The sequence below is a fragment of the Glycine soja genome, chromosome 17, assembly GCF_004193775.1.
Source record: "Glycine soja cultivar W05 chromosome 17, ASM419377v2, whole genome shotgun sequence".
Classification (NCBI taxonomy): Eukaryota; Viridiplantae; Streptophyta; class Magnoliopsida; order Fabales; family Fabaceae; genus Glycine; species Glycine soja.
In genome coordinates, this window is record NC_041018.1 from 38,234,463 (window position 1) to 38,306,551 (window position 72,089).

The 72,089-nt window shown below is 32.6% G+C and overlaps 4 protein-coding genes and 1 pseudogene across 7 annotated transcripts in view; 2 read left to right on the forward strand and 3 right to left on the reverse strand.

The window, feature by feature from the left end:
• Window positions 1–5,497: 5,497 nt before the first annotated feature.
• On the forward strand, window positions 5,498–21,109 carry LOC114391739 (myosin-15-like). Its single transcript, XM_028352699.1, has 19 exons — window positions 5,498–5,976; window positions 6,063–6,209; window positions 7,752–7,897; window positions 8,099–8,164; window positions 9,230–9,386; window positions 9,729–9,878; window positions 9,996–10,132; window positions 10,500–10,844; window positions 11,648–11,764; window positions 12,033–12,152; window positions 12,244–12,259; window positions 13,456–13,677; window positions 14,045–14,184; window positions 14,400–14,511; window positions 14,714–14,761; window positions 14,848–14,940; window positions 18,268–18,438; window positions 19,437–19,613; window positions 20,455–21,109. Exons 1-19 carry the CDS (start codon window positions 5,857–5,859, stop codon window positions 20,644–20,646), a joined length of 2,676 nt encoding a protein of 891 aa, XP_028208500.1. The 5' UTR covers window positions 5,498–5,856; the 3' UTR covers window positions 20,647–21,109.
• Window positions 21,110–27,108: 5,999 nt separating this feature from the next.
• LOC114393191 lies at window positions 27,109–29,175 on the reverse strand. Its single transcript, XM_028354456.1, has 2 exons — window positions 28,821–29,175; window positions 27,109–27,827 (listed from the first exon to the last, which is right to left on the reverse strand). The coding sequence occupies exons 1-2, from the start codon at window positions 29,027–29,029 to the stop codon at window positions 27,308–27,310; spliced, it is 729 nt and encodes a 242-aa protein (XP_028210257.1). The 5' UTR covers window positions 29,030–29,175; the 3' UTR covers window positions 27,109–27,307.
• A 13,464-nt stretch (window positions 29,176–42,639) lies between these two features.
• LOC114392042 (fatty-acid-binding protein 2-like) lies at window positions 42,640–47,944 on the reverse strand. Its single transcript, XM_028353079.1, has 10 exons — window positions 47,217–47,944; window positions 46,325–46,547; window positions 44,852–44,927; window positions 44,622–44,724; window positions 44,455–44,523; window positions 44,024–44,060; window positions 43,856–43,930; window positions 43,718–43,769; window positions 43,530–43,574; window positions 42,640–43,420 (listed from the first exon to the last, which is right to left on the reverse strand). The coding sequence occupies exons 1-10, from the start codon at window positions 47,678–47,680 to the stop codon at window positions 43,323–43,325; spliced, it is 1,242 nt and encodes a 413-aa protein (XP_028208880.1). The 5' UTR covers window positions 47,681–47,944; the 3' UTR covers window positions 42,640–43,322.
• Window positions 47,945–49,413: 1,469 nt separating this feature from the next.
• On the reverse strand, window positions 49,414–57,647 carry LOC114394128 (guanine nucleotide-binding protein alpha-2 subunit). Of its 3 annotated transcripts, none has more exons than XM_028355719.1 (14): window positions 57,097–57,647; window positions 55,899–55,966; window positions 55,729–55,801; window positions 54,927–54,964; window positions 54,753–54,842; window positions 54,512–54,589; window positions 53,906–54,013; window positions 53,700–53,801; window positions 53,034–53,089; window positions 51,642–51,776; window positions 51,255–51,348; window positions 51,039–51,098; window positions 50,877–50,956; window positions 49,414–50,053 (listed from the first exon to the last, which is right to left on the reverse strand). In XM_028355719.1, exons 2-14 carry the CDS (start codon window positions 55,959–55,961, stop codon window positions 49,876–49,878), a joined length of 1,155 nt encoding a protein of 384 aa, XP_028211520.1. In that variant the 5' UTR covers window positions 55,962–55,966; window positions 57,097–57,647; the 3' UTR covers window positions 49,414–49,875. The 3 variants fall into 3 exon arrangements, with proteins under 3 accessions (XP_028211520.1, XP_028211519.1, XP_028211518.1); XM_028355718.1 differs by having other exon boundaries at window positions 55,899–56,075; XM_028355717.1 differs by having other exon boundaries at window positions 55,899–56,087.
• An 8,870-nt stretch (window positions 57,648–66,517) lies between these two features.
• LOC114393833 overlaps window positions 66,518–72,089 on the forward strand; it is a 6,303-nt pseudogene continuing 731 nt past the window's right edge. The window contains exons 1-12 of the transcript XR_003662613.1: window positions 66,518–66,775; window positions 66,864–66,925; window positions 67,475–67,525; window positions 67,625–67,651; window positions 67,977–68,081; window positions 68,810–68,917; window positions 69,101–69,172; window positions 69,261–69,311; window positions 69,936–69,998; window positions 70,100–70,224; window positions 70,489–70,696; window positions 71,797–72,089. The exon at window positions 71,797–72,089 is cut by the window's right edge and continues 731 nt beyond it. The product of XR_003662613.1 is annotated as an uncharacterized LOC114393833 (transcript). The remainder of the gene's footprint in view (window positions 66,776–66,863; window positions 66,926–67,474; window positions 67,526–67,624; window positions 67,652–67,976; window positions 68,082–68,809; window positions 68,918–69,100; window positions 69,173–69,260; window positions 69,312–69,935; window positions 69,999–70,099; window positions 70,225–70,488; window positions 70,697–71,796) is intronic.

Genomic DNA, 72,089 nt, shown 5'->3' on the forward strand with positions numbered 1-72,089 from the left:
AGAAATGATATAATATGTATTATATGAACTAAGGAACAGTACAATGTAGTATTTGTGTGTTGGGATTGTTTTATGATATTGAGACAGAAATAGAAAAAATGGAAACTAGAATTCTGAAGCAATGTCACTAACAGCTCACTCGAGTCAACCTAGTTCAAGGAGAAAATGAATAATCAGAATTAACAGAAGGGGTCAGAGAAAGAGATGAGCTCAAAAAGAAGATGGGTGCATAAGAGAGAGAATCATACCAACAACATGTCTTTCCTCAATGATCATAACCCTTAAATGCATGTTCTGCTTGCATGCCCTTGTGCTCCTTCTCATGGCCAAGTTTTGTGGATCGCCTTCCACGTGTCCATCATTCTTAACAGAATTTCCAGCACACTTGTCACCCACTGAATTACTCGTTACACAATGCATCCTCAAGGTTGTTGTTACGTCTTTTACCGGTGTCGCTTTCTTCACAATGAGGAAAAGTGTGTCACTGAATGGTTCTTGTGCAAAAAACACCAAATCCTCATTCCATAGCAGATTTGGACTCTTGGAAAGCTTGGTTCTTAGGTGTTGGCTCCCCAAATCAACTTGGACAAAAAAATCTGATTCTCTAACCAATTCCAATTCCAGGCCCTGTGCTTGAATCACATTGATTCTAAGGTACCAAAGTGTTGGTGACATGTACACCTTGGAACGAGTGTAGACAACATCATCACCACTCACCATTGTAGAATTTGAACACCAAGCATTGGGAAAAGATTCATCTTCCTGAGTTCCCATCCACAAACATAGCATGATCTCTCTGATAACAAGTCTTCCATTTGGACCCTCTTGCTTGTACCATTGGAGTGCCAATGTTGAAGATTCTGGCGGCACACGCGTTGGAACATCATCAATGTTGAATTTTACCTGAGCCAAAAATAAGAGATATAAGATTGGTCTAGGGGGAGAAGGGAAGAAGAAAGAGATAGGGGGTTCAAATTTCCCCACTAACAAAAACTAAAAGTACTAACATTTAACATTTTTCAATAAAAAAAAAACTGAGCCAAAAATGTTTTAGGTGTGTTCCTGGCTAGACTCTTGTCCTTCAAGAAAATTGAGACTGACTCATGTGTGATCTTGTCTTTCTCAAAAGCAAACACTTGGTTCCATTCGGGGGATATGAACAAAAGGGTTGATGCAGTCAAGTCTCCAACCATGACTTCCACGTAGTAGTCAATGTTTGTTGGAAAGTCGTTGATCGTCACAACCCTCACAAACAAGAACTCCTCCATTTGTTCGACAAGGTCATATACCCTTGTGAGTTTGCCACCTTAAATGTCGAATCTAATACTACCTATGTTAAGATATGAAATAAGTCTCCTCTAAACCTGCATTGTACAACACGTTCTACAATGTCAGATTAGTTCATTATAGAAGTAGTGTACTATATATACATGCAAAAAAATAATTATATGTTCTGAGACTACCAAGGACCGTTAACAAATCTTAGAGTGAACCTGAATGGAAATAGAATTTGTTCAATAGAATTTTTTTTCATGATCATGATATTGATTGAAAGTATTTACTATTAACATGTTTCCGCGAAGCATAAACACACAAAATGAATATTTTCCTTCTAATAGGATTGAACTAAGAAATTTTGGTAGGGACACAAAAATTTAAGACAATAAAGAAAAACAACAATGATGTATAGCTAACATTATTTTTCTTATAAAAACTAATTGCTTTATCTACCAAATTTAAAACAATTAACATATAAGAATTAGTACCACTATATAATTAATATAGCAATCAACGTAGAATGAAATAAACAATAAACAATTAACTTATAGTTGCTCGTTCCTCTTTTGACTCTATGCTTTGTTGATATCTTTTAAATTATAAGACAATGGGTTTGAACATGGCATCAAATCAAATCAATTAACTTATATTTTATTTACCTAATGTATAAAATTATTATTATAAATAAAACTTATAAAAAGAAATAAAAGGTAAATTGAATAATGTAATATTTGAAAGAATAAGACACATCTTTTCTCTCTCTACACAATTATATATATGATAAAATTACTGATTATTTAATAATTATTTTAAAAATAATTTCAATATTTTACATTAATGTATAGCTTATTGAAAGTTAAACTTTTTTTGATCAGTAGGAATTTAAATGGAAAGTTTTAATTAACAAATTGGATAATTTTATTGCCTTTTAAAAATATGATTTTTAAATTTCAAAAACTTAGCAATTTTAATTTAAAAATCATAAATTTGTAAAATTTATTAAAATGGAAATTTTAATTAAAAAATTGGTTAGTTTTTAAATAGAATAAAAATTTTTATTAAAAAAAAAATACTAAAATTAGTAGATTTTGAAAATTTTAATTGTTATTTATTTTGTCTCCGATCTTATGCCTAGTAATTGCACGCCAAATTATATTATAGCATTTTTTTCTGCCGTATATTCAAGTCCCAGGGAAGAGAGAAGGCATAAGAGTTCAATTAAAATAATATATTATTATATTTAAATTCGAATGCTGAAATTTTTACACATGATATGCAGAAAAAATCAAGAAGTTCATTAACATTTTATAAATGAAGAAAATCATGTTTAAATATGAAAACAGGAAGAAGAATCAACTCAAGTAGTAAAATTTAACCATTTGATAATTTTAAAGAAAGCTCTAAACTCAAAAGGAATAACAAACATTAATCATAATCATATATTTCTTTTGAGTCCTGACATACTTAGTCTCAGGATCATTGTGAATCAACACAACACAAAAATATAATCAAATAAACCACCAAGAAGGATCCATTTTGCACGATGATACCAAGCAACTGTTCGGACCTGTTTGTATATAGATGGTCATGAGATAAATTTGAAAGACATGTGGAATTGATTTGATTAAGAAAGAAAATGCATTCTAGATTACTTCTTGCCTTGTCCAAGTGATTTATCACACTTTGCAACAACAACACCTTTACTCTTGTTGGCATTGGCACTTGCAAGTAAATTGCCGAATATTTTTATGAATGGATGTCAAAAGAAGTGTCAAAAAACAGAGTTTAAAAAACTAATAAATAATATCTTAAGTTCTATAAAGCATCCAAATAGGATTCAATTTTAATTTATCAAACCCACACTCCATGTATGATTGATTTATACTGCGACAAAAAAAATGTTGAATCAGACAACGAGGTTCATATAATGATGTATGCTTCAATTTAAATTGTTTAACTCTAAAGGGATTCAAGAGACCATAGGAGTTGGAGTTGGTCTCTGGATCCTTCAAGATGTTTTCCTTGTAAGTACTTGCACCAAATAACAATAGAACAGACTATCCTACCAATTTTCAAATATAGTTCCTTTGTTAAAATAAACTATCAACAATTGATTAATTTTGGTCTACGAAAGTGACAATTTCAGGAGCTACACATTTCATGTAAATTTCACGTAAAGTCAGTTTATTTTCACCCTAACCAACCACTATTAGGTATTAAAAACCATAATTTGAATCTATGGGTTGTTAGGTTATTGAAAAAATGGAAAGTATGTTAATCTATAAAGTTAAATAGTTAAAACATAAATAATCCTTAGCACAATGTCAGTTCTCATCCTAAATTCATATTAATCCCTTAACTATATACAACTCCTCCTTCTACATTAACACAGTTCAACCTGTTAAAAACATAATGCCTTAGGAATACATAACCGGAAAGTTTGATTAAGAAGGTCAGTCAACTTTTTATTTTTCTAGTTTAGAAGTAGATTTCTAAATGATAGGTTTATTCAAGGAACAAATGAAACTATTGATTGACATGAACCAAATGAACCTTTATATCCTAAATTAGAAACTAAATCTTTTTGTTGCCCTATCCTAAGCAATTTAAATCTTCAATTACAGTGTTCATCAAACAGTGGTGTAGCTGCATAGCATTTTTGTTTAAAGAATATACTGTATATATATATGCCGTGGTTGAACAAGACGTCCAAGAATCTTTAATTGCTGTAAACATTACACTAAATCTTATTTTCAGCCAAAAGTAAAACAAAAAATCTTGTTTGAACTATGACATCAACCAAGGACATGAGTCAATTTTAAATGGTAAAGTATTCATAAGATTTCAATCAAATGTTCCTTTGTTACTTTTAAAATTCAAAGCCATAGAGGGTTTTTTCTTGCCTGTTGAGGGCATAAACCACATTCATTGCAGTCACCGTCATCCTCTTGGCGAGTTCAGTGTAAGTCACTGCATCATGAATCACATTTTCCAAGTGATCCTCTTTACACCTCCTTTTCTCACCAATCTCTGAATCGCTGGCTTCATTATCCCTTGAATGTTTTCGCATATCCCTTTCCGAGACCTTCCTCCCTTCCTGCGTTTAAAACTAAAGGTAGTCTTAAATTAAGTCCTCCAATGCTTAGAGTTAGTGCAAGAAGTTTTCCAATCTGCTTCTTTATACCTTTAACGATGTCCTTTATTTGCTTGATACATATATATATCACATCCAACTGAGATCTCAATACATGCAAGTATAAAAATCAAGGTAAAAATTCAAAAACTATAAATCAAATATTCAAATTCAACTTAAACACTTTTATAAGCAGAAAAACCTATAGAAACACAAAAGAAGTATATTTCAAGATACAATCCCGTCAGGACATAAATTCACTCAGAGCAAACATCAAAATCACATGTGAATGACCAGAGAAAGATAATGGATGTACCTCATGCAGCCATATATTCATAGTCCTCTCTGCCTGTTGTGCTGCCAAATTGGCATCTCTCTCTTCTCTCTTCTTCTTCTTTCCTAGATGAAATAATTCAGGAGTCATAGGAGTTTTAGTTGTCATTTTGGCACATTGTGATTTCATGAAAAAGTGCTAGAATTGAAAACGTGAATAACTGAATATATAACTAACCTGAAACGATGCCATAATCTTGCTAAAGGTAATAAACCTGCCAAACCATGTGAAGAAAACCAAACAATTTACGAACATAATCACTCAATTCTAATGACCTTGGAGTCTGCACAAAATACAAAGAGGCTATATATGAAATTAGGCCAACAGTGAGAAGATTTATAGCAAATAATTATTGTGGAAAGGAGAAAAACGTGACTACGTTGAAAATAAAGATATTTACAGGCACTGCAAAAATACTCTCAGGCATGACGTTTTGGGGAAGTTGAGGGTAACTGGTATTTGAGTTTGGCATCCTCGTTGTTGATCTCACTTTGTTGGGAACATGATGCAGTTTGAGTCTCCATTGAAATGAATTTGGTTTGATGAATGAATCCGAAAAAGAAAGAGGATGAAAATAAAACGTGACAATGCAGTTACATATGTATCAGTTAAGGATATCCCACATTGCTTTGAAGAAAGTGGGCAGCACACTTACTCCAATCCTTTATTCTCATTTTATCCTTTATATATATATATATATCATGAGATTGGTGAATAATTGAGTGAAAAATACTTCCAAATAAATATGTGCACCAAAATTATTATTTTCTCCAAATTTCGTTAGCTGTGAGTGCAATAGCAATAAATTTTGAACCGTAATGTTAGAGAAAGGAGCGCAACTTGCAAGAACGAAGGTGAAAAGTAGTCGTAAACGATCTCAACTCACACACAGTGGTAGTGGGTGACGTGTCGTACCTACCGCGATATAAATACCCAATCCAGCCGTTTCGCCATTTTTTTTATTTTTGACTTTCAAGTTTCAATAGTCTCCCACTCTTCTTCGAGCGGGAACCCAACATTTTCCTTTTCTTTCTCTCTGCATGTCTCTGCAATTCTAGGGTTTCAATTTCGCTCTTCCCTTTGCAAGTCGCAATAGTAACCAACCGGCGCCATGAATCTGCGCCACGGCTCCAAGGTTTGGCTCGAGGACCGCGATTCGGCATGGCTCGCCGCCGAAGTGCTCGATTCTGACGGTAATCGCTTCTTGCTCGTCACCGATTCCGGCATGAAGGTTGTTAGTGAGCTTATCGTTGTTGTGAAATTTAAATTTGAATTAAATTGTGATTGTTGATGATAATTTGAGTTGTGGTGGTGCAGGTTTTTGCTTCGCCGGAGAAGCTGTTTCCGAGGGATGCGGATGAAGAGGAGCACGGGGGATTTGAAGATATGACGAGGTTGGCGTACTTGAACGAGCCGGGAGTGTTGTCCAATCTTCGGAGAAGATATGCGCTCAATGATATTTACGTGAGTGGTAATTAATGGATTGGTTTTGGTTAGTTGCTAGATGTTGAATTGCGGTTGACTAGGGATTTAGGGTTTGACTGTTAGTGTTGTTCAATCTTCGGAGTAGATCTGCGCTCAATGATATCTATGTGACTTGTGAGTGTTAATTAATAGATTAGTTTGAGTTAGTTGCTAGATATTGAATTGCGGTTGACTAGAGGTTTAGGGTTTGACTGTTAGTGTTGTTCAATCTTTGGAGGAGATATGCGCTCAATGATATCTATGTGAGTGTTAATTAATGGATGGATTGGTTTTAGATAGTTGCTAGATGTTGAATTGCAGTTGACTAGAAGTTTAGGCTTTGATTGTTAGTGTTGTTCAATCTTTGGAGGTGATATGCACTCAATGACATCTATGTGAGCGTTAATTAATGGATGAATTGGTTTTGGATAGTTGCTAGATGTTGAATTGCGGTGGACTAGCAGTTTAGGCTTTGATTGTTAGTGTTCAATATTCGGAGGCAATGCACTCAATGATATCTATTTGAGTGTTAATTAATAGATTGGTTTGAGTTAGTTGGTAGATGGTCTAATGCGGTCGACTAGGGGTTTTGGCTTTGGCTGTTATCAATGTAGATAGATATCACTTTATTATTGGAAAATTGAGTTCTTATGTGGAACTGTTGTTTTTAGGTTTTAGCAGCTTTGGATTTCTCAAGTATGATTGTTTGCCAGTGCCAGTTTGGCTTATATTTTATAGGTAAAAATCAATTTCACACACCGTGGTGAAGCATGGTCTGACGTAAACTGTGTAGCTGAGATTAATTTAAGCATACATTACACCGTGATCATATTCAATGATTTGGCATAAATTTTACTGAAATTTAAAACAAACGGATGTTGAATTGTATGACAACTATATTGGGTGTGTTTGATTTCTATTTTCAAAAATTGTTTTTAGTTTTTGAAATCGTGAATAAATCTATGCAAATCCAGCATGGCCACCTCTGAACTAGGTTCCACTGATGCCAAGTCCACTCCAGATGATACACACCCTTGAGCTACAATGACAAAACAGAAGAAGAGGATGAAAATATGTTTCCTAGTTGTTTGTGTTTTTTGGCTTTTAAAATGCTTGTTTTGGAAACAATTTTCAAAACCTAATAGATTTTGGATGAGAAATTGATTGCTGAGCAGTGTAGATTTTTTTTTTAAAACCAAAAATGAGAAGGGAATTAAACAGATCCATCGTATATACTTTCTTGGTACTTTTCGCATTCCATTATTGCTTTTGTTTATGAGGAGTTGTATTGATGATTTTGACGAGTGCATGATGTAATGATTGGGTGGCATGTACTAGAACAATCAATTTCAAATCTATAAACTAATAAATATAAACTGTAGGTTTTAAAACTTCAGTTTCCTTTTTAGGGATTCTGTGAATGAATTTTTCTTGATTTTAAATTTAATGCTTGCGCGTTTGCTAATATTCATTGTGAACAATTTTGTTTTCTATGTGGACCTTCATTTTATGCTTTTCGCCTGACTTGTTTGTCTTTTCTAGACATATACAGGGAGCATTTTAATAGCTGTTAATCCCTTCATGCAGCTTCCTCATTTATATGATTCCCATATGATGGAGCAATATAAGGGAGCTCCATTGGGTGAGCTTAGCCCTCATGTTTTTGCCATTGCTGATGCATCTTATAGGTTAGTGTACATTTAATGTGTTTGTATCATATTTTCAATTTTTTTTTTTACTATTTGCTACTTGCCATTTTAAGTTGTGAATTATTGAGATTTTGTAGGTCATGATTTAGAGCAATGATGAATGAAGGTAAAAGTCAATCTATCTTGGTCAGCGGTGAAAGTGGTGCTGGAAAAACTGAAACAACAAAGTTGATTATGCAGTATCTTACCTTTGTTGGTGGACGTGCTGCTGTTGATGATAGAACAGTTGAACAGCAAGTTCTTGAAGTAAACTATTCTTGAACTCAATTAATCATGCGATTAATTTACTTCCAAAGTTGAATATGCATGGAATTTTTAGTGTTTGGGCATCTTATGGGAAAATCTTCCCCCCAACCCTAAACTCACTATCTTGACTGCAATTACTGCGATTGTATTTGAAAGGGCACGATTTTGGCCGTTATAACTAGGAATTATCTCAAAATACATCCACTATGTAGCTTGCTAACGTATTCTAATTAAAAAACAAGCCGGTGTACATTATCAAATATATATAATTTTTATTTGTCTGCCATAGGCTTGCTTCCATAATCTGCCATTGATAACACCACTTTTCAATCCCCTATTTGTTTATCATGGTTGGCATCCTCCTCTTTTTATGCCAACACTAATTACTGACGGGTCTTCCTCCAACTTACAATATAAGCACTACGTATGTCTTTAGCAAAGAAAAGAATCCAAAACAAGATGAATTATATATTTCAAGAATGTTATATTCACCTTTCTTGAAACATTTTTCTTAGGCTTGCAAAAAATAAAATAAATTTGGGTGACACCATCATTTTAGCATTTTTATTGTGTTTTAATCTGAATTTTCTGAATGCTTAAAGAAGTTGAATATATGTATTTATTTATATTTATAATACTAATGTCTTGAAATGTCCATTCATATGGAGATGTTATCTCAAGTGTCTCAGCCATACGGAAGTGTCAGAAGTATCCTAGTTAATAAAAACAATTTTTTAGTTGGACATGTAATGGGAAGTGTTTGACGCATGTTGTACAAGTGTTGGGGAGGTATTGAACTATTGATATCGAAAAGATGTCTGATACTCCAAAACTTTCAAGTAAGAGAAGTGGTTGAGCTTCATAAAGATGATATAGGTTTTGGAATATGAACATATTTGGTGGACTATTATGCTATCTCTATCGTTTGGGTTGTTTTGACTTCATTTTATGTTTTTTCTTCTAAAAGTATTTACAGTTAATGAGTGTAATCTGTAATGTACTCTTCCATAGAAATTATTATTGCTCACAGCCTCTCATTATTACTATTTTTTGTTTTGGTTGCAGTCATTTTGGGAAGTTTGTTGAAATTCAGTTTGATTCAAATGGTAGAATATCTGGAGCTGCAATTAGAACTTACCTACTGGAAAGATCACGTGTAGTGCAGATAATGGATCCAGAGAGAAATTATCACTGCTTTTATCAGTTGTGTGCATGTGAAAGGGTATTTAATTTATTGAGTCCTTATATATATATATATATATATATATATATATATATATATATATATATATATATATATATATATTTATTCATTTTTTGCATATGCAAGGGTAAGGCTGCGTACAACATCCCTCCCCCATACCTTCGCATAGCGAAGAGCCTCTGGGCAATGGGGTACGAAGTTTTTTTTTTTTTTTATTCATTTTTTGGGGTGGAGAGGGGTGGGGTCAGTACTGCAGCATAGTGTGATAGTTTGCATTGAGCACATGCAGTCTATGTTTTTCATAATATCATGGTTAGAGTATCAAGTGTTATAGATTATAATTGGGATGCCTCCGTTTAGGATGCAGAGAAGTATAAGTTAGGACATCCAAGTCACTTCCACTATCTAAATCAAAGTAAAATCTATGAATTAGATGGTGTAAGCAATGCTGAAGAAAACCTGAAGACCAGAAGGGCAATGGATATTGTTGGCATCAGTCACGAGGATCAGGTGTAGTATTGTTTCCTTCAGTGTAGCTCTTGTTTTATTGCATGATTTGCCATTTAATGCATAGTTTTATTGATGGCCAGACCTTTAATTATAGTCATCCCTTCTTTCCGTTATCAGGAAGCCATATTTCGTGTCTTAGCGGAAATTTTACATTTGGGAAACATTGAATTTTCACCTGGAAAAGAGCATGACTCATCGGGAGTAAAGGATGAAAAATCAAGATTTCATATGCAGATGGCTGCTGATCTTTTCATGTATGTGATTTATATATATTCTTTAAATAATCTAGTGTTCATAAAATGAATCATAAATTGGCTGAATTTCATTTGCTTCAAGTTTGCACTTGAAACTCAATTACAAAAATTTTAAACCTGCAAACATTTTATGATGCTGATTTATTAATTTCTGGCTGCATGATAATGTAGAGTGTTGTGATACATTCGATAATTAGCACAGATTTTATTCTTTAATTAGTACATATTTGATTTGTACAGATTTTGTTCCATTGTATTTCTTTCCTTAATTAGGTTGTTGGCAGCTTATAAATAAGTCTTGTATTCACTCTTTGAAAACAGAGAATTACAATAATATTCAGATTATTATCTTTCAAGTTGGTATCAGAGCTCCCAATCCAGGGGGCTCTGCTTCTCCATTTTTCCAGGCAGCCTTCATTGCTGCAGTTGATACTGTTTCTGTGCCCAATCACTGCATATACCACTGGTCGTTGTCCGCCGCTGTCCACTGCTGTCCTCCGTCGTCAACCACCTTCCGCCGCAAAACTGATCGGAGAACCCACCAGGAGAAGCGCTTTCTCCAGATCGGCCCATCCCTGAAGTTTCACTGCCAACCGCCATCGGACGCGCTGCCACTCGCTGTTTTTGTCTCCGGCGTGTGTAAGCCACGCGCCACCGTACAGGCCGTCTTTTTTGACGGCACCGCCACAGAACAGGTCACCAGTCCACCTCGGTTCTGTTCCAAGGGTTATTTTGCCCTAAAACAATGTCCTTTTGTGGCTGTTAAGAAACCCTAGCTCGAGAAGGTTACGGTTACCGTTCTACATTTTTTCTCTATCTTGTTTGTACTCCTACGGAGGATGACAAAGACCTTGAACTAGCATCATCACCAGTTCATCATAAGGAGGATAGACGCTTTGAGAATCAGTACTAGCGAAGAAAAAAAATCCGACCTAGTCCAACAACAACTTCAATCATCCGAACTGGAGGTAAGAACTCATACTCTTGAGGACACCTTAGATACCTCTTGTGAATCTAACCTAGATAGATGATTTGCCAATTGCCTTAAGAAAAGAAAAAAAGATCTTGTGCCAAATATCCTATATCCCAATTTGTGTCTATTAAAAATCTTTCTCTACAACACCAGAGTTTTATTTCAACTATTGATTCTATCAGAATTCCTACATCAGTACAAGAAGCCTTAAAGGATGAGAAATGGGTTCGAGCCATGAATGAAAAAATGGGTGCATCGGAAAGGAATGGGACTTGGGAGATTGTAGAGAGACCGAAAGATAAAAAGGCAGTGGGTTGTAGGTGGATATATACAGTTAAATATTAGGCTGATGACACATTGGACCGGTATAAGGCGAGGTTGGTTGCAAAGGGATACATCCAAACCTATGGGATCGATTATGAGGAGACATTTGCTCAGTGGCAAAAATGAATACAGTCAGGATCATCATCTCCTTAGCAGCAAGCACAATTTGGTTGGGAGATGCATCAATTTGATGTTAAAAATGCCTTCTTACATGGAAGCTTGGAAGAAGAAGTATACATGGAGATTCCACCTGGATATGGTGCCAGTAATGGAGGAAATAAAGTTTGCAGACTAAAGAAGGCCCTATATGGTCTCAAGCAGTCTCCTCGGGCTTGGTTTGGTAGGTTCACTCAAGCTATGTTATCTTTGGGGTACAAGCAAAGCCAAGGTGACCATACACTCTTTATAAAACACTCCTAAGATGGTAAGCTTATTTTCCTCTCTTTACATGTGTTTACAGGGCATGACAAAATGAATTATTTGCTTTGGTTTCAATTGTTACTGCATTCACTTTCACTTGCTTGTTTTTTGTGTTTGGTTACTTTTGGATGTCTGAATTTTGTTATATTATTTTATTGATCATATGTAACATTGATATTGTAGGCCTGTTGGAGGATGTCCAAGGTTAGGTCATCTTTTTGGCGACATCAAGCTTCAATTGTGGCAATACAATGCCTTTGGCGGTGTAGACAAGCAAAAAGAGAGCTATGTAGACTTAAACAAGTATGATTTTTTTTCCTTTAGAGGATGTGGAAGATCCCATCCAAAGTAGCAAAAGTTGTTCTTATTGTTGTTTTTTGATTGTCTTTATCAGGAGGCAAACGAAGCTGGTGCCCTCTGTTTAGCTAAGAATAAACTGGAGAAGCAATTGGAAGAGCTCACATGGCGTTTGCATCTTGAAAAAAAATGAGGGTATTGCTTCAGAAAATTGATGATGTTATGAAATGGTTATATACTTGTTAATTTGAATCTTTCTCATGTGTTTTGAGATATGTTCTTTTTTTGCTGCTTCACGTTCGCTTATAAATTTATCTGTTGTTGATGGCAGCATATATATATATATATATATATATATATATATATATATATATATATATATATATATATATAGGGAATGTTTCAAATGAGATCACTTTTAAAATGAGAAATTAGAACAAACAATTTTAACCGTTAGATTAAAAGTAAAAATGATAGAGGGATGAGATTAAAACCCCAAGTAAAAGGAGCTCACGTGCCTATTCTCCTCTCCCTTCTCATGTATTGTGCTTTCTCCCTGGTATGCTTTTTTCCCCTTTCACAATTTCAAGTTCCCTTCCCATTTTCACAATTGAGTTCCCTAATTCATTTTTTCTTCATTCACTTGTTACAGTGGCTCTGGAATTGAAAACACCTTCTCAGGGGATTCAAATAATTAAATATTTAAAAGCTTGAATGTTAAAAGCATCTTGCCATTAACTCACCCTTAGTTGATTTTAATCATGTTTTGTAGCATAGGCCACACCCTTTGCCTGGTTTTGGATTGAAAAAAAAATCTGCTGAATATTTCAATTGATTTATCATCTTTGCTGTAGTTTTTGTTTTGTTTATATATAAACAAATGGATGGTGTCATGCATTTAATTAAAAGTAGCATTTGCTACTGCTGCAATTGTTAAACAGCAATTTTAATCTCTCGAGAAATTGAATGAAAAATTATGATAGGGGACTAAATTGTGAAAGGGAATGAGAGCCTAACAGATAAAAACACACTAAGAATTCGTGAGAGGGGAGAGGAACCTAACAAGTAGAATAGGCACGTGCACTCCTTTTTATTGGGGTTTTAACCTCAGCTCTCTATTATTTTTACTTTTAATCTAACATTTAAAATTGTTTGCTGGTTCTATTCTCTGTTTACGTGTTACCTACTTACATGTATCTGAAATATGGACCTAATGTCTTACCTGTTGTCATCAGTCATTTATCTGGTGCAGAGGCTTTGGAAACAGAGTTTATGGAACCTCTTATCAAGATTCTGCTTCATTATGCAGGTTTCTAATGAAGAGGCTAAGAAAGTAGAGATTTCCAAACTTCAAAAGATGTTAGAAGCTCTGAATCTTGAATTGGATGCAGCTAAATTGGCAAAAATTAATGAGTGCAACAAGAATGCTGTTCTGCAAAATCAATTTGAATTGTCAGTAAAGGAAAAGTCTGCTTTAAAAAGAGAGCTAGTTGCAGTGGATGAATTACGAAAGGAAAATGCTCAATTAAAGGTACTTCATTATTGTTGAATGAATGCGTTCCATTGAGTGTGTTTGACTGTGATGGCTAATAAATATTGGTTATTCTCACCTTATAAAAATTCCCTTGGCAGGATTTTGTATCTTGTCTGCGGTATAAAATCTAGTTTTCATTATTGTACAAAGTTTTAAACTGTTGTTTCACATTCTTGATTTTTTTTTTATAAACTCATCCTTCTTTGTTCTTATTATATGATTTGTTTTGAAACTAGTCAATGTGCATTAAGAAAAAAATTATGTTTGAAGAAGTGCCATCTTTCATTATGTTACTTTCATGTTTGCTTATTTTCTCTTGTGAATTTAGTTATATCGTATTGCTTTCCTTGTCTTGTATTTCTAGGTTCCATTGGATGCATTTGAAAAGAAGTGCACAACCTTAGAGCTTGAGCTTATGAATGCTCAAAAAGGCCGGGATGAAACCATGGAGAAACTGAGAGAGTCTGAACAGAAGTGCTCTCAACTTGAGCAAAATGAGAAAAGGTGCCTTTTGTTTTCCCTCTTATTCTTCCAATCTACAAAATGATTTATCTACCAAATGGTGTTACATGTATTCCTGTAATCATATTCCACTGCTCGTATTTGTGTTCATTAGAGTTTGAGATTTTCTGTAGATTTTGATGGCTTGTGTTTGGTGCCTTGAAAGAATAATCTTTTTTTCATAATTATTTTATCTATAATTGTTGTATTTAATGTAGGCTTGAGGAAAAGCTATTGAATTTAGAGGATGAAAATCATGTTCTTCGTCAGAAAGCCTTAAGTACCCCTCTTAAGAGTAACCGTCCAGGTTTTGCCAAGTCAATATCAGAAGTAAGTTTTCCCTTGCATTACAATTCCAAGAGTATATAGGTTTATAGATACATTAGTTTGTTTTGTCCTCTACTGTGCTATTAATTTCTTATCATGTTTCATGTTCTCAGGCAAATAACATCTTTAATAACTTTGTCTTGGGTGTGTTGAGAATTGTGTTATAGTAGCATTATCAGTTAACTTATTTTTCTTTCTGCAACAGAAATACTCAAGTGCAATTGCCTCCCGCACTGAACGAAAGACCATATGTGTAAGCTCCTACTTTCTCATCTCCCTCTTTTGGAAATGATCACTAAATGGTCATAATTTTTTTTCATTTGCTCTTATTTTATGCAGGAGTCACCCACACCCACAAAACTTATTGCCCCTTTTACACTAAGCTTGCCAGACTCTCGTCGATCTAATAAGTTAACAGCAGAGAGGCAGCAGGTAGATCCTGTTGCACCTATGTTCTGTCTTAAATCCTACACCTTTAGTTTTGGGCATCCTGCTATTTCAGGTGAATGAAAAAATTTTAAGGACAACTTTTTTTAATGCCACCAATATTGTTGGCTGAATGATATATTTATGCTCAATCTGGAAGAAATGAAGAGAAATAAAAATATCTTCTTCATGATAGAAAAATAGGAGGTACAAGCAGCTGAATGGATGAAATTATGCTTAATGTTAGCCACTATTTTCTTTCTGGAACTTACCACAATTGTGAGCTTGCATGAGAGTTGTAAGAAGAACTTGTGGAATACAGAGGATGTGAAGAGGGTCATAAGTATTTCTTGGGTAGGATCAGTTTAGTATAGGGCTAAAATGGAAGTTGTAGAAATTTCTACAAGCAAAGGCCATGTGTAGTTGTTGCAATTGTAGGGAAGCAAAATTGGACTATGATATGGAGAGTGGGGACCAATTCCAGAAATTCCATTGAGAAATATCTACCCCCATGGTTGTTAAAATCGCGCTTTAACTCATGAAATCGTATGATTTTACGATTCCACCAAGGGTCGGCGAGTTGAATCGGAAGTAGAATCGAAACCGGAGTAGACTCGTCCGATTTAGCGCAGACTCGGGCGAGTTTAGGTAGACTCGCGAATCTGCGACGAGTCCGCAAGTTCATGAAATTTTCAAAACGACATCGTTTTGAAGCAGAGCTACTCCCTTACTCATGAGTCGTGACTCCGTGGCCGTGCTGTGCTGAAGCTGCTACTCACCGCTGTTCACTCGCATCGTCATCGCTGGCCCTCAGTCGCGGTCCTCCATCGTCATCGGCCGTCGCTGCCTCGCTGGTCCTCACTTGCGCTCCAAGCTTTGCTTCACGTCACAATGCTAAGGTAATTTCTCCTCTGAGTCCTCTCCTTTCATGACCTAACTCCTCTGTGTGATTCGATTTTAATTGTGCATCTTCGTTGATTGTGTGATTCGATTTTAATTGTGCATCTTCCACTGGTTGATTGTGCATCTTCCACTGCTTAGATGCATTCGATTTTAATGATTTTTGCGTGATTTTTGTGTGACTATCATCATTCCTTTTGCTGGACATGCTGCTTGGAAAAGTTCCTTACTGCTCCCAGCAGCATTTTTTGAGCTCGTTGCTTTGCCGAAGGCAGCTCCATTACTACCCACATCATGTTCAAAATGAAGAGTTTTTATGTTCTGAATGATGATAGCATCTTATCACTTCAACACTGTGCAGTTGAAATGCTGCTGGGAAATTGGTTGAGGATGGACTAAGCCAAAGTATATTGACACTTCCTTTACTCCAACAACAGTCTGTGTTGCTGAATTGGTTTGACAGATTTCTTAGTAAAGGAGAAGTGCCATTTTGCATTTTTCACTTCTGCTTTGACCTGATACGAGCAATTTGGATTTTCATTTTTTCCCATTTCTGTATTCTGACCTGTAAATAGATGAAAGCCATGTTACCTGGACTCAGGTAAAGCTTTGTTGTTGCATATTTACACATTGAAGGATAGGAGAGTTGGGGTGGGGGTGGGAGAAGTATTTATTGTTCTTACTAAAGGATTGAATTGAAATGGGGTAAACTTTGCCGTTGTATCCAAGGAATTAATAAAATGATTTGATAATATGCTATTCAACACGAAATCTCAATGAGAAAAGTATGTAATATTTTCAGTGCTAAATAGTCTCAGTAGAAAAGATATACACATGAAGTGATAATATGCTATTCAGCTCCATTGCTCCCAGCAGCATTTTTTGAGCTCGTTGCTTTGCCTGTAGCAGAATTGTAGGTGATTATCTTTGAGTTATTCTGAATGAAGAGTTTTATTATTTTATTTTAAAATTTAAGCATAGCTCATGATCATTGACTAGATAAGTGCAGGAATTTATTTGCATGTGCCTTTGGGATTGATTTTGTGTTTGAATTCATGCTTTAAATTCAATTTTGGCACTTTGTGGGCACGATTGAGCAGGCATATGGTTGACCCAGTGTGGGTATTATAAAATCTGCATACTTCTAGGTTTTAGGTCTGATACTTTGATCTTACAGAAACAAGTCTCTATTATTGATCTGAAACATAAAAAATTGAGGATCCTGATATTACTGCTATTATCTTTTTCATTATTGTTTATTAGTTGATCCAATTTTGGCATTTCATTGAGTATTGTTAGTTCTTTTACGTCTGTTTTGGTTATTGGTCTTGGTTATTGGTCTGGTATTTGGTTTCCTGTTTGTGGGCTAAATAATGTTGTTGCTTGATTTAGATTGCTCACTGATCAATCCATGAAATTGAATAATTGATGTTTAATCTCATATCTATTTGTCGTATAGGTTGTGTAAATTGATGTTTAATTTCATTAAGAAGATTGTCAACTTTGATCCATTGCTTATTTCTTGTTTTGCTTTATGATGCTAATTTTATTGTTGCTGTGTTGTTATTCTGCAATAGAAGCCTGTAAGCATGTTTTTTCTGCACAAGAAACATGGACTAGTTGTCAACTTTGGCAATTTTGAAGCTGGAACACACTTTGGCAATTTTGAAGTCTAATTGAATTTTGGCAATTTTGAACACACTTGTATTTCAATACAAGCTGGAACACACTTGTATTTTTATTTTTATTTTCATTCAACACAAATATACAATAGAAGCTGGAACACACTTTGGCAATTTTGAAGTCTAATTATTTTTATATACGAGCTTGCTTCCTTTTCTAGTTTCCATTTTCCAACTTCTGAATGAAATCATGACCTGAAATTTGAAAATCAAAAGCATCAAACAGCCAATTATGTTAGTTTATTGAATTATTGTTAAAGTTTATTATTTTCATTTATTTTAGGGTTGAAATATTTACTTATAATTTTATATAAAAGAATATTAATATATTTTTTTTATTTGAGTAAATTCTTACGATTTTACGATTCGATTCTACGAGTCGAGTTCACAGAGCCTCCACGATTCTACGTAGAATCGCGAGTCTGACAACCTTACCTACCCCAACCCTACTTTACTGGTGATTGTGGGTGAGGGTTGTGGTTGAAAAATTTATTATTTGTCCAGGCAAATTAGGTGTTACTGTCATCCTTTAGACAAAGAAGTCTTATGCCAAGGCTGAGTCATTACCTATGTTTGAAAAATGAAAGAAGTCAATTGACTTAGATATAAATACAGGAAAAAACTAAAAAAAACAATGCAAAACAAAGACGAAAAACTTTATTAACCTCAGTAATAAAATAATGTCTGCTACATGTCTCTTTCTACAATTGTGTACCTGACCATAAGCTGATAGGTACCATATATTTTGCAGGATAACTATGAATTTCTCTCTAAATGCATAAAAGAAAATTTGGGATTCAAAAATGGTAAACCTATTGCAGCTCGTATTATATACAAATGTCTACTTCATTGGCATTCATTTGAATCTGATCGCACAACCATTTTCGATTCCATAATCAAAGGCACAAATGAGGTTCTAAAGGTAAATGATATGCTTTCATTTTTAAAACTCACTTTTCATTATTTTTGTTGTTGCTTGTCTTATATTTAGAATTGAGTTTTGACTAATTTCTTTTGGCATAGTTTATCATTTATAGTCCTGTATCCAATTTGTAGGATATTTGTGTAATTTTTTTGAGATTCATTCATTGGAGTGCAATCTGCATCAGGTTAGGGAGGATGATATCATCCTACCATACTGACTATCCAATACCTCCGCGCTTCTATGCCTTTTACAGAGGAACTTACGTTCAAATGGCTTTTTAACTACCACTGCTCAACGTTATCCTGGATCATCTGGTTTGGCCAGCCAGACTGGGCATATGAGTTATCTAGTTGAACATTAGAATTGTATGTGTTACTTCCACTATGTATGTAGTTTTCTGTGACTATGTGGGTGATGCTCCACATAGTTTAAGTTGCATTTGGTTTTGACTAATTTGTGGGCTGTTAATTGATGAACATGGCCTAAGAAGATAGGTGAACTGTTACTTGAGATTTAACTTCGAACGTTACTAAGCTTTTTTGACTAATATTTTGTTTGCCAGCACATGATAAGGTAGCTTTTAGAAATAGTTTATCCATCTTAGATAACGGTGCAAAGTGGCCAACATAGCGGGATGACTAAATCATGCAATCTACTCTTTTAACCAACAGCTCTTGTGACTTTCTTTGTACGTGTTCAAACCACATTAACCTATTTTCTATCATCTTCATGTTATGGTATGCAAAGAAGAATGGCAAAGATTGGAGAGGCATTATTTTTAGCATTATAGATCATTAATGTGATGTCTCTATGAATAGATTGATTATTTTAAAGTTTGTGATTTGTGTTTTTTTTAATTTGTTGATTAATTTATTAATTTTTCCCCATAACGGCTTGTTTTGATTTTTTTTTTATTTCACTTTATGCTGGTAGTCATAAGTTCCCTGCCTTGTTTTGTATCTTCCCCCTGATTCTAGTTTTGGTGGTATTTCTAGGGACCAAAATCTCCATTGAAGTTTATTGGATATGATGATGGTGTAGCGCATGTGGAGGCGAAATATCCTGCTATACTTTTTAAGCAACAACTAACTGCTTGTGTAGAGAAGATTTTTGGTCTTTTACGTGACAATTTGAAAAAGGACCTTTCTCCACTTCTGGGATCATGTATTCAGGTGACATTTCTTACTCTGTGCTGATAGTCTGATACCTTGGAGATGGTATTTGTGGCTAAACTACCATTTCAGTTGTTGAATCATTGTGCTTTTGTTCTTGCTTCCTGTGTATTCTCATGGTCATAACTCAACACACATGAGATGATTTATCTTGAAGTGAATCTGATTCTAAGTCTCTGACTAAGTCTATTGTTTCCTGAGTCAGTTTCAATTGCTTTAATGTTTGCTTAATGTGTATTTTAGCAGTATCAGTGGTGCACCCATTTGCTTTCAGTCAATTTTTTCCATTTAAAATCATTATATGTTGGATGTTCAACTTTATTTTCTTGCATGGTCTGAAATTTAGCTTCATTATTAGGGGTTTACAGGGGTCAGATAAGGGTTGGAGTTTATGAGAAATGTAAAGAAACAGTTATGACTGTTATTTTTATGGTTGCAAAGCTATTTATTTTTTTGTACAATGAACCGTGAAATTTGATTTCAGTGTTTGGTTTTTCCATTGTGTTTGTGATGGAGGGAAGGTCCGAAAAAGGTAGTTCTTATGGGAATAAAAACTAGGGTATTTTACGATGCAGGGAAGCCTTTCTGACTTTAATTTTCTTACTCCACTTATGAAGGTCAGATTTTGTTTTTTCAATGGGTGTTGTGTTTTTTCAACAACAATTTCAGAATTCAGTCTGCCTTTCTATTAATGGTAAAATATTAGTGCTTATACATACTTTAGATTTTAGATCCTGCACCAGTCTACATTTTTAGTATTGAATATTTTGTTTGACTGTCTACCTTTTTGTTATCGTTTGTGACTGTGTTTTAATTTTAAAATTTACTGTTGTCTGGTTAGGCTCCCAAAACAGGACGAGGAGTGCATGGGGGAAAATCATCTAGATTTCCTGGTGGGATTCCCCAACAATCATCAAGTGGTCAGTGGAGTAACATTGTCAAATTTTTGGATTCACTCATGAGCAAACTTCGGCAAAATCATGTATGTTCTGTATTATTTCAATGGTCTTTGTTACTGAGTTTGGTCAATTAATTGTATATTTTGTCCATTTGTTGTATTCTTGTGTACTACATCTATAATTCCATACACAGGAGGCACAACACTACTGGCTTTAGGGGTGAAAAACTGAAGACCATACCATATCATGAGTCACATGATTCTTAGTATCTCGGGTCCATCACACCATATGACAGCAAATAGAGAATATGTAAACCATAGGGTTCAAGTAGGTTGCTGTATGTAGAATTGTAGATTATAGATTAAATTTCTACTTCTTAGTAAAGTGAGTTAGGGGAGTGGGAGTTGGGAGCACATTGTGATCAATTAATATACTACATATTGACAGAGTAGTTACAACTGTTTGTTCAGTTAAAGCTTTGGTGTGACATAATTTGACATTGGTGTAAAAAAATTAATTTACATTCAGGTGGGAAGTGAAATTGTACACTTATTTGCAGGCTATGGTATCTGATGCATTCTACATGTTAATTTTGTAGTTTGAACATCTCTAGTAATTTTTGGAGAACAGACAAATGATGATTTCTGTGGTCGTGGATTTAACAAGTGTAAAGAAGGAATTTACTGTGTTGTGTGTTCTTTACCATACACAATGCCTTTATTTATATTCAGAATTTATACATTGTTAAGGAAACCTTATAATGACGGGAAATCCCTAATTTCAGTTATACAATTAATCATATCCTAAATGTATATTTCACACTCCCCCTCAAGCTGGAGCATATGTCATATGAACCAAGCTTGTTACAAATGTCGTTAACACAAGAGCCCTTGAGAAATTTTCTGAGCATGTCTGCCCGTTGATCTTTAGAGCTGACAAACTTAGTGGTGATTTCTCCTAAGAGTACCTTCTCTCACACAAAGTGACAATCAATCTGTGTTTAGTCCGCTCATGGAAGACCGGGTTTGAAGCAATGTGGAGAGCAGCCTCATTGTCACATAATAGTTTGGTATGCTAAACGTCTCCAAATTTTATCTGTTGGAGAAGTTGCCTGAGCCATGTGATCTCGGATGCAGCTGCTGCCATGACACGACACTCAGCTTCAGCACTAAATCTAGCAACGGTTTTCTGCTTCTTGCTTCTCCATGAGATCAAGTTTTCTCCCATAAAGACACTATATCCAGAGGTGGAGCTCTTGTCTGATGGTGATCCTGGCCAATCAGCATCAAAGTAACAAACAACTTTGCCATTGCCTTTGTCTTCATATAGCAATCCAGGACCCGGTGCATTCTTGATATATCGAAGTATGCGGATTGTTGCATTCCATTGACTATCAGTCGGGTCTTTCAGAAATTGACTAAGCACACCAACTGCAAAAGTTATGTCTAGTCTAGTGACAGTGAGGTAATTAAGTCTGCCCACCAAACAACATTATCTTCCCGGGTCTTCCAATGCCTCCCCCTGACCTGAGAGAAGCTTCACATTAGGATCCATAGGAGTATTACTAGGAAGACAATCAAGCATACCGGTCTCGGTCAAGATATCCAAAGCATACTTCCATTGGGAAATGACAATGCCATAGGAGGATTGGGCAACATCAATCCCTAGGAAGTATTTGAGCAGACCCATGTCTTTAGTCTGAAACTAACTACGGAGATGAAATTTGAGGCGAAGAATACCCTCAAAATCATTGCCAGTAATGACAATGTCATCAACATAGACAACAAGGTATATGCAATGACTAGATGGAGAATGGATGAAAAACATTGAGTGATTAGCCTCACAATGGGTCATGCCAAACTGGAGCAAGGCAGAGCTAAAGTGACCAAACCATGCACGAGGAGACTGCTTCAAACCATAGAGAACGACGAAGCCAACAAATTAACCGAGAGTCACCTGAAACTATAAAACCTGGAGTTTGAGACATATAAAATTCTTGCAACTCACCATGCAAGAAGGCATTTTTTATGCCTAGTTGGTGAAGAGACCAATGTTGAATGGCAGCCATAGCAAGAAAGAGATGGACATGAGCAATTTTGGCCACTGGGGAAAAGGTGTCCCTGTAGTCAGGGCCAAAAATCTGAGTGTATCCTTTGGCCACCAAGTGAGCCTTATAGCGATCAATACTACCATTTGGTCTGATCTTCATTGTATAAATCCAACGACAACCCATAGTAGTCTCAAAGAAGGTAGCATAAGCAAAGGCAATATACCGTTGAAGTTGAGGAAAAAACAACAATAACCTTTTTGAAGACGAGAGTAACCAAGGAAAAGACACTTCAAGGACCTAGCAAAAAGCTTATCTTTACCTGGTGTAAGATCATGGACATAACAAGTGCAGCCAAAGACACAAAGGACAGTGTACAGAGGTTGTTTAGGGTACATGATGGAGTAAGAGACCTGATTTCCAAGAACAGATGAAGGCATGCGGTTGATCATGTAACAAGCTGTAAGAAGTGCATCACCCCAAAAGGGATGTGGGACATTATAGTGAAGCATAAGAGTACGAGTTGTTTCAACTAAATGAAGATTTTTCCTTTCAGCAACACGATTTTGTTGTGGTGTTTGGGCACATAAGGTCTCATGAAGAATTCCTTGCGAGGTTAGAAAAGAACGAAATTGGGAGGACAAATATTCATGGGCATTATTAGTGCGCAAAGTCTTAATGGAAACAACAAATTGATTTTGAAATTCATGTGCAAAATCTTGAAAAATGAAAAACACACCAGAACGTCTTTTCATTAAGAAAACCCAATACATTTGAAAAAATCATCAATAAAGGTAACAAAATAGAAATAACCCAAGGTTGAATAGACACGACTAGGACCCCAAATATAGGAGTGAACTAAAGCAAAAGGTGACACAACACATTTATTGACATGATGACTATCAGTATGACGGACATGTTTGCCTAATTGACACGACTCACATTGAAGGGACATAATGGTAGAAAGACTGGGAACTAAAAGACATAGTTTGTCAAGACTAGGATGGTTGGCGGTGAAAGGTTTGGAGAGATAGTGGAGACATAAGCCATTGGTGGTGAAGGTTGGTACAATCCTCTAGACTCATGTCCTGCTCCAATTGTTCATCCAATGCATTGATCTTGTATAAGAACGAAATTGTTAGCAAACAAAACAGAATAGTCAAGAGTGAGTGAGTTTGCAAATTGAGATTAAATTAAAGGGACAACCAGGAACAAATAAGACATAATTTAGGGATAAGTTAAGAAGAGGGTGGGTTTGTTCGATGCCACTAACTAGGAACTGAGAGCCATCTGTGAGTGTAACAGAGGACAAAGAATTTGAAAAGGACAAATAAGAGAAAATGTTTTGGTTACCAGTCATATGATCAGAGGCACCAAAGTCAAGGATCCAGGGTCCGAGAGAAGGGTACTAAGAGATAAAGGCTACAGGATTACCAGACTATAGGTGGTTAGGTTGCTCGAAGCTGAATCAATTCATTGTACTCAGCAACAAAAATAGTAACATTTGCAGGCAAGGCAAGAGAGGCAACTGCAGACTGGGTGGGGAAGGCAACTTGAGCCATATTCACTGACTTTGCTTGATCGCGAGCCTTGTTGCGACAGTTGGCTTCAATATGACCATAAATGCTGCAATAGTTGCAACGTTTGAAACATGGTTGACCACCACGACCTTTGCCTCATCCACCACAATTAGAAGAATGGGAGACAAGAGCAAAGGAATCTTCAACAGGTGCAGAGGATGATCCAAAGGCATGCATAGTGAAGAGGCAAAGCAGTTGTTCACTAACCATGTCATAGGAAGGAATAGCAGAACTTGACAAAATCTTATTGCACACTGCCTCAAGTTTAGGTGCAAGGCTAACAAGGGCAAGGACCATAAAGAACTGGCTGCGTTCCTCATAAAACGTATCTGCATCACTTGTAAAAGGCATGAGAGTGTTATAATCATCAATTAAACGTTCAAGCTTACCAAGGTAGTTTGCATATCCATGTTCTCCAATTCCATGGTCTTCAAGGAGGTTATGACATTGTAAAGACGATGGACATCATTGGAATAGACCTTCTTAGCCTTATTCCATACCTCATAACAAGTGGGAAAAGCTTGAAATTGTGGTTGAAGGTTAGGAGCAAGAGAACCAAAGGACACTACACAATGAAGCATGTCAAGTGATCAGCATGGCCTTGGCCTTGGAACCAAAGCTGAACAACAGCGGCCCATGCATTGTAGTTAGCTGTCCTGGTTAATTTTTTGCACGGGATCAGCAAAACGTTGGTAAAAGTCATAGTAGAGGAAGCAAAAACAGGATCGGAAGAAGCCATGAGAAAGGTAGGAGCCAAACAGCAACAAGCGGGGCCAAACGGTACCAAGCAGAGCCAAACATGCAATAAGCAGGGTCGCCGGAGGATGCGGAGTACGGCGATGGTGTCGTCGAAGGGTGGGCTTTCCGGAAAAGTGCCATGCATGAAGTTCATGCAGGTGCATGGCTGTCACGCGATGGGAAGGAGGTGGCGGTCTTGGGCGTGACTTTGGCGCAGTGGTCGACGATGGAGGGCGACTCTTGTCGGGTTGGTTCGCGTGCAATGGAGGTCACGGTGTTGGCCAAACGACGTAGGCACAGTCTGTGGGTATTTGTTCACCCGAGAAAAGGGAATGTGCTTGAAAAAAAAGAAAAACCTAAACTACTGATACCATGAAAATAAGGAATTATTGTGTTGTGTTTTTTTCACCACACACATTGCCTTTGTTTATAATCAGAATCTAGGAAGCACAAACATTTTTTATGAATATTATGTCCATATGTCAGACACGGTTTCGACACTGACATGTGGTGGACAATTTTTTTTTATTTTTTATTTTGGACTTGGACACACTGTGAACACTTCTTCAAATAACTGGACACGCAATGGACACTTCTCTAGACATACAGGAAACACATTTGTTGCTTGCCCCTTTTGCATGACAACATCCATTCACATTCTCAAGTATGCCAGTGTCACTGGTTATTTTCCATTTGTCATTGCTTTGTTAGCGTCTGGTTGTGTTTCTTGGCTGACTTCGCGTTCATGATCCCTTTGTTTGTCACTTTTTTTTTTCTAGCTCGTTGACTTTCCTCTCCTTTCGTGTGTTTTTGGTACACCCTTTATTCATCTAGATATAAATCTTAATTATCAATTTACATTTTTGTCAAGTTGATTATATATATGTATATGTCGTGTCCCCGTGTTCCATGTTTTAGATTTTATCTATGTTCCGGTGTCCGTGTTGTGTCTGAGTTTGTGCTTCATAGATCAGAATTGATACATTATTAAGGAAACCTAATAATGACTAATAAAAGGGAAATCTCTAATTTCAGCTATACAATCAATCATGTATCGTAAACGTATATTTCACAACAATTTTCAAACACATTTATTATTGATTGGTAACCAATCATGGTAATTACAATGTCATTCTCTTTACGTGATTATTTTGGTTGATTGGTAATTTCCCACTAAATTGCCTAGTTCAACCAACCTTTTGTAATTACCATCAGTATATAGAATGACATTGTAAGCTTGATACATTGCCTCTATTATTTTGCCGGCCAGCCAATTTGGTATATTTATTATTGATTTTCATTTTGTATTCTATGTAGGTATGCAATTGTAACTAGGCCCGGGCCGAAATGATATTTCATTCATTGATGTAAAACTGTAAATATTAGCTTCATTGAATTTTTGCCCATGCGAGTTACAAATTAATTTCACCTTGAGCAATTTGTCGTATTCCGTGCTATAAATGCCACTAATAAAAGCACTCCTTGTAAATATCCGATTTTGTTCCAATTGGAATGGTGGTGGTCATTGTTTTGGATTTGGTTTTATTGTTGCTTAGTCTGGCAGCAAATGAATGACAAGACAATCACACGTTATTATTTTTTCTATGATTAAACTATTCATTTAGTTTTTTTTCTCATTTTTCAAGTTTAGTTTTTATATGAGAAATTATAAGTTCTAATTATGGTGGTTAATGTCTGTCAGTTTTTTGTGGCGGGTTTACACTGTCAAAGAATTCTCTGGTTTAATTTAACAATCAAAATCTAACTGTAGGGACTGCAACTTACCAAGTAATGTGTAACGTTTTTTTCTTTGTTACATATTGCCCAGCTGGCAATCCTGTCACTTGCGCTTAACGGTAGAATTGATTGAAACAAATTGTCAGGCGATTTGTGATCGACAGTTTTGATCTTGTACAGAAATCAGAACTCAAAAGTGACGAGCCTATCATCCATGGAAAAAGTCCAAAAACCTTGAATGCTGACAATAGAAAGGTCCTTTGTAGTGGATAATTGTTTTCGTTTTCTTACTTTACTTTAAATAGCCAGACATTAGCAAGATCATACTTAATACAAATTGTCCATGCTTTTAGGATTTATTCATGAAGTGGATGATGCCATTGCCAATCTGGCGAACGCTTTTGTCACATTGCTGAGCAAGGAGATTTAAAATGACCAATCAGTATACGTGCGTTGTTTTACCATAGTTATGAAAGCGGAAATGAAAAAGGGAGTTAAATGCTCTAATTAAGGGCCAGGCATATCATCATATCTTACGGAAGTTAATCTGAAGTGATCGTACGTACGTAAAGGCATTGCTTCTACAAGTTTTTGCTCCCTCAAACAAATAGGACTAGAGCAAGATATTCATTCAAATAAGCTAAAAGTTAATAACATATAGTTTGTTATCCTCTTTGTTTTTTTTTTTTTTTACTATGATGGATGAGCTGTTTTATTTCCAACGGAGGGACTTGAAATCTTTATTGTTGCAGCAATGGCACAATGCTGCTGTAGATCAGCCACGGAAAATGATCTCCAGGGAGAGAAATTCCGCAACAAAGGAGAGGATGGACCTGAGCCGGAAGAAGAAGACACTCTATTTCGGGGATGGAGAGGCGGTAGAGGAGAGGGAGAGTGTAACGAATTCGAGCTGGAACCGGAATCTTCGCTTGTGATACTACTACTGCTGTCGGAGTTGTTCATGGCAACTGCAAGAGCTAGAGAACTTCTACTCAAGCTGATTGATCTCTTGCAAATGCCACCACCACTGCTTCTTAGAGGGTAGTTTCTATTATTCTTGTCCAAGACATGGTTCAATGCCATCAAGTTCCTACGCCTTCTGGTGTATGCATTCTCTGGCTTTGCTATGTCTTTCACTGATGGGGAAGACACTGCATCAGCCAGGGTTGTGAATGACTTAGACTTACCATTATAAAAGTTCGAGATGCCTCTCCTGTACAAGCACAACCTTGTCATTAATTTCAACCATCATAAAAAAAACAACTGATAGATGAAAATTGAAATGTAAGCACACACATCAAATGAAAAGTATGTTGGAAAAGTCGCCTAAATGATTGTTGTGTCTTTGGGCCACCTTCATTGTGGAGTGATCATACACAAACACCTCCTTATTTTAAACACCCCTTCAACACTTCTTATTTTTGTTTATCTCTCTTTCTATCACATCAAAAATCCTATCATATCTCTTATTTTAACACCCCTTCAACACCTCTTATTTTTGTCTCTTTTTTCTCCGTGTCTCTGGTGTCAAATAACATATTGGATGCTCATGTAACATTTTTCTTATTGTAGCCTCCAGCATTTTCAATGTACTAGGTAGAGAAGTGTTTACTGTTTAGTCCCTCTTCAACTAGAGAAATAATTGATGTATTCTTTACAAAGTTTAGACAATTCTCTCTTTACAAGTTAGGTTTGTGGAATTGAGTTGAGGTCTTTAAGTTAAGCTTCTTACTATTTTTGACAAAATCTTACATGATACATTTTATAGCTAAATTTCTGCTGGAGACAGATTCAACACCCAGAGAGGCAGAAACCCCATCAAACAATAGTTGATGGGTACCCTATGATCATCAAATTTCCATTTTCAAAAGCAAAAAAAAAAAAAAAAAATTGGCAGTTTAGCACCCTAGTTCATTTTCACCTGACATTTTTTTTTCTTATTTCTCTCGTAGTCTCTCTTCTATTACATCACTTGTCACATTTACCACTTTCTTTCTCTATTTTTTTTCTTCTTTTTCTTCTTACTTATCTCCTATTATCCCTCAAAAAACCAAAAAAAAATCTCACAAATGAACTTAATTTAACAAAAAGAAAAAGAAACTAATATCATGCAAATAAAAGTGAAGGATCTAAATCTAACATCATATGATAAGGTGGTTCTTTTGATCAAAGATACAATAAAAAAAAATCATGTGCAGTAGTGTACCTGATGGGAAGAACCTCTTCCAAAGTTTCCATGGCATGCAAAGGTCCATGGTAGGCACTTTCCACCTCGTTTTCTCCTTCCTCCATTGATCTCTCCGACGACACGTCGCTGTTCCTCCCGATCGACGACGACGTCGAAGTACTACACTCCTCCTCCTCCTCCTCCTCCTCCTCCTGCGCGTGTAATAACACGGCGGCGCGTGACATCATCAACAACAATGAACAAAATGAAAGACAACCAGAGAGAGAGAGAGAGAGAGATAGAGAGAGAAAGTGTGTGTTGGAAAGAAATGGAATGGATAGACACAAAAACAAGACATAGCGATCTTTATAGATTTGTTGGCGTATTTATAATTATGGCAAGAAAAAAGTAATTGGCTTCCAGAATCTTTATTTACTTATTTACATGTGCTGTTTTATTTTTTATTTTTTTTTTGGTTTTGAGGAGGTTAAAATTTTGAGGATAAGGTATCCAACACAACAACAACAACAACAACGTTGTATGAATTTGTTTTTTCTTTTCTGTTTTATTATTACTAGGCCTTATCCTCTTCCAGTGGATACTAAAAAATAGCGGGTTTTTTTCTTCTTTATTTTAATTTTAATTCGAAATGAGCTGTGAATTAGTAGTGCTCGTTGCAACGACTCGATAACCCTTTTAGATCTGCTTTACAAAGTCAAACACGTTTTTGTCTATATAAAAATATATTCGTTTTTCATTAATGATCAATAAACCTTCTTTCTTTTGATTTAGATCCGCCATAACTTAAAATTAAAGGCTATGTTTAGGGGTCAGAATATGATAAAATAGGAGAGAAAGATAAAAATAAGATAAGTTCTAATTTTATCTGATGTTTAAAGCACACCAAATAATAAATTAGATAACGATATAATATAATATGAATTATGTTGAAATAAAAAGTAATTGTTTCATTAAAATTACATAATTTTTGAAAAAAAATAACTTTTAATTTATTTTCAAAAAATTGTGAAAAATATAATTTAATTAAATTAGACCAAATTTATATTTTGTTTATGCGATTACTTTTCTTAAATTATAAATAAATCATATAATTTTTTTTATAATTATTATTATATATAAGACAAAAGAGCAATTAAAAAAACATAATATATATCATTATATATATGTTGTATAAATTAATGTAATACTATTTGTTATATATATCATATATAATATTGATACTATTATACTATATAGAGAGAAAGAGGATAAAAGAGCTTATCTTATTTTGTTGATCTTAACTTGACTCCATTCCATATAAGAAATACATTAGAGTAACTTAATAGAATAAACAACAAGATAATATTATCCCATCTTATTGGCACAAAAACAACATATTATAACATATATTATTGTATCGGCATATCCTATCATGTCATATTTTATATATTTTTAGGTCTTTTACTTTTTTATTGATGGTAATATTGGTACAAAATATTTATTCATTAAAAGTAGTAATTAATTTTTATTGAAAACCATAAATACATGTAAGATAAGTATTTATCTTTTTAATATGATTTATTTCATTAAAAAAACACAAATAGTTATCATTTATGTGTGTTGGTTAAGTCTCTTATTGTTACAGTACAAAGACACTGAAACATTAGTTAATTTGAGTAGAATTTATTAAATATTTAACATAAAAATGATAAAATATAATAAAACACTAAAATTACAATATTTGAACCAAATTCGCATAATTAAAATACAGACGGTCAAATCTACAAAATTACATATCAAAAGTGTAATTAAGTAGGTATATTTATACACTCAATTTAAAAGTTTTATTAGCTAAAGAATTTAAAAATATTTTGTCTGCATTTTCTTATTGAGCTGTAAATGAGTCCGGTCCCTTTTCAGTTCATATAAGCTGAGTCGGAAAAGATTCGTTTGGTTTTAAAATGAAGGTAATTAAGGGGGTGTATTGGATTAAGATTTCAAAGGATTTTAAAAGACTTTTTTATGATTAAAAAGTCTTGTGGTATTCAATCAAGACTTTTATAAAATATAAACAAATCTTGTGGTATTCAATTAAGACAATAAAGATTTTTTTTTTCAGGGCAACAAAATCTGTTGGTATTCAATTGAGATTTCTTACCACTTTTAAAATGTCTTTTAGTATTCAAAAGTAAATAGATTTTGATGGATTCTTTTGTGGAATGGATTTTGAGAGACTTTTTAGTTAGAAATACACATAAAATACTCCTCCAACAATCTCACTCAAACCCTTGAGACTTTTCATAATCTTCCAAAGACTTTTTCTTCTCCTGCCGAACAAGACACAAACCACTACCAGGTTCATTCTCTTATAACTTTTCAATCAATTTTATCTATTTTTTTAATGGCAATCGATAGTCAATATTGTTCTTACTATATGTATATTACGCAAATCAAAAGAAAAGGGTGCTGTATATGCTTCAAGATTTCGTATTCATATTGTTTTCAACGTCCAAGCAATGAATATGCATCAAAAGAATGGCAATTGATATGCATCAAGATTTCATATTGCTTTTTTTTTAGTACTGTATATGCAAATCAAAATAAAAAACTCTTTTTTTTTTGTTTCTTCAACTTGTTTTTTTACAACGTCCATTATTATTATTATTATTATTTTCTTGTGTTATTATTAAAATGTAAATTAGTTACGAATGATGGGTAGAGTAAAATAAAAATTATCTAAAATCACTAATTTTAAAAGATTTTTATGATATGATTGTAAATTACTTACGAATGATGGGTTATGTTAAGACATTGATAAGATAAGTAGTGTCTATGTTTAGTGTTTCACCTTTATGAGGTATTAAGAAAATCATATCTGTTTAAAAATTAATATTACATTCTGTCAAAACAAATTAATATTACACTAAGTATATTTTACATAAAATAGATAATTAACTTTATGAAATGTATTGTAATATTTTAGATAATTTTTAATTACAATTTAAGGTAGTAACGTAAAGTCAATCACTAGAGTTAATCAATATTACGTGTCTAAAAAATAATATTATTAATTGTAAATAACTTATCTATTTTTTTTATAAGTGGGAAAATAACAACAAAGAAACAGGACCAAGCAAAACTAGAGCCTAGTAAACAAGACAGCCATGGCATCTGCTAACAAAAGCTGAGACAACTCAGAAGGTGGAGACTGCCATACAAAAAAACTTAACAATTAGTGACAAAACAATTTACATGTAATTTTTAAAAAATGATCGGTAAATTTTTAGTGACATGAGTATAAGTGATAAAAATTACCAATAATAACAAAAAATTTGTCAGGAATGCTTTAATTTCTAGTAGAGAAATCCTTAATTGAATTTATCTAACATTATTTATGAGACAATTTAATCCTTAATTTTATTTTATTTTATTTTTGTTTAGATAACATGTATCCTTACTTTTGATGTTTGAATCGAATGAAATTATTATAAAAAATGTAATCATTATAAACAACAAAGTTATTCTTTAAAATAGTTAACGTAGTTGCATATCTAAACTTAAATTTGATATCATTGACTAAACTAAAACAACCTCACACAAATTAATAGGTGGTTGAATCCTTAATTTTAGTAATTACATATAACTATAAGCACAAGAATGTTATATTTTGATAAAGATTAATATTTTTTTTATATTATATAATTTCTAAATGGTTGATACAAAGTAAATGTTACTTTATATGTTTTAGTTAACTTCATTTATTACCGGTCATGATATTTAAATACCTAATTTTTTAAAACATCTCATAATACTTTTCAATTTATTTTATATATCTCTTCTTATCACATCATATCACCAACAATACCTATAATTTTTTTCCCCTCTCTCACACTAGCTAGGTGTAGAATAACATAATTTTGTGGGGGTAGTATTAATTCTTATTTGTCATAAAAAAAACACTACAAGTCTATCGCGTTGAGGAAATTCAGAAAAACTCATTTTACAGTTTTCCTAAATTTTATTAATTTATATATTTTTAAAGCAGGTGAAGCTCAATGTTGATGGGACCATTAGGTTTTGACGGTTTAGTTCGTGACTCATGAGGATCTTGGCTTGGAGGTTTTTCTGGTTAATGTGGATTGACTTCAAATGTTAGAGTATCGAGCTTCATAGAAATCCACAAAGGGCTTGGAGCTGACTTGGAACATGGGTTACCGAAATGTTGATTGTGAATCAGATTCTCTTGTTGCTTTGAATCTGATTACGAAGGACTTTAATTACTGGTTTACATCTTATGTCAGCGATCATAAACCTTAGGTCTTCGACAACTGATGCTCTCATTACTTGGGAAGCTTGTCCTCCTTTTGTTAGCTCCAAATCATAAACCCTAGGTGTCTCTTTCATAGTTCCTCTGTCTACTTTCTTACTAGTAAAAAAACAAATCATATATTAAGTATTTGAATTTAAATAATATATAAAAATTAAAAGATAATAAGAATCTAAAAAATAAAAGATAAATTTAATAATAAAACATGTGATTAACTTTATTATTTAATTTATTATTGTTACTATATTAAAATATTTAATTATTACAATAATTGATTATATTCTAACTATAAGTTATAAGATTGTGAGAATAAATTGTAAATCTATTTTTTTGTTATTGATTACCTTTAGATGAGATTCTTTCCTATCAATTGTATTTTTTTTTTCATGTACAAGATTTAAACTCTTGAAACTTAAATTGAGGGAATTAAATTTAATATCAATCATATAACGAGATTTATTGATAATCATCTTGTATTACACACCTGGAATTTTGATTTTGAGACGTGTAAAGGGGTGATAATTACATTCTCAAACCAACATTTTACTCGGACTAAGCAATTGCCATGCATAAACAACATAGACCAACTTCTTTAGTTTATTTATTTTTTGAATTAATTATTATTTTAGTCCCTAAAGTTGAGTGTTTTTTTAGTCTCTAAAATTTTAAAAAAACTAGTTCTTGAATTTTGATAAATTACTTTTTTTTTTAATTCCTAACTTAATAAATCAACATGCAGTTTTAATACTTTGTAACGTTTTTTTTAGCTTTTTGTGTAATAGTTTTAAAGTATAAAATCAAGTAGCTAAAAAATAAAAATTAATTTATGACAATTAAAAATCGTCACGAAGTATTAATTTATTATGTCAGAAACTAAAAAGAACAATTTATTAAAATTTATTTTAAATTTTAAGGACTAAAAAAAATACACCTCAAATTCATAGATAAACAATAACTAAGACATGTTTAAAATTAATTTTGATACTAAAAACTAATTTTTATACTTATTTTAAAAGTTGTTGAAACCAATTTGACAAAAAAGTGGATTGATTTTTCAAATTAAATCATAATACTTGTTCATTTTAAATTTGCTTTTTAACACTTTCATAAAATACTAAAATCCCACATAAAATATCAATTTATTATATTAGAGACTAAAAAATAATTTTTCAAAATTTAGGGATTAAAAAATATTTTTAAATTTCAGGAACTAAATAAAGTAAATTTCCTAAATTCAGGAACTAAAAAAATATTTTAATTTTAATTTTTTTTCTTCAAAAAAAAAAGTCTTTGTTTTTTTTAGGGCGATTCCGCTCTATTTTATTGTCACATTCCGTATCATCAATAGTTTATTTATCATGGTTCTGTGGATTCTATGGATTTATAAAAAGAACAATACAATTTATATAACCATTTTATATGGTTGTGTGACTAAATGAAGGTTCTAATGGGTTTGATCAGCCATCCAAATCAGAAATAGAATTACAACATAATAGACTGGTTCAAATTGATTAAAAAAATAAGAATTCGATATTCAGATAAATTGTTATATTTTTTTTTCACTTTAATAACCAAAGTTTCAATCTATATAATGCGATAAATAATTTAATAAATTTTACCATATAATCGTAAAATTTTATTTTTTACAGGAAAATCGTAAAACGTTAAGCAGCATGTTTCGTGTCTTTTCTTTTTTGCTAGTTATATTAAGATCTACAGGAAAAGTGAAGTATAAGTCGTAGCTAGCTTCACGAAAAAAAAAAAAAGTCCATTGAAAATAGTAATTTTTCATTCTTTTGAGGATAAATGAATCTTAAGAGTTATGAATTTTAAGGAAAAAAAAATATGGTACTGTATTAAAGTTATTATTTTGACGGAAAAAATCACATATACTCATAAAATTAAGTGAATGAGGTGCAATTCTTGCTTCTCATTTTATTTTCAGTTTTATTGTAATTTTAATTTTATTATAAAATAATACATTTTTTTGTTTAAATATTTGTGCAGTTATTTACAAACTTAGACAATCTGAATCCTTATTTTGATAGCTCCGATTTGATGTTGTTTGGGGAAATAATGAGATAAGTACGTATGGTGCCTGGAGTAGGTGATCTTGTATAGGAAGAGAATAATGAGATAACTCTCAGCAAAAAAAGAAAAAAAAAAGTAATTAGATAAGGGTCATAATAAATTATTAGTTATATACTCCCAAATAAAATTATTAGTTGCTTTCGGAAGAAGAATTGTCTAGATGTATATCATTTTGTTGTGTATTTCATTAAATTATATTTATACATCTTTTTGTTTGTTTGAGATATGCATATGTATTTTATATATGAGAGAAAATCTTGTTTGTGTTTGATAAAAATCTTATATGGGTAAAAATTTGTCTTTTGAGTAATTAACATTGATATATATTTAAAATACAAAATTATTGATTAAACTAAAATAATCATATACTAGTTTATTCACGCTTAATGGTATATATTTATATAACTTATTGTTATTATTTGTTATTTTAATATTTTTAATATTGTAATTGCAATAATGCTCTAATAAAAAAACACCTTAGAATTTTTATCAATAACACAATAATATAGTCATATACTATGTTCAAAAGTGGCTGCTTTGGTGCAATAACACGAAAGAAACATTATGAAAGGTATAGCATGAAAGAAACATATTAGGTCCATTTACTAACTAAAAGGGTTATGATATATATTTTTATTTTTATAATTTATTTGCTTTCCACTTTTAAATAAATACTAAAATTGAAAAAATGTGTTTGAATTTTTTTTAAAAAAAACTCATATAATTATTATATTTCTTTTAAAGAATAATTATTATAATTTTTAAACAAACATTTTAATTAACTAAAATTATTTTCTTTGAAAAAAAAAGATAAACGATCAAATCTTTGAGATTGACATGTGTTAGTTCAAGTGAAAAAGAAACTAACTATTCTTAAGAAATTTTTTGAACATTTATTAAATAATGAATTTGCAATTAAGCCAAAAAATTAACCATAATGAATTTCCTTAGTTTAATTCAAATTAATTGAGCTCTAAGGATCTTTTTTATTGAGTTCAAAAAAGATTTTTTTGTAAATAAAATCTTAACATCTAACAACTGAATGGTTGCCCATTAAGAACACCACGAGGAATCTGGCTGCTAAATGCAGAGCATAATTTATACATGTGAGACAGTTTTTTTTTTTCTTCCACCATTACATATTAATATTGTTGGATATGTGCCTCGAAAGTGTTTTTTTCTTTTATCATTTATCCAGAGCATAATTTTTTTTTGGTGAAACACAAGTTTTCTTTAAGTTATAGGACAGTTTTCTTTTCATTATTACATATCGTTAGATGTGTGTACCTTGATGTTTTTTTTCCCTCTCATAGTTAGCTATAAGTTATAATATTTCAGCACGCGTGTGATCTTAATTCCTTAATTTTAATTGTTCATATTTAGTCTTTATTTTTCAATTATTTAAACTAAAAATTTCAAACCAAAAAAGAAAGGGTTTATTATGTTTTTAAATATTCTCTCCAAAATGAGTTTTTAAAAATTAAAAGAATCAAAATCATGAATAAGTTACAATACACAGACAAAATTTTAATTAATTAAACATATTTTTATTTTTTATATTATACAAAATTAGTATTAAAATTATATAATAATAATTGATAATAATAACAATGTTTTTAAAATGATATGTGGTCTAATTCAATCAATTGGTTGAATAAGATATGTGAATGTTATAAACCTCTAATGTTTAATTCTTATTGATAAAAAAATATATACACGATTGTTTCACCACTTAAATTATTTTTTCTGAATGACATTTGTAAGTATACTATTCATTGAGAATATTATTTCCATAAACATGTTTTAACATGTTTTTTTTTTTTTTTTAAAGAACACATCAACATGTTTGGTAACTACTCACCATTCCTTGGAATATTTTAAAACTTATTTCAATTTTTTAAAAAAAAAGAATGCAGTGAAAGTGTGAAGTTATTTTTTACAATAACTACTATTTTCATGGGAATACAATATTTCCACCTATTTACATGAGAATAGAAAGTGAAAAGGTCATGTGTAAGATACATCACTGGGAATAGAATGTCTGAAAGTATTTTTTTTTTAACATGAAAAAAAAACAAATTTGAATGATCTTCTATTTTTTTTCTTTTTCTTCTTTGTCATGAATTTTTTTATTTTTAAAATTACATTCAATATTTTTATAAATAAAGATAATATTTTCTCAAGTGTAAGTTCAACAATATGTTACTATTTTTTTTGTATAATATGTTAATAAAAAGGAAAAGACATAAATATTTTTATATAATATTCATTTATTAGATATGCTAGTATTTTTTATAAATCAAATTATATTACCACAATTATATATAAATTTATTATATGTAAATAAAATAATAAATATTTGAATTCATTTTTTATTTTATATATGATATACAAAGAAAATTAATTTAAAAGAATTTAAATAAAAATTAAATTATTATAAGTTTGGAAAGTAAAATAAAAAAAATTAAAAAAACACGATTGATATAGGGTGCAGAGCTTAGGATGATTTGCCCGAAGTTTTAAATTCAAATCTCATTGTCATAATTTTTGGGTGTATATTGGCGACAACAAGGATGAAATATATTACATTACCAATAATTGAATCCCCATTTTATTTTGTATATCTAAATCAAGGATAAAATGTGTTTTATATTTTTCATTTTTGTTTTGTTAAAATCAGTCTAAGTTCCTATATTAAAAAAAAGTAATAATAATTTTAGCCATCATATTTTCTATAATTGATGAATTTCCCATTCCTCATTTAGTATTCTAAGTTTCATAAAGAGAGACAAAGTTCACCAATTATTAAAAATGTGAGAATTAAAACCATCGTTTTTAAAATATGGGGGCAAAGACTAATTTTAACTGAAAATTAAGGGCCCTAAAACTAGTATTTTAGTCTATGCAATACATAAAATAAATGTTTAATTTTTATATAATTAAAATTTATAATAAATAAATACCTTTGGAGATATATATATATATATATATATATAAGTACATGGTTAAAGCTAACAGGATTGAATAATTCTAAGATCAAAACACATTATAAAGCTTCACAATAATTTGCAAATACAAACAATGTATATCATAAACGAATAACAAAAATAATCCCTAAAGGAAGATAATTTGAGTATTCTTGGTGGAAGAAAATTCCCTGGAAACAAATCTCATTCATTAGTACTAGAAAATGAAAATTTAAAATGAAAAGAAAAGGGAGAAAAAGAAAATGACGAAGAGAATCTATTCATTCTAAAATAAGGAAATTCTTGCTTGGGAAGCATGTCCGAAATTTTCCAATCTAATATTGTGTGACTAACTAAGTCACATTTAATTTTATATTGTTTTTTGTGATTTGTGGAATGCAGAAGTACAACGTTGGATGCCATGACGTGGGAATGAGGATAGGGTCTTCATATTCTGCTGAAGCTTATCCGCAATAACAAAACTTAAGTGGGCCCCACATTCACCATTTTATGGCTCCTCTCGCCATTCCATACCATACCATCATGGCATCATCATCATCTTTCTCTAATTCTTGCTGCTTCCAACCCTCCTTCCCTTTAATCATGTTGGATCCACTCCCACTAGAAAATACTAATTTAATATAAAAAATTATCCATAAATATTAATTGTTAGTTTGTTAAATTTTTTTAGAAGAAGGAATCTAATAAAATATAATTATCATCTTCATCTTTATTAGGGGAAAAGAGATATTTCATGTCTTTTTATTTTTATTTTTTAAAAATAAAAGTTGAATACAGTTAATTGAAAATGAGAATAAAAAAACTAATAATATAAAAATAGTAGAGAGTCAATAATGAATTAATGGTGTTAAGATTAATTTTATAAATTTGTTATTCTCTTTTATTTATTTATTAATTTTTCTTGATTGGTTTATAAGTTAAAACAACTTATGTATACAATTATAATGAAATGGAGAGAGTAACATCTTTTCTCCTTTGAAGTGTATTTAAGATTTTTTTTCTAAGAAAAGTGATCTTAATAAAATGTAATTAGAATGTAAAAAAATAGATTGTTATTTAATTATAAATTATTATATATAATAAATTATTTAACCTTTGTAGTAATTGCTTTAAAATTTATGCATAGAAAATGTACATGATAAATGTTCGCTTTAGATTATAAAAATTCATATTTTTAACATATACTACCTCCAAAAAAGCATATACCATTACATAAAATTAAACTCATTTTAATGTTATGTAAGTTTAAAAACATTTTTTTCACTTTGATGATTTTTACGTTTTTTTTTAAGGATCAGTCTCATAGAAATACTTACTTATCAGGAAGGAAGAAAAAAGTTTGAAAACATTTTATGTTTTATGTAATCATATATTATCATTTTATTAGAGTAATATTGAGGCAATGATGAAGAAAGTTAATTTTTTCTGTTAAGACGACTGTATATAGTTATGTTTATTACAAATTTTACCAGCCTAAAAAAACAACAAATTGTACCAATAAAAAACATTATCACAATGTCCTTGTTCACGTTGTAGTCTAGTTTTAAGAGGATCATATTAAATTACAAATGTCTTTTTCATTTTTTTATCTAATATTTTTTTGTGATGAAAGGAAGGAGTTAGAAGAATGTGATAGGAACGTGGGCAGAGGAAACAAACACACTTTCAAGTTTCAACTTATCGCATTACAATATTACACGTCATTTCTAACGCGTGTTGGTGGTAATGACCTTTTGTTGGTCGTTCACCTGCATCCCTGTTTCAATTTCAACCCTTCAACCTTTCAAGTTTGAATATATATTTGGTTAAATTAATTTTTCTTTTTCTTATTTTTAAAATTGATTTAATTTTATTCTTTTTATATATTTTTTTTAATTTTATTCTGAACCACTGAATTCAAAAACACAAGTCACTACTATTTATATCAACCGTTGTTGATAAATAAAAGTATGCTTTTTCAATACCTATACGGGAGAAAAAAAATATTGAAGAAAATTTTGAAAGAAATAGAGCAAAAAAATAAGATGAACGAAAAATTATATTTTAGAATAAATTATACTGGCACTTGAAATTTTCAGATTAGATTGCATACGACTCTCCTATTTTCTTAACCTTTATAGGAATACATGATATAATATTTTTCAAACAATTTAAGAAATATATATTTTTTAAACAACTAGTGGGATTAATTTAGGAATAAGAGAAAGAGGAATATTGTATGCAATATAGAAAAACCTTAAGGCTAATGTAATTTATTCTATTTTTTTATTTAGTTCTTTAGATGGTTATATTTTTTGAAATTTTACAATTTCAAAAGGATGACATGGAGATTATTCATTTTTTTTCTTTCAAAATACCAATAAAAAAATGTTTACTTGATTTTTTTCCAATCCTTTTCACTCTTGTAATTTTACAATGTCTGCTGCATGAATAAAGTTTTTGTTTTCTTATTGTTGTTAAACTCTATCATGGACCACTAATTTTATCTGCGCCATTTACGAATATTTAGGTCTAAATTGAAACAAAAAGTTCGAATCCAGGCCAATTGGGTTTATGTTTTGAAGCCCAAAATGAACCATTCATTTTAGGGTGTTACTTTGGGCACCCAGTTGCCTTCATCTTAAGTTAAAGCCCAAGCTCAGATTTTAACTTCTTTATCACTCGTACGTCGTAATTAATTGAGTTATTAGTTCCATATAAGATATTATTTATATTTACACCGTAATCAATCACAAATCTTACAGTAAAAAAAAATAGTAATAAAGATGATTAAAATTGTAATTAATAAATAAAATAAACATAAATTAGTAAATAATTTTTAAAAAATATTTACAAAAGAATATTTAATCTATAGTGTAAAAATTCTTAAATATTTATAATAAATATTTTCTAATTTAATGATTGTATGATAGATTTTTTTTTTTGCAATGTATTACTCACTATTGAAAGGTTTAAGTATTAATCCCGATAATACAAATCTTAGTTCACAGTTTTTAATATGAAGACTTTTTTTTCATATTTTCTGTTTCGTTTTAGCACAATAGCACATGGTTTGTGTTTAGTAGCTCCTTTATCATCTTAATTCTTAATTGTCTTAATTTCCACTGTATTGATTCTTAATATTTAACTTAATTGTATGGATATATTTATTTTTCTTAATTTGAGTACATAACATAATATAAATAAATAACAGTCAAATTATTTGATTTAAAGACATAAATTTATAAATTTTAAATATATATAATATATATTTTTTGGGGTGAATTTTTTAATATATAATATGATTTAACTTTTGGAATAAAAATAATGATTAATAAGCAATACCTGAAAAATAGACTTGTAAATTAGAGAAAAAAATATAAAGAAGAAAAATTACAAAAAGTTGAAGAAAAAAACTTTCTCAAAAGTTAGATTTAAAAGAAAATAAATAAAGTTAAAGATTAAGAGTAACTAAATATTAAGCATTTGTCATATTTTATCATCAGGTTGGGTTGACGTTAGGTTGGATGCAAAATTCCTAAACTCAACACCCAGCTTAATTACTTTTGTTTCATTCATTTAGGTTGAATCCAATCTAGTTTTAGTTCAAGTTGGTTGGATTGACCCATTTCATGATTGGCTATTGCTTCCTGCACTCAATTTTTACCTTGGTCAATCCGAAATATAAAATTACATTTTAGAATGTAGTCCTTTTTTTTACTTCCGGGAAGGTAAAAAAAACATCCGAAAAGAGTACAGAGAAAAACTTGGAAAAGGCAGGAGGCAACTATCTTCATGATTACTCCTAATTTTCCCTCTTGTATTATCACCAAGTTTAATTCCTTTCACTCATTGACTTCCTTGCTTTAAGCAACCACCACCTTTGACATAATTTAGTTCCTCATCATCCATTAAATCCACTCTTTCTATATTTAATTTATTCCCTTTTACATATCTTCAACACGTTGTACCTCTTATGGTTTATAAATAGGATGCTTGTAACAAACATGAATGTACTCATGGTTCTTAGTAGAAACATTCATCATCTTAATAAGGTCTGCATCTTGTTTTAGCAATTAACAAACGTTTGATACATAATATACTAAAAACATCAAGCATATCTTTTCCTTTAACAAAGTTACCTCCATGGTGTATTTGAATAGGTACCATTTATTTGCAAAGGAGTTACCAAGAGTTTTAAACAATGACTAATCACCATCAGTCCATAGTTATAGTATATTACTAAGTAAAAAAAATCTTAATTATATTGCACATGCAAGACACATACATTGGAGGACCATAAATCCATTTTTGGCAACCTACACAACTTAGTGGACCTACAACTTTAGGAAAAAGAGAAAAGGAGAAAAGAATCGGTTACCATGCAACAAACATAAAAAGACAAATTATACATTCAACATATGGATCACACAACAATCACATTGAAATTCAAGAAGACCACTCACGTTTTTTTAAAGGACAACACATCTACCATGTGTTTAGTTATGTGTCCACTACAGTTACGCATCAACCACCAATGTGATCTGTGTTCAGTTCAAAGCTTCTCTCTTTAACTTTTAAGTCTTATACAATTTTGACGTGAAAAATTGGAGCATGAGCGTTAAAAACACCGCTCCAAACACACGCTTAAAGTTTCATACATTCTCCAACCAGAAATGCTGCCAAGTCAATAGAATCTAAACCTACTTTGCATAGCATTTCCTGATTGTATCAACGAGAAATGCTAGTTAAACACATTACTATACTGAATATAAAAGGTAGCAAATACTTATTTGCTTGAGCAAACGGGCACAAACATTCTTATCTGCATTTTTTTTCCTTTTCATTCTCTAAAATATGAGTACATCTAACATGAGGGATAGGGGGGCATCAAGGCGATGAATATAATGATATAGTCAATAGGAACAGAAAGAATTTTCCAATGAAAATCCAATTTAAGCTATCCTAAAGACTTCTATGATTCAAAGGACACACCTGGGGAAGTAATGCCAGCGAATGATTTTAAAAGCAGGTTGAAATCAATTTCAAGAAACCACTGCTTCTATTATAAGTTAAGGGTATACGCCAATTTGCCATGCTATCCATGTCCAATTGTCCATTCTAAAAGTAGGACAAGTGGATAGAAAATGAATTGTTTTAGCACTTCCTAATAATATTCGCAGCATTCATGCCAATCTCCTTTTTAGTTTGTTCACACACAGGGACATCTCCAATGTACATGTCAAAGAAAGCCCCTGAAAGTTGAAATATGAGATCACCAAGTTCAGTTTCATACTCCAGGCAAAAGAAATACAAAAATTCGAATTGGTGCAATGCAAGCACATATGTTAGAATATGACTTACGGCACAAATCTTTGCAGTGGACACTTCCTATCTGATTGCCACTAACTGTACAGGTAAAATGCACACTCAGTTCAAACATCACACAGAGAAGACAGACCAAAATGACGAGTTTAATCCCTGTCTGCCCTAAGGCAAACGGTATAGACATGTTTCAAAAGTCAAACACATGTTGGCAAAATATAACTCACTTTTAGTGATCAGACGTCCATCAACTGTTCGTTTGAACTCAATTATCGTTCCCTGCAACATTAAAATACATATAATGTAACCCTGACATCATTAACAATTTAGTATAACAGAAAAGAAAAATGTTGAAAAATTATTACCAAAGGAATTGAGAAATTCTCTGTGAAGTATGAACCAAATGTCTTTAGGCAGCTAAAGTCCGTGGATGGATTTGTCTGACCAAAAATGGGATTCAAAAGATGTGTAAGAAGTTAGAACTAATCCAGTGTAGAAACAACACAAAAATCATTTTCCTAGAGGTAGTGTACCTTTACTAATCGAGCTCGAAGTGATTTTTCAAAAGCACTGCAACCAAAAATATCAAAAAACAATCAGTTGCCTGTTGCTTTGCAATTTTAATTTTATAATCAATTGTATTGCCTAATATCTTCATATTGAGGTAGCACCACTGCATTAGATGAGCACCAGACCAACTCTTTTATAAATTTCATCCAGTTGTTCCAAAAATTACTCAAATGAGTCAAATCTAAATTAACTAAATCTTGAAGCCTAGACACCAGCACATTTAAGATTAAATATTTTTTGAGAGAAAAAAATAAAGTATATCAGAGAGAAAAGAAATAAAGAACAAGCAGGAGAGGATAAGATATCTTCCAAAAAATGGGAAGGAATGTCAAATCTAATTGTTAAAAAAATAATTTAAAAATTGCACAACTCAGAAGATAAAATTATTACTTACTCCTTCACGCTGTTAATTTTCATGCCCCTGCAATTTACAACAAGTCTAACAGTCATATTAATATCCTCCCTGCAATGTAGAAAGCACAACAGTTCCATCAAAATTAAGAGAAATCTTTCCCTCAATAAAATTTTAGAGATTAGAAAAGAACACACGATGTTTGAGACCTGAGAAGATCCTTATAGAAGTCATGATGGTTATTCAATTCATCAGCAGAAATTGATGCATATTTCGGCCCCAATTTCTCACAGAGGGAATATGGATGAACATCTGTCAAAGACCAAGTGTAACTCAAAAACAGGTACTTTTGCTAATAATATTACACAAGAAGCATCAATAATAATTCTTGTCTGTTCAAAAGGAAGGAGAAAATAATTAAGTAATCAAGAAAACTTACAAACTCCAAAAGCATAGACCTTCAGTGACTTGATTTTAACAATTGTCATGGTTCTGGATCCTGTTCCAACCAGGACCTGAAGCGAATTTAATTGATCAGTTTATGTAAAACAAAAGGTAAATATGGAATCTCAACCAAAGCAAGTGGTAATACCATAATAGGCCAATAAATTCAATTCAAAAGGAATTAGAAAGTGGAAACTAATACAAGTTACCAGATCACACAACCGATGATGAGTCTTGGATAACTACATATGACACAAGGAATTGAGAAACAAGTTTACTATTCTCATATACCCAATTACCTATCCCATAAGTCACCACATATGGTTCATGTTGAGTTTGACTTACTGGAACTTGGTTGGTAATCAGTTATTTCCTGAATAACAAATCAATTTGTGATTCAGTAAATTTCAGTTTCTTCTTTCAATTCTCTTTCTCTCTGAAACCTCTGTCCTCTCCATTGTTCATCCTTTTCTTCTTTTTTTTTTCTTTCTGCGTCTTTTTATTTCCTCAGAAAATATATTCAAATGTTTCCTTCCTTTTCCCTCAGTCTCTTACTTCCATCGAATCAATTTCAATAGTTCTCAAAATTCTATTTCAAATATTGTCCTATTTCTGATTCATGACTTGCATTTGGGATTGTTTAGTATCATTTGGTGGTCTATGGAGCCCCAATGCCAAGTGATTGGTGACCACTGACCAATGATAACTCTGGCAGTAGATCTAACATTAACACAAATGAAACTCATTTCAAAAATAAAATTTTCAGTTCAATTTCCCTTATAATAATTCTAGCAAAATTCATTTTGATTGGGTCGTAAACCATTGAGATACAGGAATAAGAATAGCCCTAAAGAAAGTCCTACTAAAAGTTCTAGGGGTTATCAACTTCAATTAATACAAAAAAAATGAAAAAAATCGTCATTCAATTTCAGATTTCTTTCTTGTTAGCCAATTATGATTACAGAAATAGTTGCATTTTGGTACCAGTCACTCAAGTATTTGATTCACATCTTCTACTTCATATCATCCCCTCTTATAAGTATTTTCAGGAACAATCTTCCATAAAAACATTCACTACGAAAAATTGGCGCTCCTAACTATTCCATAGACATTGATCTCAGGCCCCTAAGCTATCCTACCAAATATTTGCGTTGGGTGCCTCCATTGTTCTCTATACCACCCACTAGAAACTATATCCTCTCTATATGTACATCTTGTTGCGTGGTAAACCACTCCAACACACTAGCTAGCCAAAGTTCAATGCACCAAAAAAAGGCTAGCTAAATTTCTAATCAACTATGATTATTTGATAGCCAGCTTTAACTACTAGACATTAATCATGCAAAGAATCTAGCAACAGAATCTTAACTAAAACTCCAAAACAGCTGCATGGAGCATAAAAATCATTCATACAAAGAGCAGAATGCCTAAAAGAACCAGAAAATAATTTTGCAAATAAAATATTAACCTCAGAGTTGAAGTCATAATTCTTCTCTCCAGTGAATATATTGTCTAGAACCAAAGGAAATTCAATACCAGTCTTAGGCTCCACTGCAGGTTTTGCCTGGTTCAACTCAAGACACGGTAGGAATGCACATCCTTGGCATTCAACCTCCTTAGGCACTTGGTCCATGGCTCCAAACATTTGCACATCAGGATTCTGCAACGGGCTAGATAGTACATTTGATGACCTATATGTAAAATTTTAAAAAAAAAATGTCACAAAATCAAGAAAGAAAATGACACATACAAACCAAACTAAGGTTGAATTGGTGAAAAGTGACGAAATCTAAGGGAATGTAAATGTAATGAAATGCAGATGTAATGAGGCCAATTTCCATTGTTTAAATTTCTCTAAGTTGAAAAAAGCACAATGGAATATGATATTCTCTTTTAAATTGCGTTCAATCCAACACACTCATTTTTCTCTCACCTAATTTGGGAATGTAGGAATGGAACCACTATCATTCTATCCATTATATAAGCCTAAAATATTCAAACAATGATTTAATGATTCTGAGTTTAATTTCCATGCAAGTGTCATCATCGACCTATCAGAGATAGTGACAACCAGCCCGAGGAGTCAGATACGACTTTTAAGGTAGTTATCATAGAAATCAGCAAATTTACCATTCATAATAAGGTGTAATTGGATTAGAGTAACAAAAAGACATTACACTATTAGGCATTAGTACATTCTAATTAAATTCTAACTGTATTTGATTTCATTCTATTCAATTCTAATTTTATTCAATTCCGTTCTATTCAACTCGCCAATCTCATCATTTCACATCCAAACATATCACAAAAACTCAATCAAATCAACATCTCAAGTTTTCTTTTCAGAGTGTGGCACATACAAGTTTTGAAACGGTGGAACCAACGCAGCCGCCAGCGACAGAACAGGGAACGAGCGAAGCCTCTTCGCTTCTCTCCAAATCATCCTCATCGCCAAACTAGAAATCTTCCCCAACCTCACACTCGCAAACGACGATTTCCTCTTCAATCCGAACGGAAACCCGAACACGCGCACATTCGTCGACACAGCCTTAACCTGCACGCTACCGAACCGAAGCGGCGGAGAAGAACCGCGCAGCGAACGCGCCAAATTGGAACTCGACGCGCGCGAGAGCCAGAACAGCAACGCGCCGGCGAACCGCGACACGTGTCCGAACGCCTCCTCGAGCGCGAAGCTTCTGGAATTGTTCGCCATCGATTGCAGGAAATGCGAGCTCGGAGAACTGCGGAACACGAATGGCTCCAGATAGGTGAATAGTTCCGGATCGGAATACAGCGAAGGAAGCCAAACGAAATCGTTGTTCATTGCGACGCACGCACGCGATCGAACGAAGCGCGTTTTCGTTTTCGTTTTCTCGCTGAAACTGAAAGGAGAACGAGAAAACGGAAAGGGGAATGATAATAATAAGGTTCTGTTTGGATCGGAGAACTGAACACGAAGCGATTAAGCTTTTCGGGTTTTCGCGAATCGCGACGTGAATATTGGCGATGTTATTGTTGTTGAGAAGAGAAAGGGAAAGGAAAAGGGAATTAAAGAAGAGAGGGGAATATGCTTTGGACAGGGAAAGGGTCAAAGAGGATTCAATTCAAAAATAATCTTTTGAGGGTAAAAGTGAAAATGGAAAAATTGTGGAGGCACTTTTTGATCACGTCGTGTGCGTTTGACGACTCAGAAGTCTCGATGGCCCACCGTTTTGGACATAAAATGACTATGAAAGCGAGTTAATGACTTTTATGACCTTCGGAATCTTTTTTTATCACGTGTGATGGCAATTAGCGGCGTCGGTTAAGATCGGTTGGGTGCTTCCGGATACTCCCTGATAATGGAACTTAATTCATTGAGGTTTTTTTTTTATTATTATTTAGAAGTTTTGATTTATTTTACTATAGAAAAATAATTATAAGTCTTTGACTTTAAAATAAAAGAAAAACTAATATATAACTTAATACTTTTTTCAGTAAAGAAAAACTTAATCATTTTCAATTGTAAAATAATTATTATAAAAACCAATTATTTTACTATATAAACACAATTCATTGTTACCTGATTTATACATTTTAATATATAAGCTAGTTTTTCGGTATAAAAAAATACAAGATAGATTTTGAAAATATAACAATTTTTTTATGAATGTAATGAAAAATGGTATTATTAGTATCACTCCGATTGATAAATTTATCATATTTTAAGATAATTGAAAGAGGAATTTTCTAATCAATCATGAAGATAGTATGTGAAATAGATATAGAAAATATCTATTTAAAAAATAAGAAAATTTAAATTTGAAATTTTATAAAAATAGATATTTGACTTGCGGCGGTGTCGTGTGCATTCTTTACATCCTTTTACTGAACTGAACCTAACACCGATTTCTGCGAAACCCGAGTACCACAAGAGAATACGAACACCCTTTTCCCATTCCGTATGAATATGTTCCATTAATTTGTTTTTTTCTTCCCCCACTTGGAAAACAATTAAGAAAACAAAGATATACGTTTTATAATGATTTTGAAACATAAATAAAATTAAATAATCATTTTATTATTTAAATATATTAAACTTAAATATGTTGTTAATTCTTAATAAATATTTAATTTTTACATTTACTTTCTAATAAATTTTTATTTTACGTTAAATCTCTAATAAAATATTAATTATATTTATTTTTCATTAATTTTTTTCATTTATAATTAGTTGAGATTAAAACAAAATTTTCTAATTTATCATAAACTAAAAAAAGTGTCAATAACCAAAATAAAATTATTTTATTAAAAATTCAGCATAATTATTAAAAAATAAAAAATCATTAGAAAACAAACACCAAAATCAAATATTCGGACATGTCTTGAGTTGTGCCTCCCTCAACCAATGACCGTTCAACAAAGGTAGTCCTTCCTTAATTTGAAAATTTTGCGTTTGTTATTACGAAGCATAAGTCAAGCACGGAAACACAAGCCATGATAGCTAACAACAATGGTGCCAAAAGAAAACGTGTAGTACATGTAAACAATGTGTCAAAAGTGTGATTAACATGCCTCTAGCACCATAGAAAAGAATAATATGATTAATATCAATGCCGACCAATATTCGAAACGAGTATTAAAAGCAAATTTAATATAAGGTCTGAATTCAGAACTCGACAAAGCCAGCACATGACACATGGCACGTTTCCAAATTATTTACACGCGTGCATGCATCTAATCTGCATGATGCATGTATGCACATTAACACAACAACACTAGAGGCAAAATATAATCACTAATAGTATGAAATATATCATATGATTAGTGACTTTCAATCTATAAAAATATGATCACAGATCATGATATCAACTCCAAGAAAGGCCTTTCTTCTCTCCACAAGATTAACTTAGAAATAAAAATCAACAAATCGATTTTAATATTTAGTATACCTGAATCGCCTAGTATACCCAAAATCTGGTCACCTCTTCAATGTAAAAATATTGTTATCCCATTTTATAACATAGTATGGTTCAGTGCTCATAACAAGCCAGCTTCCAAGAGATTTCTCCGCCTCAAAGTCTCATCAACAAGCTTGAAAGTCTTCTTCACAACCTTCTGATCAAGGGCAGTGGTCCGGTAGATCTTAAAGACGCGATCTACGCGATCAGGAGCAGTGCTCTGGAAATATGATTCCTCAAATTTTTTCTTCACAAACCTGAAAAAAAGAAGAGTTTATCCAAGTCAATTAGTTGTTTTGATTATGAACAATTAATCATCGAGTACTTGGAGTTTCCTCTTTTCCAGGTTATAGTACTGGCTCTTTTAAGATAGTAGGGCCATTTAGTTTGGAAAAATGTTTTGTTTTCACTTTTAATAACAAAAACATCACTTTATTTTCACTTTACTTCCTGTTTTCAAAAGTTTGTATATGAAATAATGTAAACAGAAAACAATTTAATTTCTAAGCATTGCTTATGTAAAAAATTTTACATTATCAACCAATCAGAAATTATGGTCAGACTTTTAAGGTAATTATTATAAAAATAAAACAACTTACCATACATGGCAATTTGTAAATAAATGACAGTGTAAAATTCAATTCAGACTATTTTCTCTTAAAACATTTGAAAAGAAGAAACAGAAATCTGCATAAGAAACAATGAAAACAGAAAACAAGAAAAAGTTGTTTCTAGTCTCTCCTATAAAGCATTTGAAATAAGATAACATTTTTATAATTAAAAGTGAAAACATAAAATGAAAACAAAAATCATTTTCTTAAACAAAACGGTCCATGAGCAATCATAACAAGTTCATAGCCTTGCTTACTATGTTATATACAAGTATCAACATGAGTATTATTCCCTATTTATGGTTCTGATGGAAACACAACTAAGATTCTTCTGGCTCACCATGCAATAGAAAGCAGTTATAGAACAACGCAAGAGTGTCTAAAATTTGGAAGGCCTCTATTGGCCAGGATAAACTATTTTGGCATTTTGCTTTTATTCTATATGCCTCAGTATAAAGAAGTTGCTTACTCATATGCATGCTCAATCTCTTGTTTCCCTGTTGAAACCGGTTGGTAATCTTTGAACCACTCACATACATTAAGTGGGACCTGCACAATGCAAGACATTAGACTGAAATTATGATAACCTATCCAACAAGGATAAAATGTACAACATTCAGATGGTTCTTACTTTCAGGATCTTCTTCTCAAATATGTCAAACTTGTTTAAGAATAACATGAAGGACGTTTTCTGTGTAGAAAAGAGAAGGACATCATTTTTTTTATGAGATAGGTAGAAAATTAAGTGACAAAAAAGTAAAAAGGGACCTGAGAGAAAAAATTGACATAGAAATTTCTACGTAATTGTAGTAGAAGTTGAAGTTAAACAAGACTATAAAGAGGAAACCTCAAAACATGGTTGCTTCAGGATCCACTCGAAAAGTTCCTTGGTCTCCATCATTCTGTTTCTGTTTTCATCCTCAAAAAGTGTCTGATCATACCTGAAGGGAAGTGTGATGTCAATACCTTTTAGCTTTGTACATTTAATAATTGTGATGCACTCTTGCCAACAATATTGAAAGAATGCAAGAATTAATTTGTCTACTCCCTGTACTAGCACAAACTATTTTATGCATATTTTTTTTTATTAGTAACTAAACCATATACCCACTTAAATAAAAACTTCATGTGGGACCTTACAAGTGTAAAGAGCAGATGTATATGCAAAAGCCTTATATGCGTTTGAGATTAGAAAATGTCCTATTAAAATAAAGAGTTAAATGGTAGACCATACTCGCTAATTGCAGCACAGAATATTACAGCTGAAACTCCTTCAAACAAATGGATCCACTTTCTCCTCTCATTTCTCTGGCCGCCAACATCAAAGAGTCTATAGACTTCACCACTTTTCTTATTTTCCCCAACAGGACTGCAAAATAGCAAAGACATAACAATATATGTTGATGAGCAGTTCTACACTGTATGCCATATTATGCCATAACAAAGATCACTTGAAAAAAGTAATGCAACCAGTTTTCTACCGCTTTTAATTATTTAGACGATATGAGAAGGTGGACATGAATATCATGTAGTCTGAACAAGAACAGAGAATAACATAGAAGAAGAATCATGAGCAATGAACCAATTACAGCAATCAAATGTCAGGACAATGCCTAGAACAAGAACTGTAAAGAGTTATAGGTTTAGGATTAGGAAAGAAAGGAAACTTAGGCGGCTCAAAGTAATAGATTGAAAATATAATATCTTTAACTTATAACTTATATTGAAACTAATATAAAATCATTATTGTGTTTTGCCTAACAGTTTAAGCATTGGGATAGTGGGTTCATGACAAAGAAAAATTGGGAAAGTCTTGTAATACCTGTTTTTCTAGATGGCGAAAACCACGAGATGGCTCTTGCTCCTAGACTTTGACACTTATTATGGTAACACCACGTTGGCTAAGGCTAACAACACTAATCTAAGGCAGCTCCACCTCACTAATATACATTTCCTCCTAGGATAGGCCAACTATCTAGGGACAGCTTTATCTAAAGGACAACCCTTTCCTCAAATATATCTAGATGTGACTCCACCTTGTTGGCAGCTCCTTACAAAGGTGGCTATACCAAACAGACAGCCCTTTCCTCCCACAACCTCAAACATAACAAGATTCATCAAAGACAGTAACTCTTGCTAAAGACCACAACTAGAAGAACAAACAACAATAACAGAAGAGGAAGAGAATAAATGCCATAATTTAAGTATTACTTAAGGGTCGTAATTCAGACATTCTCCAAATAATAGCACTCAGCAAATGCCGAAATCCTCTTTGGAGGATATTGTGAAATTTATAGAGAGAATAGTACAGCACCAAAAAGTCATTTCCCACTAAGCAGGGTCGGTTACATGGACCAAAACTTGCAATTGTGTTCAAGTTTGTGGAATAGTCATTTAGATCAAAGTCTGTCTTAATCATGTCATTTATAGCTTTTACTGGTCTTCCTCTACCTTTAGATATTATCCCCATCTCATCAACTATTCTTTATAGTTACCCCCCCCCCCCCACCCAAACAGGCCATATATCTTCATTCTGATTTCAAAACAAGCACCACCAACAAGGACAGTAATAAGCACTTCTTTGTATCATTTTAGAAAGACAAATCAAGCCAATCAGCATGTTTACCTGAACTGGATCTCTACAACACCAGTGGTACGCACTCTTGCATACAAAACATCCTCCTGCAGTTGTGAAACAAAGTGAGAAATTGTGACAAATTTTTAATGTACAACCATTTCAAATTTAAGGGTCTATGACTTCAAAAAGAAAATAAATTTTAGTGAACTTCTTTTAAGATATATCCTCTATTTAGTCTGCCGAATGGACACCAAGTTACTTTTGCAGAATATAATATGATTAGTATCACAACAATAATATACCAACAAGAGACAAAATAGAACATGAGTTGATTTAAGCACAAAAAGAAAGCAAAATAAGGCCAATCAGGACAGACTTAAATACCACTAATTACTTGAGATCAATAATGGCGCACTTTATGACTTGATCTTTTTACAAATACAAAGCAAATAATTTTTTTCAGACCCTTTTAAATCACTTTTCTTATTGGTAATAAAATAGAAGTGTCAAGGGTTGTAACCCATGCCTGATGAATGTTGCACCAACAAAGGTAAGAAGAGAAGAAAATTATTTGGGTCCTCAAACCCAAAGAAAATAAAAAATACCACACCGACCAAGAAGAAATAAATCAGATCTGCAATGTTTCAAGGCAGATAAAAATGAAATTATGGATTAGATTTAAATCTATGTAAGATTATGATAGATTTTGGCTACCTTTGTTGGAACATAATTTGCATCAGACAGCCTTTGCAAATTTTCCATGAAATAATCAGTACAATCTGGAATTTGAAGCTCACTACCTCGGGCATATGTCTCCTACAGAAAGTAAAATGTGTGGTACATAATACTAATTAACTTATACCAAAAAATAACTATAGCAAAATTTAAGAAAAATAAACCAAAGTGTGCCATCTAGCCACCTGAATTGCAGGATCCTTCCACAGATTCTCAATTTCCTGTGCAAGCTCCTTGCTGAGATATGGGTAATCCAGCCTGCCTCCAATTTCCAATAACTTTTCCCCGATTTCCTGCAAGAACAATTCTGTCACAAACCAACTATCACAAAAGCTTAAGCTGTTGTATGAACACAGGTGAGAATGGTTTTATACTATATTCCTAACATGCCTTCTTATGCAATGGCTATTTGGGCTTGGAGTATGGATAATGAACATGTAAACCTACCTTGTGCCAAAAATTCAACTTTTTATCTGAAGAATGGGGATAACAAGGATCAAACTCTAAACCACTTGACCATATAGACTTTGATATCATGTCATGAACCAACTATCCCAAAAGTTTAAGTAGTTAGATAAATACAAGTGAATGGCTTTATATTATATTTCTAATAAATTCATTGATAATTTGAGAAAGTAACAAAACTTCACTAAAAATAAAATAAAATAAAAAAGATGCCTGTGTATAATTGATCATAGTTCTTCACAAAATTTTGTTTAACAAGATACCGCATTCTAAAATTCTTGGCCATACTATAGTAGGGAATAATAGAGATGGTAACAGTAAACTACCTTATTTTCATTGGATATAACATACTTTGAAGAATCAACATCATTCTGGGCAAATTCCTTTGATCCATCATGCAGTAACTGTATAAACACATCAAGTACATATTAAGGATTACATTCTACTCAATTAGCTCCAGTAAGACTCAATTCACAAAAAACTTTTTCAAACTATAAGCAGTGAACACTGCAAACTCTGTATTTTAAAGAGAAAAATAATTAACACACCCTTTCAAATATTGCGTACTTTTATTGTCTGATACACATTTGCATGAATGACTGGTAAGTAGCTTTTTAGTTCTGCCTCGTCAAAGCCAGTTTGAAACAAAAGTTTTATCTGCATATTACAGAAATAAATAAATATCAACAATCTAGCAAGTATATAAAAAGCTAAAACATGGACAACAATGCATTTTCTTACCTGCTTAAATATTGTGGACTTCCCTGACTCTCCAGCTCCTAAACAAAAGGAAAAATTGACACATTTAAATGAGTCCAGAAGAAAAATAACAAATGGAACTAAGCAAGAAATTAAGCAATTATTGCATATATGATTCAATTAAATGAATATCACAATATGAATAGGAACAGGATAGACCACATAACTAACAGAGAAGAAGACATCCAAGATAAATAAGGATAACATGATATCCTGTCTGATCGGTTATTCCAAATCTTAAAGGCCTGAGCCATGAGCATGAGTATACAAATTATCAAATAGTTTCCTAAACAATAGAAACTAAAACACTTTCTGCTAAAAAATTTATTAAGAAAAAGGATTGAATACTTGACCACTTGCTCCTAGAATCTCTAAATGCTAATATCATGTCAATCACCAACTATCCCAAAAGCTTGAGCTTGAGCTATTGGGTGAAGAGTCGAATGATTTTATATCTAACATACATATTCTTATGAATCAAGTAAAGCTCAATCAGAAGATAAACAACTTTTTTTCTTAATAGTAAAAGACCTTGTACTTCAGAGATTGCAGGTTTCTCCTAAAGGAGAAAAAAAATGATAACATAACAGCTAACAGTGCCATTTCTGAGAACCAATTTTTTTTTTGGAACTCCTTCAAATCAGGGAAGCATTGTCACCACTCACCACTTATACTATGCTAGATTACAAGTGCCTATCGCTTAAATTGGAAAACTTTAACTTTACAATGTATTAGTGAAGCATGCACAATAGATGTACAAGAAAACTGCCAAAGCAAAATGTACCAAGTAGTAGAAGTTTCTGAATATGCTTTTCAGCCTTCGTTTCTAACTCTATTCTTCTTTCAATCTCTGCAGTCTGCAAATGCACACACATTTGTCAAATTAAAGGCCATGTATGTAACACTTCAAGATTAACAACTTAAAATGTACGTACTTTATTGACTATAACAGACCTGTGCATTTTCTTCAGCATCAGCATCATTATAACGGCGATTTCTGCTACAGAGTAAGCCCATATTTTCTGTTACAAAAGACAGCATAGAAGATGACTAGTCAAGCTCCACCAGAAATCACACTTTGTTTCAATGCCCTTCTCTAATGTGTACACACATTAGCGGGCTTGACTTCACCTAACAAAAAAACTAGGATAGTGTCAGCAGCGAAAACAAGAACAAACACGACCCCCCCAACACCCCCCCACCGTCCCTGCAAAGGAAGATCTCAAGTCACTTCATACGTTGATATTCCACTCAACCTAATAAGACAGCTTAATGAAGTAAAACAGACTCAGGCACAGCTAGATAACAGGTTGAACTAAAACCTTTTTGCGCCAAAATATTTACCACGTTGCATTTGAAGTTGAGAACTATTGTCAGTAAGTTATTTTCCCAAAAGGCCAAAATGCTATTTTGAATGGACAATAGGGGATTCTCCACTCATTCACAACTGGGGAACAATTTAGTGATCACATATGAATAAAGTATGAGTGACACAAAGAGCCAAGGCAGTAGCACACAACAATGTACCCAGAATTTCACCATATATATGGCTAAGCTCACCAATCAGATTATCTCAAAGGCAACCCCATGTTGAGGACAGGATTATGAGGATAATTAAGATACACAGGATTGTAATAGAAATTTACATGACTCACTATTTTCCTATGTATTAGAGTGTGCTTTTTGGGTTCCCAAAAATAATCAAGTCATAAAAAGAAAGTAATCAATTCAGTTGGGCATACAGCTTCATTTTTCCTTTCTTGATTTTCTTAATTTTATTACTGGTAAGCTATGTACCATACCTAAAAACAGAAACAACTCAATCTCTTCACACTAGCAAGAAAATTCAGCAGCTCAAATGCTACTAAAACCATTAGCATGCAATATTCAATCAACCCATGAAAGTTAAACAAATAAAAGAGAATGCATTCCAAAATGGTACACAAATCAAATGCAAGATCACAAAAACACACATCCAAAAAAAAAATCACACACATCCACATCTCGATCTGCATATGCAAGTGCAAAAATCAATTACAGGAATCTCCTCAGCCAAAAGAAAATCCAACCAATTTCAAATTACCAAGAAAAGGAACGATCTTGAGAGGGAGAGAGATTAAGAATGTAACAGGAAAAAAAATAAGACGGTTACCTAAAACGAAGAAAAAAGGTTTTTTTTTTTTTTTTTGCAAGTGTTGTGAGAGTGAAGGCTGAGATATGCCGCTAGATTTGACTGATGCGGTTGGTTGGACTGAGAAATTGTTGAAGCTAAAAAGCAACTTCAGTTGCTTTGTTCATTGCATAGAGAGTAGAAACTAGGAAGATACATCACTCCAGTATATATATAAAAAAATAATAATAATAATCACAACAACAATAAAAACAATAGCAACTTATTTTTGTTTAGTTTAAGGTAATAATACCAATAATAGTAACAATAACAATAAAATAATGGATTGGAATATAATTTGTATTTGGGGGTGTGTGAGTAATAATGGGTACAAAAAACAACAAGTACTAGTCTGTCATAGAGGCACAGAGATGAATATGATATGAGAAAAAATTGGAAGGGAAAGAGAAAAAAAAAAAAAAAATCAGAGATAAAAGAAGAGCGCCGAAAGCTGCTAAGGTTTCTTCCTCTTCTTTGGCTTCGGTCAAAGACAGAGACAGCGAGGACAGAGCGATTATAACACTTTTCTATGTCGTCTTGGGAAATACACACTAACCTCACTGTGTGTAGTGTAGTTATACATTTAGATAAAAAAAAATTATATTAGTATTGATAGGAAATAATTCTCTTGAAAGTAATGATTGATATTTGTGAATGTATAAAATCATTATTTCTCTTTTTAATATGATTTATTTGATAAGTAAATTCATGATTTATAATTGAATCATTTGATTAAAACATACATATTATTGTTATTTGTGTTAATAGTTCATTAACACGATTTAATTCTTCGTTGAAGAATTGATAACATTAATCAGATAATTTTATGTTAAATAAAAAATTTATATTAAATTTCAGTACTAACTTATTTTCATAATCCATAAAAAAACTTACTTTCATGATTGAAATATTTATTAATTTTTTTAATTATTCAATTAATTAATATGTTGTTCATCTTAATAGAATCGGATTTAAATTTTTTAAGATCTCAAGATTAAATTTTGTGAATGAAAAAATATTAAAAAAAGAAATTTTATTAAAAATTATCAACTATATATTTTAACAAAAATTAATATCACAAAATCAATTTTCACCAATATTATAATTATAATTATAACTATAATAAAAAGTTCACTCAGTCACACTATAAATAAATGTGAAAGGTTCATATATTGGACTTAATTACGTCTACATTGCACTTTACGACCAAAGGTTTCTCGATGGGTTGTTTAGGAAACGGAAATTCAAAGTAAAAGGTCAATGGTCTTCTTGTTGATCTTTCCTCTTTTTTTTTTCTCAATCTTTTCTTCACCTGATCTTTGAACCGACCATGCTTCTTTATTAAGTTGTTAATAAATTATTGTGTGAAAGTTTGACTCGTTTATGATCACAAATCTTATACCTGTTGACCAACTTGGTATGCCAGATATGGCTATCAATCAATCGAATTAATTCGAAATTTTATTATAGTAATTAATAATTCATTCAACTTGATTTTGGAATTAAATGCTAGATTTAAGTTAAAAGTTTAGTTTATTATATATCTCAATTTTAGTTATACTCGTTTAGTCTGTGAATTATAAAAAAGTGTATACATAACTAAAGTAATTGAAATATTTAATAAACTCAACTTTTCATTTGGAATTCTCACATGATATATGTATTAAAACTTTATCAATTCAAAAAAATTATACTTGATATACTTTGTATACATATATCATTTCTACTTGTTTTATTAAATATATATATTTAATAAACTCAATTTTGAACTTAAATCTAACATTTAATTCCAAAACCAAGTTCAATTAAATTTAGTTATGTATAAAAAGTGTATTAATTCAAAAAAATTCTGATTGTAAGAAATAAAAATTATAAATAGAGTTTACACAAATCTTTAGAAGTTTCTAAAAATTACACACGTTTCCTTTTCCTTTTGACACATAATAATTACACCCTTATGTTATTAACTATGTTTGAGTATTCTAATATAATAAAGTAATATAAAAGAAAATTGATTTGTGCTTTTTTGTTATTCCTTTCTTACCCCCTTGTCTTTTAATAATGTGTTTCTCTGCTTTGAATCAGATTAGGAAGGGGTTAAACCAATGGGTTAGGATTCTCAAAAGCACAATGTTCATTGAAAGTTGAAGAAGACGACTTCTTTGGTTACAAGGGCCTTTGAGCGATTATATAAACACAAACGGCTTCTTCAGTCTATGCATGCATGGGCCAAGCCCATAACACACCCTGTGGATTATGAATGTTTAGGATCATTTTTTGTTCAGAATAAGCTTGTTCTTAATTCTTAATTATATATTGTGCACCTTTTTTTTTTTTGAGAATAAACTTGTTCTTAGAATATTTAGTGTTTGACTTTTTGTAGAATAAGTTTGTTCTTAATACATGTGCAAATTGATGGGATTTATTTGTAAGAACCATGATATTATATTAATGAATTTCCTATTTCATTGAATGTTGGTCAATATTCTTTTCTTATATTACTTTTACAATGGTGTTCAAGGTATCGTCATGGAAATGGCTCACAAACAAATAGGACTTTTCTTTTTGAATTATATGTTGGTGGAATGATCCTATGACATGATTGCAGCAAGTTGAATATAACTTAGTGGTATCAGTAAAGATAATAAGTTGTTTGCATATGTTACAATTATTGATTATGACTTCATGGTATTATAAAGTTGGCAAAATTATCTAATGTTGGATTGATGCACTTATTTTTTATATTGGATAGGTATTCGATCAGGGCAACCAAATACCTATCTTGTCCTACATAAAGACAAGACAATCATGTTTACGGATAATCACGAAATTAGGTCATCTAATCTGGGTTAAGAGATGAATAACCTAAATGGTAATCAACACACGCAAGCCTAAGGTCCAATAAGGTTTGTATAAATAGAGTAAGACCTCTAGATAAAAATTATTATTCATTGAATACATATGTATTACCCTAGTTTTTGCTCACAACTCAAACCTTACTTGAGTGCCGAAGTACCTATTAAAGGTACTCATTCTTTGGATACCACTACTCAGACAAACACGAGAGGCAAGACAAGACCGAGGATCCCTCGGCAAAAGGGATAGTGTTTGGCCATTATTTGGCTGGATCATCTTTTTTTATGGTTATTGAGATGTCCTTCCGAATGTTGGACAAAACAAAGCAAAGAACGAAAAAAAAAAAATACTCATAAACCAACACCAAAATAAAACATAAAGGAAAAAAACCCATGAATAGAAAAACACAAATACCAAAACCCAACAACAAGACGCATGAAAAGTGTGTCAAATAAAGCGAAACCCACTACAAGCTAGAAGTGGGTTACACGATCTCTTTCATCACACACGAGCCTCCTAGGTAGGGGTGTCAAACCGAGTCAGGCCCGTTCTCCAAAAAAGTTGGACTGGACTAGAATTTGAGACTCGTAAACCATTTAGGCTTGGCCCGTTTAGCCCGCAAGCCCAATGGGCTAGAGAAGGGTCAGGGCGGGCCAGCCCGCGGGCTAGTGCTTTTTTAAAAAAAAAATAGATTATGGACTCTGAAATGACCCAAATGCACTCTCATAGTCCAAATGGCCCAAACGCATGCAAGCTAGACCAGACCCTCACGGCCTCTTGAATTGAATCTCATTTCTCATTCTCTTGAATCTCTTCTTGCATTTTACAACACATATGGATGTACTTGATTGGTGGAAAACTAATAGTCCAAGATTTCCACATCTTTCTATTATGGCTTGTGACTTGCTGAGCATACCATTTACAACTGTTGCATCTGAATCTGCATTTAGCATTGGATCTCGCATTCTCAACAAGTATAGAAATCGCCTCTCATCCAATTGTGTGGAAGCAATTATTTGTACTCGCAATTGGAAGCATGGCTTCAATGAGGGTAAATAACTTCATTATTTATTTTATATTATTTTGGTAATTATTTGTCACTTCTCACTTTTTTTTTCTTTTTTATAGATGATGATGATTTGTTTGATGAAGATTCAATTGTGAAGACAACTTCTTCCAAGGGTGCATCCAATGTTGTTGATGTAGATTAGAGGCACACAAGGTGACAAGGTCATCTAGATTCTAGATATTGAAGTTTGTGATAGGTTTTATTCTTTTATTGGTTACTACTAGTATATTATTATTTTTAGTTATAAAAAATTATAAAGAGACATTAGTTAGATTCAAAATTGATGTTGCCAACAACGATAAAGGACAATGCTAAATTAATGTTACCAACAATGATAAAGGACAATACAAAATCTGGAAAAAAAAATTAAATTGGCGGGCTGGCGAGTGGCCTGCGAGCTAGCTTGAAACGGGCCAGGCTAGGAAAGGTAGCCTGTTTTGCTTAGCGGAGCGGGCTAGGCTGGCCCGTTTATGGCAGGCCAAAAGCGGACTGGGCCAAAACGGGTCGGGCCGACCCTTATTGACAACCCTACTCCAGGGAAACGAGCATGATTTTCTCCTATTGTTTTTTGAAGTGTTCAAATGTTTTAAGGTTGAAGGAAAAAGGTATTTTGGGAATCAAAATTCATTAAAAGGTCATGGATATGCACATTTTTCCCTTTAGTTAAAATGTTAAAAGTTAACGAACTTAATGGGTCAGGGGAGGCATGTGTAACTGTTGCTCAACAATTAAGGGAGTTTTTTAGGTGTTAAAACTGGAAGGGATACATGTGTAATTTTTACAAATCTCAGGAAAAGTTTGTGTGATTCACTCTTATAAATATTGTTTGTTAGATCATATCTAAATTATCAAAATTAAAAAAAAATATATGCATATTTTTAAGTGATCATGTAACTACTAGCTAACTTGTTGTATGGTCAGTTTATTTTCACTAAAAACCGAATGAAAGAAAAATGAAGGATGAAATATTTTGTGGCCCAAATTTATAGTTTTTTGTATGTTTTAATCTTAATCATTCAATAAAAGATCTAGCAATTAATATTTATTTCTCTCACTCTTTTAAAATAAGTCATCTTGCTTGATACACACACACACACACACACACACACACACACACACACATATATATATATATATATATATATATATTCATATAATTAATTTTAATATTTATTTTATTTTTTATAAAATAAAAAAATATGCATTTAGAGGATATTTTACCATAGTGAGTTGGAAATTTATATATATATATATATATATATATATATATATATATATATATATATATATATATAAATATAAAGAGAAAGAGAGAGAGATTTTGTGCGCATCCAATATCATATACATAAATATTTATATTTTTATGAGAAAAATGATTTTACACTGTTAATGTAAAAAGTTTTACACAATTATCCAATCACAATCCACCATGTATTGTAAGTTTGTTGACTTTTAAAGTAATCCAAGTAATGATTTTGATGTGTTCACACACTTGTACTCATACACTATTTAATAAAACAAGTGTTTTGGTGGTCACATATGTGTGTCCTTCATGTTTTATATTTTCATACATATATATGCTATGATTTTATGAATGCGTTAATTAATACATTTTTCTAAGGTAATGAACTCAAGGAGAGTCTCATTCATCCTCACATAATTCGCTCATTCATTCTGATAACATAATTGCTCTAATTATGAAATAAATGCTTTGATTATGTTTTTAGAAGATATCTTTACACTTTGAAAATTAACAAGTTTGTTGATTTTCAAAGGTATATTCCTCAAATACACAAATCAAAAGTACATGGTGCACAACGGTACATCCTAAACTATTATGGTACTCTGATCCTAAAATCCTTATCTTACAATTTGAATATCAAAATTTATACGGTTTGTCATAATAAAAAATGGGGAGATTGTTGAGTCTAACCGCGTCCAAGTGACATTGAACTTTACCAAACAATTATATCCCTAAGATTTTGATATTAACAAAGTATAAATTTTATGTATTAACCTTTCATGCTTAATATACATATCATTTTATCTCTATGAAATATAAGCAGAAAAGCATGAATAGAAAGGTTTTGGATGATAGGCAAAGTATCAGTAACTAAATGATACTGCTTCTGCGTCCAGTCCTGAGAAGACGAGTGCTTTCACACTTGACTCGCAATACAAAAGCATGGAATAGTTACATGATCCTCAAGAACTGAAAGCAATCACAAGAAAGTAACGTCTATAGGCTCAGTAAGAAACTTGTGCCATAGCACAAAAAAAAAAGATTTAAATTATCTTATCTTGATATTTTTAATTCATTTTGTCTTATATTGTTAACGTTTCTTTCAATTTGTATGCTAAAGTCAGCTCTAAGCACTAGGCAACACTAACAAATTGTATTTCTCTGAAGATATGTTGCAAAAAGCGTTTGTGGACCCCATTCTCTCTCTGCACAATAGCGACTTCATGTCAAGCGCTAAAGCTATTATACAACGACTAACTGGGATCTTTCAACAGATCAAAACTCTAAAGTCTATATAAAGCTTGAAGATGTTCATGTTAAATGAGTCAAATCATAAGAGAATATTCTAAGACAAAACAAACAAGTACTGTAACATTGTTGGTCCATTGGACGAAAGAAACTTTAGCGAATTGATTGAATCTTAGCTCTGCTAAGTTAGTGAGTTTCATTATATTCGAGCTTACTATGTAAATACTCTTTAAGTGATTAGAATCCATTTTCTATCAAACATATATTGTTTGTGAAAGCCAAGAGTGGCTTAGTGACAAAGAATACTTGAGTCTTAATCTCAAGGGAGATTAAGCCTAGTACCAGGAGTGACCTAGAGAGTACTCATTGTAGCCAAAAGTGACATAGAGAATACTTGATTGTAATAAAAGATTTGATTAGTGGAACCTTTTAAGGTTTGAAGGAGAATTTGACGTAGCCCAAGAGTTGGGATGAACTAGTATAAAACCTTTGTATTTTCAGTATTACTTCTATATAACATGTTATTTTCTTTAAGTCACTTCTACACTATCTTATCCAAGTTTTGTGAACGGGTTTTCTAAGCAAAGTAATTTAGAACCCCTTGGATGAAATCCTTCGTCCATTGATATCTGCTTGAGAAAAGTTTTTATTAGTTTTTGAAAGACTAGTTTTATCCTTCACACTATTCAACCCTCCCTTCCAATGTGCTTCAGGTACTTCAACCAAATCAAGTTACAAATAATAATAAATAGATAGTAATTGGAGATAATCAATAAAAAAATTGTTAAGCTAGTTGTCAGTTAAAAGTGCGGTTTCAAAAAAAACTCTTATTTTTTTTTGTTTATGAATAATTCCTAAAAATATTATAGTTATAATTCAATATAAAGATTAGAATTATAATATAGGAAAAATAATGTTGTTAGTTTGAGCGGAGTTGAGACTCGATCCCCTCTTTAAGTAAGGTCTCAATTTGAGCCTGTGATGTAGGAAAAAAGTGGTTGGAAAAAGAGACACCATTACATCTAGTTAACTAGGTTTTTTGACATTAATGTCATGTAACACAAAAAATAAAATAGAATGTTATTATCTCGATTTATTTTTATTCATTATTCATAAAGAAAATCATTTTTTTCGATAATAAATTCATTCATTCATAAAATGCACAAGGTGTGCTCGTAAAAGATACAAAGAAATGTGTCCAACTGAGATTCTACTACCTATATCCATATGTATGCTAACCAAAGTAAGACCCTCCAAAACACCAACATTTCATTATACTCTATTACTATATCCATTAATACCCTTGGCAAAAGAATTTGGATCTTAATTTATATGCTCATGATGCACATAGGAGAAGATACAAAACTTTTGGACAAGAAAAACAAAACACCATTACCAAAAAGTTCAATGAGTCAGAAATTCCACTCGTGCAATAGACACACGATCAAATCCATCATCCACTACTTATACGAGACAAAATTCTTTTTCATATGATTTTAGCCACGACCAGATGAAGAACATAATTTGTTGTCACAAAACCTATAGATGAAGCACTTTATCCTCAAAGATTATGACATTTCTTTGCTATCAGATTTTCCATATAATAGCACTTCAACCAATTTGCCACCAAAATCTGTTGGCCCTACCTTGTAGCACATGGACATTTTTTCAGTATTGCTCCTTCACAAATGAAGGGAGTGCATAGACAATACCAATCATGTTGTACCATATCTTCCAAATTAGATGTGAAACTTTGCATGAGAAAAAATAAATGAGAAACATATTTATTTACCTTTCAACATAGAGGACATGATAAGTCATTTTCCAGCACTTATATATTTCTTCTGTTGAGATTTACCTTAGTAAGGAGTCTATTATGAAAAACTCTCAAAAAGGAAGAAAGCCACCTTCGGTGGGATTTTGATGTCCCACAAACTTTTGAAGATATCCTTCTCCTAGCCTCCAACACACGTCTTGTATGAAAATCTTGAAGAAAATTGACCACATCTCCCTTCATTGAACTTCAAAACTCTTTAAGGAACTTGAAATTATAACTAGAAAAAAATGTTCACGGGGAGTACTTATTGACACACTTTGCCTATGGTGTTTGAAAGAAGAGGAAACAACAACCCATGCTCTCCTGGTGTGTGAGAATGTTCAAAGAATTTGGTTTGTGTCCAATATAGGAATTTGCACAAACTTTACCATTGTAAATGTGGCAACTTGGATTGGTGATGTGCTATCACAAAGGGACTAGGAATTCACAATAAGAGTTTTTGAATTAATGGGCAATTTGGAAACGAAGGAATACTTAGGTTTTCTCACATAGAGAATTGAACCTAAGACATATAATGAATTGCATGAACTCAATGGGTATGAACAGAGTGAGTCAAAATTCTCGAGTTTCCCAAAAACATAACAACTTATGGAAGACGTCGATTGATGGAATGGTAAAGGTTAATTTTGATGCCTCTGTAAAGAAAGCTTATGGATCAAGATTTGAAGTTGTGTTTCACGATCAAAATGGAAAACATTTGTCCTTAACTACTCTCTTTATTACTACTTGCTTCAAACCTCTTTTGGCATAACTATGGTCTTCATGTGGGCTATAAAGATGCCAACAAGTATATGCTTTTCTAACACTATTTTTGAAACTAGTAGAGGGTGTGACTTGACACTTTTTTTTAACACAAAGAGAAGAGATAATTTAATGGATGACTAACTAGTTAGATTAACTTTTGAACTTCATAAAATGTATTGGGGTTAAGGAGACTCCATCAAATTATGACTGATTTTGAGTCTGATGTAGTTGCCTTAAATTTTTCTATTAATAACTAAAAGATAACGTTTACCTAAAAAAAAATGATCTATAGTTATTTGTTATTTTAAAAATTTAACATAAAAATAATTAACAATTTTCAATTATATTCTTATAATAAAAAAAACAATAGTAATTTATAAAATATCAAATAGTAATAAACAAGAGAGATAAACCCCGAGCGGGATTCTATAACACAGTGGTGCCGTGACGAACTGCGAGCTCAATGGAGGCGGAATGGTGAGCCCGAACGTGGCGGCGCCGGTGAGGTTCCCTTCGCGCTTTGATCTAAGTTATACTAACGCTCCCTCGTTTACACCCAAAAGAGCCACGACAATGGCTTCAGGGGAGCAAAAAGCACCACCCCAAACCCAAAGGTTGCAAATTTATCCCAATACAAATTCTGGGGTCTCTCCTTTCTGGAGAGGTATCTAACTGGAGGGGTCTCTAGCCTATTTGAAATTCCACCCCAAATGAAAAAAAAAAGTTTAATTTTTGTTGGTTTTTGTTTGCAGAGAAGTATGAAAGAGAAGCCAAGAGGTATTGGGATGTTTTCTACAAGCTCCACAAGGACAGAGTTAGTTTTTTCATTAGTATTTATTGTGTTTTTGGTCTCTGTCAATACTAATTTTGTTGCTCACTTGTGTATTCAATCAATACTATTTGTGATTGTGGTGCCTCTCTTTTGAAAAAGGCAAAAATTGTGTATTATTATTATTATTAATAAAAACTGGTCATTAACACTAGGAGTGTAAATAACCAGAAACAGGTTACAACCAGTGGATCAAATAATAGTGGATAGAGTTTACATTTCAAAGCATCCCACACAAACTTCCCATGCATGTTGTGTGTTTGTTTTTCCATTGAACACCAACCAAACAGAAGTTGTTGCTTCTCACAAAACGGTGCTTTAGAACGTGTGTCCATGGAATGAAACGGTAAACCAAATGTTGCCTCCAAATTTTCCACACAGCAGCAAACCAGAAGACAACCTGCCAGATTTTTGCCTTTTGATATGTCACTTACCTAGTTTTTAAGTTTCTCTCTCTCTCTCTCTCTTCTTTTATTTTAATGATCTTCTAGGCATTTGTTATGTGTAATTTGACTTTAGTGATAATACCTTCAGTTTTTTAAAGATCGGCACTACTTGGATAAGGAATGGGGCGAATACTTTTCTGTGAGTGAAAAGAATTAATATCTTTATTTTATATTTGATTTGATTTGATTTGTGTTCTTTCAATGTGTTGTAATGGTTTAAGTGATTTTCAATTTTCAGGGGGGAGGAAGAAAAGTGTTTTTGGAGGTATATATTCCTGGATCAAACTCTTTCTGCTTCTATGGTTTATTAGTTTATCCTTTATTGTTTAAATGACTCTGGAATTATAATGTTGAGCATATATAATGTTGCAATTGGATTAGTGTGAAAGGAAAGGATAGTTATCCTGATTTTAAGCCATACTGTGATCGTGGAGTAGAACCTTCCAGCATTGATTTTCTTCTCTTCTATTCATCATTTGTGATATTTGCAATGTTTATTTATTGATGAAGTACTTTTTCTGTTTATGCTCCTCTCCAGGAGGTCTTTGGTCTAGTGAGTTTCTTAATAAGTGAATCTGTCTGCTAAACAGGTTGGCTGTGGAGCTGGAAATACTATCTTTCCTGTCATAGCATCAAATCCAGATGCTTTTGTTTATGCGTGTGATTTCTCACCATGAGCTATTGAGTTGGTTAAGGTTGGAAATCTCCTTCTTGTAAACTCTATGTCCAATCATCATATGTTTGTATATGTGCTTGTATAGTGACTTGACTTGGCTGTATGCTTTTTGATTCAATCTTGATATTGTTAGAATGCAAGTGAGTAAGAAGTCCTACATTGGGTAGGAATGAGCAATTTGATCCACATATAAGTGAGAAGGACCTACAAACCTAATGCCTTGAGGTTTTTGGGTTGGGTGTGGTGTCAAGTTCATTTGTGTGGTTTTCTTGTGACTCATTGATGGAGATCTCCCCAATGTTTTATTCTCTTGCATTCCCTCACAAATCTGTTAGTGTGAATATTTCTGGTAAGGTTCATGCAGAGAAATGTAAATTCACACCAATGTCTGTAACATTGTGTAAAATAGACATTGATGAACCATCTTAATTTGTGGTCTTTAATGCCACATTATGGGTATAAATTGTGGAAACTACCTCTTTTACACAGTTTATTCATTAGTATGTAGGTGGATGGAATTTTGCAACTTTTGTCCCTTTAGAATGTTCCATTCGGTGGTCCTCTTCCACAATTCATCTAACTTTAGGCCTTATGAGCTCTAAATCTCTTGTCATAGAAGGGCACACTTTATGTTGGTTTAAAAGGAATGAATTTGTACTGCTTATCTATTCTGTTATAAAATAAAGAAGTGTAATGCTTTTTGTTTATATACATCTAGTGAGGATGAAGCTATTTTCTTAATTGCAGTCACATGAAGACTTCAAGGAATCCCATGTTAGTGCTTTTGTCTCGGATTTGACAGCTGATGATCTGTGCAATGAGATTCTTCCATCTTCAGTTGATATTGTTACAATGGTATTGAAATTCTGAATGGCAGTTTAAAACTTAAAGTTAATGTAGACCAGAGTGATTATGTGATAGCATTTGCTTTTGTTTGTTGCAAGCAATCATTTTCTTGCCTTATTTCCGATAACTTTTTTGCTCTTATTATTGAGAATTAGTCATGAAACTTGTTTATGTAGCTGACATTGTAAGCAGATATTTATGTTGTCTACAGTGTCCCCAGAAAAGATGCCTCTAGTTTTGCAAAATATTAGAAAAGTTATCAAGGTAAGAAATAATTCATTATATTTTCCAAAAACTTCGCTAGATAACTTGTTTGCATGTGATGAAAGTCATACCCTTTCTCCATTTGCAGCCAAATGGATATGTGTTGTTCCGAGACTATGCTACTGGAGACCTTGCTCAGGTGGATTATGTTGCACTTTATCTTTTTAAGTCTTCCAGAAATTGAAAAGTCTACAATTATTGTCCAATTTATTTTCTTCTGATAATTAGAACTAAATGTGTTGGAATAAATGAAATCAGTAATAAAGTTCCTTGATGATCATACAAATTTATTGATGAATTAGAACGACTGGAGAGAAAAGTTTGAAACAGAGAATGTTCATATTCGTTCCAGAAAAGACATTGTAGTCATTTGGACTAAATTTTTACAGAAAGATGATACTTATAGTGATACTAGAGATACTAATTTGAATAAAAAAGCTTTATCTTTGATGACTGGAAAAATCCAAATATAATTCTTATTGTTTTAATATTAAAGCAATTTAAATATTAATGTCTGTACCTTTAGGCTTTAGCTATGATTATACCAAGGTGGGGTGATTCTATTCCTCATCTTCCTTATTCAATGTGAAACTGTTAGACCCTTACTCCTTAACTAAAATATGGTGGATCATCAAACAAATTACCATTTCAATTTTAGCATTTCCAGTGTTGGAAAGGAAAACTGTTTGACTTTCAAGTTTTGGTTGATGGATTTCTTATTTGAGTATGTGATGATTTGTATATCTACTTTTATGCTCTATAGGAAAGGTTCTCTGGCAAGGATCAAAAGATTAGTGATAACTTTTATGTTAGAGGTGATGGCACTGTAAGTTTTCAGTTCTGCCCAATGCCCATGTTACCTTGTAACTTATCTCTCATGTGACTTTCTTCATTTTTAATGTAATACTCCTTTTGTTTCCTGTCCAGCGTGCTTACTATTTTTCAAATGAGTTCTTGAAAAATTTATTCAAAGAAAATGGTTTTGATGTTGACAAACTTCGTGTATACTGCAAACAAGTTGAGAATCGCTCAAGGGAGTTGATAATGAATCGGTAATATATTTTATCACAAGCTCATTTTACTCTTTTTTATATGGTAATGGTGATAATAGTTTTATAACAGTTGTTTTATAACTTATCGTATAAAATGCTTTCTTGAACTTTTTTTTTTTGGTGAAGGCTTTCTTGAACTTCTGTGGGTTTAGATTTTAGAGATGTGAGATTCCATTTGTTTGCCTTCATACACACACACACACACAACACACACATATTGTCTGTGATTATTCTTTTATGTTCTCCTTTGTTTGTTGGTTTCAGGCGTTGGGTCCAAGCTGTATTTCGCGTATCAGATAGTTCCAACTCTTCTTCATGCATAGAAGCTGAGGCCAATCATCTTGACAATGATAATGCCAATATGGAAATCAAGCAAAATAGTTTGAATGGTGGTTTAAATGATTCTGCAGTTGACTTGTCTGAGGGTGTGGCAGTTGACATGTTTGGAGTCTTACCTTCCAACGAATATGAGGTAAGGTTCTCACCTTTGCTCAGTCATTGCTGGTTCTCTTAAGTTCTTACAAAAAAAATTAATCAGATTCCATGCAATCATTTTTTACTTAGTATCTGAACATATCCCACCTGAGCTAGCTTCTTTTCAGATGTTCTACAAATTTTGAATCTCTGCTGGCAATTGTGAAGGCTATTTTTGTACAACTTTTTTTTCCAAATAAGAAGATTAAGGGTTTGTTTGATTTCTATTTTTTAAAAAAAAAAACTTGTTTGATGGGTCTATTTGAAAATTGTTTCATGGTGAGTAACAAATATCTCTATTTGTTTGAAATGGTAGTGAGAGCAACTCCCACCTACTGCTTCTCTTGTTCTCTACACACTTGTTGTTCGACCATTGACAACAGCTTGTCGATGAGCTCAGCAACTACATCAGACCTGAAATTGGGTCCAACAAGACCTGTCAGACACTCTGAAGCAGATGGCAATGATAATGCTGACAAACCAGACGGTGACAGTGCCCAATCTGACAGCGAGGGTCCAAGCAATGGGTGGATGATGAGGGTCTCAAACAACGTGGACAACCAGGTGGTCCTGGCAGAGGACACTATGTACTACCCCACTGCTGAAGAGGTGCACAGCAAAGACGAACCCCTTGAACATCCATCATTAAGCTGGTGACGGGCATAAAGTTCTAGGTCCTCATGAAGGAGTCTTCCACATTCCATCTGTGTCCTCTCAGTTCCTCCTTGGCCTCACGTCAAACCACTCCAGGTTGAAGCTCAGGGACTCCTGGAAAGCGCCAGACAAGGAAGAAAAGTAAAGAAGAGAATTAGAAACATCTCTCAACCATTTCTATGTTTTGGTTTTTAAAACACTTGTTTTGGAAACAATTTTCAAAACTTAAATTGAGAATAGACCATCAAACAATTTATTTATTTTAATTGAAAAATTGTTTAAAAAATATTTTTTAAAACCAAAAACCTAATTTGATCAATTTGGAGCATTTATGTCATTAACAAAAGCTTTATTGCCTCTATTTTTGGCTTATTTTCTTACAATTGATTTTCTTATATGCACATGTATGTTTTCACTTCTCATCACTTTAGTTTTTCCTGTTAGATTATTGAGATCAACCTTAGAAGCTGGAATTTCAAGATTAGTTTACTTTCAAAAGAGTACCAGCATACCTGCAAGTCAACAGGTTTGATGCTGTGGGAATCAGCTCGGTTGATGGCTTCTGTCCTTGCAGAAAATCCCAACATTGTTGCTGGAAAAAGGGTCTTGGAGTTGGGGTGCGGCAGCGGGGGAATCTGCTCCATGATTGCTGTTAGAGATGCTGATCTAGTAGTTGCAACTGATGGAGATGGCTTTGCACTTGATCTCCTGACCAAAAATGTTGCATCCAACATTGA

Coding starts and splice junctions, on each gene's coding strand:
- LOC114394128 (XM_028355718.1), bottom strand. CDS start 55,985: ATGCTGTCTTTTGTAACAGAAAATATGGGCTTACTCTGTAGCAGAAAT. Junction 54,590..54,752: donor ATGTGTATCAGACAATAAAA/GTACGCAATATT, acceptor GTGTTTATACAG/TTACTGCATGATGGATCAAA. Junction 50,957..51,038: donor TTGAGAAGAAGATCCTGAAA/GTAAGAACCATC, acceptor TGCATTGTGCAG/GTCCCACTTAATGTATGTGA.
- LOC114392042 (XM_028353079.1), bottom strand. CDS start 47,680: ATGAACAACGATTTCGTTTGGCTTCCTTCGCTGTATTCCGATCCGGAA. Junction 43,931..44,023: donor TTCGAGCTCGATTAGTAAAG/GTACACTACCTC, acceptor ATTTTTGGTCAG/ACAAATCCATCCACGGACTT. Junction 43,770..43,855: donor AGAATTTCTCAATTCCTTTG/GTAATAATTTTT, acceptor TTAATGTTGCAG/GGAACGATAATTGAGTTCAA.
- LOC114393191 (XM_028354456.1), bottom strand. CDS start 29,029: ATGATGTCACGCGCCGCCGTGTTATTACACGCGCAGGAGGAGGAGGAG. Junction 27,828..28,820: donor GAAGAGGTTCTTCCCATCAG/GTACACTACTGC, acceptor GTGCTTGTACAG/GAGAGGCATCTCGAACTTTT.
- LOC114391739 (XM_028352699.1), top strand. CDS start 5,857: ATGAATCTGCGCCACGGCTCCAAGGTTTGGCTCGAGGACCGCGATTCG. Junction 5,977..6,062: donor TCACCGATTCCGGCATGAAG/GTTGTTAGTGAG, acceptor GTGGTGGTGCAG/GTTTTTGCTTCGCCGGAGAA. Junction 9,387..9,728: donor AGTTGTGTGCATGTGAAAGG/GTATTTAATTTA, acceptor GCCTCCGTTTAG/GATGCAGAGAAGTATAAGTT.